Here is a 72,089-nt window from a genome sequence, read left to right as displayed (position 1 = left end):
CAATACCTTTCATAACTGACCAATGTTGCAATCTCAGATCCTCCTAAAATTCACCTGAAAATGTGGACACTTAATTCCAATTTTATTTAACCATTTATTCATTTATTTTTTGGCAGGACTAGAGTTTGAACTTAGGGCTTCACATTTAATTCTAATTCTAAGTGATTCATTTTGTCAGATCTATTTTTGCCTATTGAAGAAAACATTCACCATATATTTGCTGACTACATTCTTAATATTGTCTAATTATCTTCTTTAATTACTAAAATTAACTTTGCTCTTTAATTACTAAATGTAACTTTGCTTTGATGTAGAAAATTGCAATTTTTATTCATAATGAAGTTGTGACATGTCTTTCCAGTCTCTTTTTCACTTCACTCTTTTTCTGGTTGAGCTACTGCATTTCTACACAATTCTGAATCTGTAGTATGTCTTTGTTCTAAATTTCAAAATTTGTTCATATTTATTTTAAAATTATAAATATAATTTAATCATGTAATAATTAAAACAATATATATGTCAATTTGATTAAAATTACAGTTGAATAAGTATCACTATAACATATGTGATCTGAATAAAATATTAAATATTGCTTTACATAATGTTACACTGGAGCATAAGAAATAAACATTTGAATTGATTTAACTCATTGACACTGACTTAAGTGGACAGATGGTTGTGTGAAATTCTAGAAATAATGTATGTGTTTGACATACACATTACAATATAACAATAATATTTGGAACTGTTATGTGAAATGCAGTTCTGAGAATTAATAACGATTTTTTTAAGGGAAAATATTTTGCAGTACTCTTCTGGTTTAAATTAAAATGAAAGAAAAATAAACCAAGTATGTTTTCAGTCACATTACTGCCATTTACATGCTCAAGAGTCTCATATGTGATGGCCACCATATTGGGGCATGGTATTACTGTTATATAAATACATGACGACAATGATGTAAAAAAATAAATGAATGAATTGGTTTTAATCTACATTTTCTTTCTTCCTTCTCTCTAATTCTCCACAATGTGGGTCTTTAAAAGCAGTGATTTAAAAATGTAAAGGAAGGCATATTTCTCTGTTTTAAAATTCTCTATAGCTTACCAACAGTATTAGAAGTAAAACTCCAGTCTTACCATTGTTCCTCAGCCTGAAATGATGTAATTCTGCCTCCCTCTCCAACTACTGATGTTGAACATAAATGTAAGAACATATAATAACAGATGAATACTGCAAACAGAGAGATAGAAAAGAATAAAAAGAAAATGCTAGAAATGAAAAAAAACCCAGCATAATAGAAATAAAGAATGCCTTTCATAGGCTCATGAGTATACCTAATAAAGACAAAGTAAAGGTAAACTTGCCTGAGATGTCATTAGAGAGTTTTCAAACTGAACTGCATGAAGAAACAATGCAATAGAATAGAATCTTTCAGAACTGTGGGACAATTTCATGAGGTATAACACGCTTAAATTCAAATATCAAAGGAAAAGAAGGAAAGAACAGAGGAAAATCATTATCTTCAGTAATAATGAATCGTCACTTTTCAAAATTAATGACAGTGCCAAAGAGATAGCTCGGTGGTTAAAGAACTTATCTAGCATTCATTTGCATGGTCCTGGGTTTGATCCTTAGCATAACGTTTGCAGGTAAATGGATGAAACTAGAGAACAACATCTTAAGTGAAGTAAGTTTCAGAAAGCAAAAAGGCTGCATGTTTTCCTTCATACATGCAATATAGACCTATTACAAATACAAACAATATTATGAAAAATAGGTCATCGTAAAGGGGGGGTCATATACAAGAGACAGGTAAAAGAAGAAAGTTAAGGTGCAGATGGTTGATGTACTTCCTATATAAGAATGAATATAGAATGTTTAAACATGTTGAAATCACCATAAGAAAGAGACTAAGGCAGAAAGGAGAAAATTTTGGTTTATAATACATATGTACATGGAAATGTCACAAGGAAACTCCCTGTATAGCTATCTTAAACAAGCAAAATGTCATTTTCTTACAAGATTGGAGAACAGGACGACAGAACAGATCCTATCTGGGAGGTTGGTACTTGTGGAAGAAGGGATGAGGTGAGAAAATAGTGTAGGACAGTGAATATGGTACAAATACTATGTGCACATGTATATAAATGGAAATATGAGACCTGTTGATACCATTCCAGAAATGGAGGGAGTAAGGATAAAGGAGAGTGATGGAGAGGGTGAATTCAGCTAGGTAGGTATATTGTGAGAACTTTTGTAAATATCATAATGTACCCCCAGCATGACAATAATAAAAAATTTATGAACAAAACAAAAACATTAACAACACTCCTGAAATTACAGATTCAGGTTTTCTTTATTCTGTTTTGTGTGAAGACCAACCATAATGTGTATGCTTCTACTCTATTTCTCTAAATTTATTTTATATATTTTTAATATTTTATATTTGTGTTTATTTATATATTTTTTGAGACTGGGTCTCCTATGTTTTTCAGGCTTGTTTGGAACTTTTGTGAAATCCATCTTAAGTAGAAAGAAAAAAAGATTGTAAGTTTAATGATGGATAGATATATCTGGTAAATATTAATTAATCAACAAAAGCTGGAATAATTATATTAATTTCAAACTAATAGCTGTATTAATTTTAAGTCAAAGTTTGCAATAAGGAAAATGAGCAGGAATAAAGGTTATGCAATGATAAGGAGGTCAATTACCCCAAAATGTATAACCATTCTTAAAGTTTATGCATCCCTCCTCACTAATTTATAGAACAAATAGGCAGAAATTCAGCAAGGGTATGGTAGACCTCAAGGAGACTATCAATTGATTTGATTGAACTGATAATTATAGAATAAGCTACTTAACAATGACAAGATACATATTCTTATCAAGGTCACATAGAACACTCACCAAGACAAATAGCATTTTGTGTGATAAAAATATGTTTTAAAATATTAGAAAAACTACAAAATACATTCTTCCATAAAAATGGAATTAAGTTAGAAATCAATAACAAAATGGCTGGAAAATGTCCCAATATTTGGCAATTAAATCACACACTTTGAAATCAAGCATGAGCCAAATAAAATGTTTCAAGAGAAATTTCATCTGAACTAAATGAAAACAAAAATACTTATCAAAATTTGAAGATGCAGTGAAAGCAGTGTTAGAGTGAAATTTATAGCAATAGGTTCATATATTAGAGAGGAAGAAATATATAAAATCAGCGACCCAGCAAACCAATTTATGAAAATAAGGAATGAAGATCATTTTAAGCTTAAAGCAAGTAACAATGACAACAACAACAAAAGAAGTAGAATGACAATCTATGAAATAAAAACACGAAAAAACAGAAAAAATATCTATGAAACAAAAAGCTGATTCTTTGAAAAGGATGAGGACATTAGTAAATCTCTAGATAAGCTAAAGAAAAAAAGAAAGATACAAATTACCAATATCAGAAGTGATTCTGATTCCATGAATATCAAAAGGACAATAAAGTAATATTATAAATAGATCTATGGCCTCATATATGGTAATTCACATAAGACTAATTTCTTAAGAATTACACACTATTGAAGCTCACTCAGAGTAATAGATAATCTCAAAGTGTTAAAGAAAATGAATAAATGAGACCTTTTAAAAATTACATCCAAAAGGTAGACTCACTGGTAGAGACTATCAAATATTCAAGAAATAAAATGTACCCATTTCCCACATTTTCTTTAAAAAAATAGAAGTGAAAGCAATAAGTACTAATTGTTCAGAGAATAAGATTCTTCTAATCCCAAATCCAATAGAAAAGCATTATACAAAAGGCAAGCTACAGTTCAGCATCTCTCATGAACATAAATATAAAAGTTTTAAATTTATTGGTGAGAAACATGAAACTGCCCCTCTACAATTGAGAGAAGGAAAGGAATTTATCTCTTACCATTCAGTCTCATACTGGAAGTCTTAGATAGTGCAATAGGATAGGAAAATGAAAAATCAGATATACAGGTGGAGAGGAAAGAAATAAAACTCTCCTTATTTGTAGTTAACATGAGTGCTAATACAGAAAATCCCAATAATTCAACTCCTAAAATGGAGTGTAATAAGGTCATAGAATATAAATTAACAGATGAAAAGAAATTGCTTTCTTATATGCCAAAAATGACCAATTGGAATCTGAAATTAAAAATCAAAAAAATTTATAATAGAACTTCCCAAAAGTAAGTACTTAGATGAAAGTCTAACAAAATATGTGCAGATTCTACATGATGATAACTACATAATTTATGAAACTAATAAAAAAACTAAATCAATGAAGACTGGGAAAGCTAACATTGTCAAGATATCAATTCTCATTTTATCTATAGCTATTCCCAACTCCTTTCAGGATACTAGCAAGTTATTTTCAGATAGTGACAAATTGATTCTAAAGTTTATATGGCAAAAGACCTAAAATAGTGAGCATAGTATATACATGCTCTTTAACTTATGATGGGTTACTTCTTGTAAACCCATCCTGAGTTGAAAATACCATAAGTCAAAAATTGCATAAAATGCACCTAACTCACTAACATCCCAATCTAAGAGCACAGCACACTGTAGAGCACCTGTTGCTCCCCTCACGATCTGGGGACTGACTGGGAGCCAAGGCTCACTGCCTCTGCTCTGTGTCAGGAGTGTCCCATCACATCTCACTATCCCTGGGAGAAAAATCAAAATCCAAAGTACAGTTTCTTTTTAATGCATATGATTTCTGCACCACTACAAAGTTAACAAAATCATAAATTGAACCATTGTGAGTCAGAGAATATCTTTACTGAGGCAGGAGAATGAATTTGAAAAGATCATACCACCGATATCAAGACTTTCTATAAAACTACAATAATGAAGACAGCATGGCATTGGCTAAAGAATGAGTATATAGATAAATGGAGCAGAATCGAGAGCCCAGAAAAGACTCACACAAAAATAGCCAACTCTTTGACAAAGGAACAAAGGCAATTCACTAGGGAAAGCATGGACTTTTCAATAAATGGTGTTGGAACAATTGTATGTACAGCTACCAAAAACAAAAGTCTAGACACAGATCTCACCTTTTACAAAATTGACCCTAAGCAGGTCATAGATCTGAATACAAAGAGCAAAATCATAAAATTTATAGAATTAAACATAGGAGAAAATTGAAGTGATCATGAATTTGATGATAGTGTTTTAAGTATAGTACCAAAGCAGGATGAATGAAAGAAAAAAATACAGTGAACTTTAAACAAAATAAATGAGCTATGAAAAAGTCACTATTAAGAGAATGAAAAGATGGGCCACATAAAGAGGAAATTTCTAGAAAGCACAAATAATTTCAAAACAGAATATAGTAAATTGAGAGCAAAACTCAGTAGTTTATCCTTAAAAAACTAATAGAGGAGACATGATACTTGCTGAGAGTTATCCAGGAAAAAGAACAAAGAAAATGGACTACATTTCCAAATAGAAAGATGATAGAACCACTAGTGGAAAGGGACACTGAACATTTATAAAGTTATTAATTACCAAATGGGATTCAATCAAATATATGCATCTGCTGCATATGCTTTGAAGCAGAAAATGATACACAATTTTTCAATTAATTTTGGTGAAAGGAAATTACCTCCTAAGAAATTTCATTGCAAAAAATGACTTCATATTATATGCGTGTATGAAAATATCACAATAAAATACATTCTTTAAGTAATTAATACATGCTAAAATTACTGTATTTTTTGTAATGTTATCCAGATAGCTAAGACCCTTCATGTATATTTTTAAAGGAAAATTTTTGAGAAATAGGAAACTCTATAATCAAAGGATTGTTATGACAAATTATTATATTAATTTTAGGGATAAAAGTTGCAGATATATTTATAAATTGTTATATAAACTATACAGATATATTTATAATATTGCAATATATTTATATAGTGAAAAATGTAATTACTATAGTAAATGTTAAAAATACTAAAACACATTTGATTGTATTTAAGATATATATTATAAAAAATTTCAGTATAACAGAAATGGCACATTACTTGTGCCTTCTACCTCAAACTACTAGTTGACATTCAACTTAGTAGTAAAATAATGGGTTCATTCCTGATGGAATCAAGAATAAAAACAGGATACAAGCATAGTGTCTTGACAGCATCACATTGGCTAGAACAGTGCAGTCAGACAAGACCATATATAAGTAGTATAAATTATCATGTCTTTTTATTGAACCAGTGCTAAGTGTTTAGTACAGAACTTGTCATATAATATATGCATAGGAAGTATTAATTACTATTAATAATAGACTTTATTTTAAAGCTAAAGACAATAAACTACAAAACTATTAGAACCAAAAGATATTTCAAGAAGAGAATAGTTGTAAAAATGATATGCAGACATAAAGAACTTATAAGAAAATTATATCAGTATAGGATGAGGAAAGGGCTCAGTCATTACTGTAACAAAAAATAATTGTCTAACATAATAATTTCTAGCTCCTTTTTGGAAATGGTGGTGTAACAACTAACACTCATTATTTGATCAATGAAAATTTTACACAAAAATATATGTTTTTCAAATTCTTGGATGCATATATCCAGTACAGTATAGATGCTTATTCTCAATTGATTCTACTTAACATTTCATTGGGATTATATGAAAACCTTGTCAAAATTATTTTATAGTTCATTTATAAGAAAAAATAATAAAGCAAACAAAAATCTTTAGGAATGAAAAGGAGGAATAGGTAGAGTTTCCACAGTAATAGAAAACAGATCAGTGTAAATGTCTATGCAGTTGTGAGGAACTGATTATAACCACTTAATATGTACTTGGAATTTCAAGCAATGGATAAGACAATTAGTCCAATGAATTGTGTTTGGATAAGTTGGGGAGATATGTTAGAATTTTATCTAACATTATATCAAGTAAAGATATATTAACATACAATTATTATAAAATTAATTTATAAAAATATTAAAGCAGAATTTGTAATTCTAACTCCTAATTATGATTTTAGCAGATATATAAGCTTGAGTTGTTCAATGAATTTTATATTTTAACAGTAACCTTAGAAACCACAATATAAAATACTGATAGATTTTATTACCTAAAAGCTAGCATATTTCCTTTAATGTAAAATGACTTTGAAATTCAAAAGCAGGTGATAAACCGATAGATAATTCTAATACAGAAGGATGAATTTCACAGAATGAGATTGTGTAATGCATACACATACACAATCATATATTTATTTTATAAAATAGGACTCTAGTAGTAAAACAGTGAAAGGATTTTCACAATTAACTAAAACAGCTATCAATCACTATTAAATTATAATTACATTTTGTCCTTGGCAGTAATTAAAAAATACTACTTCAAAGAGTAAAGTTATCCCATATTCAGTTCTTCACTAAGATATAACTATTGATTGATAGCTAGTGCCAGAACAGGGTACAGGGTGATGGACAGTCTTATAGTGTTAGAATTACAAATTGAGCTGGGTGAGGTGGCATGTGCTTGCTAATTCCACCAGTAGGGAATCTGAAGCAGGAGGATTGTGAATTCAAACCCATGTCAGGGTGGGATACATAGACATATGACCCTGTCTCAATAAATGTGTGTGTGTGTATACATATATATAAATATATCTCTCTATAGAAATATAAATAAAATATATGTATATATAAATCAATGCAAATTTTATAGAAGACTATTTGATAAAATGGAACAAAAGCCTTAAAAATTCATGTCCCCTTTGACTTAAAAAAATTCTACTTCTAAGTTTACTTCACTAAGGGATAGAGTACTCTTCAAAAGGTTCATTTAAAATGACAATAGAGGAAATCCCCAAAGGAATAGTAAATGCTGGATAAAAGAAGTACATTAAAGAATATAATGGCATACTAGAAGCTTTACAGCAGGGTGTTACAAAAGGCAGATTTTTGGTAGGCAAAAACATATTTTATTCTTTATATAGTTATGTAAGAAAATAAAATTATATGATCTCATTATATGCACATTCATATAAAATATGAAAGTATATATAAACACATATATCTATGATTATTATATTTATGCTTGGATGTGGAATTGGCTTGGACATATCTTTTCTTTGTCAGTTGTTTTGCCTTACATGTTTTCAACTTTTTTCTCCAAAGTGTAATTATAAATATAATTAATGAAAAACGTTTTATAATAGCAAATCATTACTTCAGAAAGATGAAGAAATATTAACTGAATAAAGTCTATCTGCTAACAACTATGCAGTCATGTTTCATGTTTATACTATTTGGTGCAAGTACCCATAGTTGGTCATAGGTTCACAGCAACCTGCCAAGACCTGATTTAACTGGTTGAGATGGAAGAGAGGCACATTTCAATCCCTAGGGCTACCACCACTTAGTGGCCTGATGATGTTACTACAGGCAATGAGTGCCACAGAAACATGTCTAAGGAGTGAAATACCATCTCACACTAACCTAAGGCCAATGTGACAGCACCAAGTTTCATCTAAGGAGATGCTCTCTCTTGCCCTGCTGGTGACAGCATCCATACATTTCCTGCAAATATTTGGCCTGAAGATTTTTAACTTTCCTTCACTGGCTTATATCTGTGGTCTTTGGTATGGATCTGAGTCCCATCCTACCTTTATAATATATTGTGAAAGCAATACAAATCAAGCAGAACATCATTCTTGGCAAGCAAAAATATCAGTCACAACTCTGACATTTCTGTCTCTACAGTTTCCAGATGAAAATCCCCTGTGCTGTAGCTTTTCTTTATTCTCTGAGTCTGTGATTAATCCTACTGGCCACCAAGGACAGGAGGAATATAAGAGTAGATAATGGCAAGCAATTGGAGCAGAGAAGAGAAAGAACTGAAGGCATGCCATCTCATCATTTATATTTCAGTTTTCTGGTTGTGTAATGCTGACTAAAGGATTTTCTAGTGAATGATGGAGGTACAAATAAATTGACCCATCAACACAGACTCTAAAACTGGTCAGGATTCCCCTTAAGCCTTGCAGACCATCCTAGCAACTAAAATACAGGGGAAATGTGTCTTTGGAATGGAGGACATATAAAAATTGCTAAGAAGGTATTGAGGAAGTAAACTGAACTATGAGTTGTAGATCCTCTTAGCATCCCCCTCCAACATTCCCCACAGTATTTTCCAGCATACAGACATATACCCCAGTTCAAATGTATTTATTGTCACTAAGTGGTGCCAGTACAAGACTTATGCATAAACAAAGACATTTATAAAATCAAGAGGAAAAGGATAAGAAAAATTAAAAAGAAAGCATATGTATCAGGTGAATAAATACCCTGTGAGATAACAGAATTGAACTATATCTCCATAGTGCCAGGAAAAAAAACATTAAAACACATTTTCTCAGAAATTAGAGAAAAGAGAGGCTTAAAAATTAAACTAAGGTTGTACACACCAAAGTTGAACAAAATAATAAGGCCAGGAAAGAAAAAGAAGACAAAAATAAAGCCACCACAAAGATGGAAGTCACATTGGAAGTAATGTTAAGTGGTAAAACAAATCTGTCACCTGGCCAAGAACATACGGGTGAACTAAGAAGTCACACAAAATAAGATGAGAAAAAGTGAAAATAATAAGTGAGAAAGATAAAGGAGAAGAAAAACAAGTGTACAAAGTATACATGAATGGTATTATTCCTGAGAATGGAAATTAAATTAAATAAATGGAAAAAATAGCATAATTATCCAAATTATGACAGTGCTTAAATGGTAAGAATTTACACCCACAGATCAAAGAGGAGCATGGTTTCCTAGTAATAACTAGCATCGGAAAGCCAAGTGTCAATTTAGTGGTATCAAATTCACAGGTTCAATGCCAGATCAGTTGTTTACCTATTATATGTAAAACCCCTTGGTGATTAATATCTACAAACAGTGTGAGCTGGCAGGGAGGTGATGGTTGTTTGGCTAGAGATAGAAACTTGGATAATTGGTACAGGTGGCACTAAAATGGAGGGCAGAGAGTGGGTGAGTGGGTGGGGGAAGGAATATGGGGATTGCTGGGTTTTGTAGCCTTGTGTGTGGTTGGGTGTATTTCCCCTGATGTAGTGGAGGGCGCTTAAGTCAGGGATTGCAGGGGGCTGGGGGTGGATGCAGTTCATACAGTAGGCTAGTCAGCGGGTGGTGAGTGTGTAGGAGAGAGGGGTAGTGAGTGTGGTGTAAGGTTGGGGAAGGATAGGAGAGGTAGGGTAGGAGAAAACAGGGAAAAGAGTAGATGAGAAGTGGCAGAAAGAGTAGTTGGTAGGGAGAAAAATGGATTATAGCACAAGAAAAGGAGAGAAAGTGAAGAAAATAAGAATAGGAATAAGAAAATGGTTATGTTAAAGTTAACAAAACAGAAAAGAAAACAGCAGGTATAGCAACAACAAAAAGTTGTGGAGGCCCTCTGACCCTCCACATCCTTCTTACTAAGGCCTTTGTGACTATTACTGGGGTTTGAACCTAGGATTTTGTGCTTGCTAGGCAGGTACTCTACTCCTTGAGCCATGTCTCCAGGAGTATCACTCCCACTCCCTGGATAACACAAGAGCATCACTGCCTCTCCAGATCCTTGACGAAATCACATCTGCAAGGTGCCCTTTGGCTTTTATGGTGGTATTTGCAGGCTCTGGGAATTGAGGTGTGGACATCTTTGGGGTCCATGATTCAGTCTTCTATAGGCTCCTTAGCCATAAGATGGGGTATTGATACCTTGCTTCATTGACCTGTGGGGAAGATTAGGTAAGGTGATTCACACGAAACATGTTGCACAAAGCTCAGCATAGGAAAGCCCTTGACACTGATTCTTGGGAAACTTCAGTACTAATGGGCCTGGTTACTGGAGAGTTCAGAACCCTGAGCCCTGATCATTTGTCCCTGCCTGCCTTCTCCTCTCTTCCTTCTGGGGATCCTCTGTCCAGCTTCAATGATGAGGGTGAAATTGCTAAAAATGTGAAGCTGTATTCAGCTTTCTTTCCGGGCTCTGCAATGCCCCCTGACCTAGTTCTTGCAGCGATCCCTGTGTATGAGAGAAGCTGTCCCAAGGTGCACAGCAGCTGAACCACCAAGGAGCTTTACAGGGCTTTTTTGAGGTGCACATTCTCCATCCCTTCCCAGATGGATTAAAGTGGGAATTCTGAGTGTGGGGCCTAGGGGTGACCTGGGTTTGCTTGAGTCTATCTACCAGGGGTTTCTAAAACTCCCTGAAATGTGGGAGCCCTTGACTGGGGCATCTTCTGAAGCACTCCCAGCTGCAAGGCATAGCAGTGTACAAATTTCACAGGTGAGAATGCTGAACTAGGAGGAGAGTGGCTTGCTTAAGGCCATGTGGGTAGGGTTGGAACCTAGGCAAAATTGGTGGTTTTTCCACATCACCACATACCTCCTCCTAGATACCTCTCTTTTCAGCATTATCTGGACACAGGGCCAGGGCCAGGTGTTATAGGGGAAGCCCCACACTTGGTATTCTGGGCTTTGTGGGGAAGGGTGGGGTGGCCAGCTTGGGGTGGAGATGGCTGGAGGGTATTTTTCTTTTCTTTTTTTGTTTTTTCTGTTTTCCTTGGTCTTATGGGCCATCTATTGCAAGCGGGAGCCCTGAAGTGGCCTCACCAGGTGACTGACTTGTGAGCAGTATTTATTTTCTTCTGTCCATAGGGCAAGCTGCAATTGAAACCTGAGGTAACTCACTGCCAGTTCATGCAAAGTGGTTTTTGCCAGATGGCAGCTGTTGGGTCCAGGCCAGGGACAGAAATAGCACATCAACCTAGCTAACAGCTAAGTCACAACACAAAAAGTAAATCAAGAGAAAGAATGCAGCAATTGAAACCACCAACAAGTCAATCAAGAACATAGTTGCACAGCACCAAGTGGAGTGATAGGGAGAAGAAGAAGGGAAGTAAATCACACCTCAAAAAAAAAAAAATTCAATAGAAGACTTAGAGGGAAATGATGAAAATGGATACCTAGTTCCTGACCCCAACAAAACAATGATAAATGTCACTAATGAACCCAGTGATGCCACAAAAAAATCCCTGGAAGAGGAAATCATGGAAGAGGTCACTGAGAAACTCATGGAGAAGATACTAGACATGGTTAACCACAAAGTACAAGATGCACACAAGAAATTTCAAGACACCACAAAGAACTTGAGAAGACACAGAAACAACTGAATGAACTTAGAGAAGACTTCAACAAATACCAAAGTGAAACATGAGTGATATAATAAAGACAACACAAAATATAAAATAGGAGTTGAACAAATACATGGAAAAACTTAGACAAAAGACTCAAACAGAAATCCTAGAAATAAAAAGTCCCTTTAGACAAACCAAAAACACAGTGGAAGGCCACTCCAGCAGATTAGACCAAGTGGAAGACAGACTCTCAGAGTTGAAGATAAAATAGAAATTTAAGAAAAAAATTGGAAGAACATAGTCAAACAACTCAAGAGCTATGAAAGGAATATGTAAGAACTCAGCAACTCCATCAAAGATCAAACCTGAGAATCATGGGCACTGAAGAAGGAGAAGAGGTGCAAGTCAAAGTGATATGTAATATATTCAATAAAATAATAACAGAAAATTTCCCAAATATTGAGAAATATTAGCATATTCAGGTACAGGAAGCCACCAGGGCACCAAACAGACTTGACCAAAATAGAACCTCTCCACAGAATATTATCATTAAAACAACTAGCACAGAGAACAGAGAATGAATATTGAGGTCTGCAAGAGAGAAAAACAAATAACATGTAAAGGTAAATCCATCAAAACAACAGCAGATTTCTCAACAGAAACCATAATAGCCAGAAGAGCATGGAGTGAGGTATTCTGGACACTGAATGAAAATAATTTCAGCCCTAGGATACTCTATCCAGCAAAACTATCATTCAAAATTGACAGAACAATAAAAGTCTTCCACAATAAACAGAGACTAAAACAATATATGACCACCAAGTTACCACTACAGAAGACTCTATGAGGAATTCAGCACACAGAAGATGAAAGCAAACAAAACCACAAGAGAATGGGAAGTATTAAACCACAGGAGAAGAAAAGACAAATAATCAGGGTAGCATTGATTCAGCTGCACACAATCAAATCCTTAAACAACAAAAAGAACTAAGTGGCAGGATTTGCCACATACCTATCAATATTAACTTCGAATGTCAATGGACTCAACACCCCATTAAAAGACACCATTTGGCAAATAGGATTAAAAAGGAAGATCCAACAATCTGTCTTATTGACAGAAACAAACACTAGCTTAGGGAGAAAGGCTGGAAGAAGATTTATAAAACTAATGGTCCCCAAAACAGGCAAGAATAGGAACACTTATATCAGACATAGTAGACTGATAAGTAAGCTTACATTGGTCAAATGAGACAAAGATGATCACTTTGTACTAATAAAAGGGTCAATACATCAAAGGGAAATAACAATTATCAACTTATATGCACCCAATGTTAGTGCACCCAACTTCCTCAAATACGCTAATGGACTTAAAAAGACATATAGACCCCAACACAATGGTAGTGTGAGACTTTAATACCTCTCTATCATCAATAGATATGTCATCCAGACAAAAAATCAATTAAGAAATCCTATACCTAAATGACATCATAGATCAAATGGACCTAACTGATGTCTAGAAAGTATTTCATCTGGTAACAGCACAATATACATTCTTCTCAGAAGCCACAGATCTTTCTCCAAAATAGACCAGATTTTAGGGCACAAAGCAAATCTTGACAAATATAAGAAAATTGAAATAGCACCCTATATTCTATATGATCACAATGTAATGAAACTAGAACTCAACAAGCAGCAGCAGAAAACATGCAAATAATTGGAGGCTAAACAACACATTGCTCAACGATTAGTGGGTTGTAGAAGAAATAAGAGAAGAAATCAAAAAGTTCCTGGAATTTAATGAAAATTCACACACCACGTATCAGCACCTATGGGACACAGCAAATGCAGTCCTAAGAGGAAAGATTATAGTGATGAGTGCATATATTAAAAGGACAGAAAGATCTCAAATAAAGGACCTAATGCTAAATCTCAAACTCCTAAAAAAACAAGAACAAGCAAAGGAGAAATCATAAAAATAAGGTCCGAAATCAACAAAATAGAGACCAAAGAAACCATACAAAGAATCAACAAAACAAAAAGCTGGTTCTTTGGAAAAATAAACAAAATTGACAATCCCCTGGCAAATCTGACTAAAATGAGGAGGGAAAAGTCACAAATTAGTAAAATTAGAAATTAATAAATGGAGATAACAACAAACATCAAGGAAATCCAGGGAATCATTTGAATGAGAACCTACATTAAAATAAATTGGAAAATCTTGAAGAAATGGACAAATTTCTAGATACTTATGACCACCCAAAACTGAACCAAGAAGATATTAAACACCTAAACAGATCTATAGAATGTAATGAAATTGAAGCACCAATAAAGAATCTCCCAAAAAACAAAAGTCTGGGACCTGGCATGTTCTCCACTGAATTCTCCCAGACCTTTAAAGAACTAATACTAATATTGCTTAAGTATTTCCACAAAATAGAAAGAGAAAGAATACTGCCTAATTCATTCTATGTAGCCAGTATTTCACTTATTTCAAAACTGGACAAGGACACATCCAAAAAGGAGAACAATAGGTCAATCTCCTTAATGAACATTGATGCAAAAATCCTCAATAAAATAATGGCAAACTGAATCCAACAACATATCAGAAAGATCATTCACCATGACCAATTTGACTTCATCCCAGGGATGCAGGGATGGTTCAACTTTTGCAAATTATTAAATGTAATACAGCACCTTAATAGGGGCAAAGACAAAAACCACTTGATCATCTCAATGGATGGAGAAAAAGCCTCCAATAAGATTCAACACCATTTCATGATAAAAGTACTAAGGAAACTAGGAATAGAAGGAATGTACCTCAACATTATAAAAGCTATATATGACAAAACTATAGCCAACTTAATGGGGGCAAAACTTAAGTCATTTCCCCTAAAGTCAGGAATGAGACAAGGATTCCTACTCTCCCCACTCCTATTCAACATAGTCCTGGAATTCCTAGCCCAAGCAATAAGGCAAGAAGAAGAAATAAATGAATACAAATAGGTAAAGAAACAGTCAAAGTATATGTATTTGCAGATGACATGCTTTTATACATTAAAGACCCGAAAATCTCCACCCCAAAACTCCTAGACATCATAAACAACTTCAGCAATGTAGCAGGATACAAAATCAACTTACAAAAATCAGTAGCCTTTCTAAACACCAACAATGAACAAGTTGAGAAAGAATATAGGAAAACAATTCCATTTACAATAGCCTCATAAAAAAAATTAAATACCTAGGAATAAACTTAACAAAGGATGTAAATGACCTCTGTAGGAGAACTACAAATCATTGAAGAAAAAGATAGAGGAAGACTACAGAAGATGGAAAGATCTCCCATGCTCATGGATTGGCAGAATCAACATAGTAAAAATGGCTATACTATCAAAACCAATTTACATGTTCAATGTAAATCAAAATCTCAATGACATTCATCACAGAGATTGAAAAATCTACCCTAAATTTATTTGAAAACACAATAGTCTGCAAATAGCCAAGGCAATACTGAGCAAAAAGAACAACAGTGAAGGTATCACAATACCCAACTTCAAACTATATTACAGAGACATATCAATAAAAACAGCATGGTACTGGCACAAAAACAGATATGAAGGCCAGTGGCACAGAATAGAGGACCTGGATATGAATCCACACAGGTATGCCCACTTAATTCTTGACAAAGGTGCCAAAAACATACAATGGAGAAAAGACAGCCTCTTCAACAAATGTTGCTAGGAAAAGTTGTTATCTGCCTGCAGAAAATTGAAACTAGATCCATAACTGCCACCCTGTATTAGTATCAACTCAAAGTGGATTAAGGACCTTAATATCAGACCCAGAGCCTCGCAGTTAATACAGGAAAGAGCAGGGAATACACTGGAAGCAATTAGTACAGGTAAGGAGTTTGTCAGTAGAACTCAAGCAGCTCTGCAACTAAAAGAAAGGATTGACAAATGGGACTACATAAAATTAAAAACTTCTGCACAATGAAAGAAATAGTCTCTAAATTGAAGAGGTGACCTACAGAATGAAAGAAAATCTTTGCTAGCTATATCTCAGACAAGGGACTGATAACCAGAGTACATACAGGGAGTTCAAAAAATTAAACTTCCCCAAAATCAACAAACCAATGCAGAAGTGTGCACATGAACTAAACAGAATTTTTTTCAAAGGAAGGAGTCCAAATGGACAAAAAGAAGAAAAAATGCTCATAATCCCTGACTGTAAAGGAAATGCAAATCAAAACCAAATTAAGATTTCACCTCACTTCTGTTAGAATTGCTACCATCAAGAACTCCACCAACAACAAATGTTGGTGAGGATGCGGGGGGAAAAAGGAACCCTCACACACTGCTGGGGGGAATGTAACCTAGTACACGCATTATGGAAAACGATATAGAGGTTTCTTTAAAAACTAAAAATAGGTCTGCCATATGATCCAGCAATACCACTCTTAAGCATACATCCAAAGGAATGGGACTTAGGTTATTACAAAGGCACCTTTACACCTATGTTTATTGCAGCACTATTTACAATAGCCAAGCTATGGAAACAGCCAAGATGCCCCACTATCAACAAAGAGATTAAGAAAATGCAATATTTATACACAGTGGGGTTTTATTCAGCCACAAAGAAGAATTAAATTTTGTCGTTTGCAAGAAAATGGATGGAGCTGGAGAACATCATCTTAAGTGAAATTAGTCAGGTTCAGAAGGCCAAAAAATCACATATTCTCCCTCATATGTGGATTATAGACCTAAAACAAATGCAGTAATATTATTGGACACAGATCACACACTAAGGGGAGACTGTACACTGGAGGCATAGGGAAGGGGAAGGAAACCAAAACCTTGAACATAGTTGATATGCTCACTGTATAGGAGCAAATACAACAATCTTAAAATTGCAGAGACCACTATGGGAAACAGACTAGAAAATACTGAGGAGGTCTGGTAGAGATGAATCAGTTTGGGTTGTAATACACAAGTGCATTGAAACAACACAAGGAATCTCCCTGTATAGCTATCTTCATCTCTAACTACCAAAAATACTATGTTTTTCTTTTTATTTTAGATGTTTTTCTTCAACAAAATCAGAGAACAAGATGGTGGAATGGGTTCTGTTTGGAAGCAGAGAAGGGGGGTCTTGGAAGTAAATATTAAAATGATAAAATAAAATTAAAACAAAGAAAATACACAACACTACTAAATCTTACCAAAATGAATAAAACTGACCAAAGAGTTAAAAAAAAAAAAAAAAGGCCAAGGGTCATGCACAAATTTTCTCTGAAATGACGTTATGTTTCAAATGTAAACATTATCCCCCCCTTAAAGCCAAACCTGGAATTCAGGGACTAAGCCATACATGAGCCTTTCTTTCTTTCTATTTTTTTATTTATTCATTCATAGGTGCTGAGGATTGAATCCAATGCCTCACATATGCTAAGTAACTGCTCTACTAATGACTCACACATCCAGGTCCAAGAAAATAGTTTGAATTAAAAAAAAAAGTTTGGAACGAACTCAGTAAAACTAAAAAGCAAACAAAAATAGAGAATTCAGAAATATAAAAATCTTGGTGAAAGGATTAGTGGTCCTTTCAGTGCAGGAATACACTGAAATAATAAACTAAAACTAACTTATTCTGTGAACGTAGACACAAAACCAAATATAGAGTCTATAAATCATGATATTATTAAGCAATATCACTAGTAAAAACTGGTGGAGGAAAGAAGGGTGGCAGGGGCAGGGTAAGTGAGTTTAATACTTATTAAGACAGGATCCATTAACATTGAAACAGAAAAACATAAAATGATTCTAAATTTAGTATTTTACTTAAATTAAGTACTTAATTTCTAATTTAAAAGGTAAATTTAAGAAGTACACATTCTTGCAAAACATACACTTGAATTTCAACTATCTCTTCAATTTCATTTTAATTCCTTAATTTTTGAAATTTAGATCTATTTTCATACAAAAATCCATGTGTCTATTTATATTTTTCTAAACGTTTATTATAATAAAAAATACCATTTCCTTATTAAGGCCAGCTTCATTTTTTTTCCTCTTTCAACATTTTGATGTTTTTAATCTACATAGTTCCATAAAAAATTCACTTGTAAGATCACATATCATATTTTATTCTTTGTATTGTATATAAAAAGAATTTCCCTTGTTGGACTCCTTCTCCCTCTGGATAATTCTCTGCCTCTGACTTCTGAATATGACAGAATGTAGTTATGGCTTAGTTTTCCATTAAGTCACTGTGCAAAGTACATGCTATTATGAATATTACTCAAAGCTGAACTGGTTAGTCAGGCTCTCACACACTTCTTTCTCTCCACACCCAGGGTACTTAACACTACACCTGGCCTCCTGCTCTCTTTCTAGGACTTCCCTTTACAAAATTGCCAGTGTTCCCACTCCTATGTTTTAAAGATGTGTTTCTGCTTACTCATCTACTTCCTCTTTCTTGATTTTCTCTGTTTAGTTGAGTAATCCTCCATTAACTTTTGGATAATGGATGCCTGGGGAAAATCTTTGAGGCATTTCACATTTTACACTTGAGTGACACCATGAATAGGTATATGATTCTAGCAGACAAATGATTTCCTCTGATTTTTTTTTTTGTTTGTTTTGGTGATACTGAGGTTTGAACCCAGGGCCTCATGCTTGCTAGGTAGGCACTCTACCATTTGGGTCAATACACCAACCCTTATTTCCTCAGATTTTAAACAATTCCTTCACTAATTTTCAAAATGCAGTAGTGTTAATGAGAATTTTCATGCTGTTTCTATACCTGATGATTTATATGTCACCCCTACTTTCTATCTCCATCCTCCTAAGAGTTACCGATGATGAGCTGCTGATGAGATGCTGATGTGTTTCTGTGTTTCTATGAGAGAGGAGAGGTGGGAAGGAGGGAGGGAAGGAGAGAGTAGAAGGAGGGGGAAGGGAGGGGAGGGAGGTAGTCTATTTCCTTGAATTTTTCTTAGGCTTTTCTTTTCTTTTTCCTTTTTTTAATGCTAAAGACTGAGATTTAGGCTTTATAAATGCTGCGATGTTCCCTTGACCATCTGCTTTCAAAACTTCAAAATTTGTTGATGTCTTTCATCTCCTGTTGTTTTTCTTCTCATTCTCTTTACCTTAAAAGCAACTGAGGCCAATAGGAAAAGGGGAACAGGTACTAGAGAAAAGGTTAGATCAAAAAGAATTAACCTAGAAGGTAACACCCACGCACAGGAAATCAATGTGAGTCAACTCCCTGTATAGCTACCCTTATCTCAACCAGCAAAAACTCTTGTTCCTTCCTATTATTGCTTATATGCTCTCTAAAACAAAATTAGAAATAAGGGAAAAATAGTTTCTGCTGGGTATTGAGGGGGTGGGGGGGAGAGGGAGGGGGTGGAGTGGGTGGTAAGGGAGGGGGTGGGGGCAGGGGGGAGAAATGAACCAAGCTTTGTATGCACATATGAATAATAAAAGAAAAAAAAAAAACAAAAAAACTCTAAAAAAAAAATAAAAAAGTTTATGACCATTTTTTTCATAGACTTTTCTTTTAATGGACTTTTAAAGTCAGAACAGGTTAAAATGTTTAATCCTATATATTTAGTGATTTTTTTTTGTATTAGGAAAATTCAAAAAAATATTTAGTATGACAGGAATTATTCCTTTATTGAATGTATCCATACTGTACATATTACCTGCCCTATAATCCTTTAGTAGCTATTTTGGTTATCAGGTCAACTATTGAAGTATTTTAGTGGATGTCTTCTATCATCTTTATTTACTTTAAATTACTGTTGTAGTGGGGGGGGTGGGTAAATGACATTTACAAAGGTTCTTGCAATATATCATAATATACCCTTCAATTTTAATATAGTTTACTGGAAAAATTATAGAAATCACGCATATATGATTCTATTCTTGAAGTTCCTCTTTTTCTCATTCTTATCTATATATGCTAGCAGTGATGTCTGCAATGTTCACTAAATGTTGACAGTGGCTATTTCTGTATGATAAAAGAATTTTGTCTAGTGCTCAATTTCCTAATTTTATACTTTATACATTGTGTTGCTGCAAATTTGTATACAAATAATATTTTCCAGTAAGAGCACAGGTTCATTTTAAGTGAAATCTATTTGAGGAAAACAAAAATGGTGAATTTTGAACCATTCAAACAAGTATTATGGTTAACAACATAACAGGTGTTATGTTGTTATCATTACTGACTATGCAAACTGTCTTAAATTGAACAGATAACTTTTTAGGGCTGTGTGAAGTATTGTTTATTACAAAACATAAGACTTCATTCCAGAGTCTCTCAATAAATATCAGATAAAATTATTTTATAAACTTTAAAAATTTTAAAAATTCTGTCACCTATCATCTGTCTATCTATCTATCTATCTATCTATCTATCTATCTATCTATCTATCTAATCTATCTCTACCTATATACCTAACTACTTGAAGTGAGGGAAAAAGTATGCATTCTATACCTGTTATATCATGAAAAACAAGTAAGGGTGGAACATGGAGGAATTCCCTTCCCCCATGTGGGATAAAATTTTATACTTATGGCCTGTTGAAGTACTTTCTGGACAGTAGACAATTAGTTCTCTGATGGGTCCTAAGGAAGACAACTTCCAAGCTCTTTACATGCTAGCATTGCAGTAGCTCATGATCTACCAAAATGAGTATGAAATCTATTGTTTCTTTTATTTACTTTTTCAATGTCAATGTTGAATTTTTTTCTCTATTTTTAGAACTTGTGTCTCACTATGATCTTTAGTGGAGTGATAATCCAAACATCAATGGGAAAAACAACTCCCTCAAACCTGTACCCTGTTATATCTGGTAGATGTATTTGTCAAGTCTAGGTCTGCCATTTTTGTTTTTTGATGTAAGCAGATTGGGTTAGAAAAAACTTTAGAAAGAAATGCCTTACCAACAGGAAAGACTTAAAGATATATATGTATACTTGCACCCAAGGGACCTACTTTCAGCAAGGCCCCAACCTCTTAGTTTCCAAAATCTCCCAATATATTGCCACCAGCTGGGGACCAAGCCCCCAGACACATGAGCCTTTGAGGGGGATACTACATTTACAAACTACAACATTTCACTCCTGGCCTCCAAAAGGCTCAGGTCCATCTCACAAAGCAAAATGCACTTAGTCCATCTCTAACAGTTCTCGTATCTTCACAGTTCCAGCATTGTCCAAAAGTCCAAGTTCAAAGTCTCCTTTGAGACTAAGGGCAAGACCTAAAGCCAGCAAGGCAAACAGTAGATATTGCAGTTTCATGTCCAGCATATAGAACAAACAGTAATGTGAGCTCCGGTGGACCCCACCTGGCCTCTTCTGGGCTGGCCCCACTCATTGCATGAGGTTTTTTTCAGTAGATGTTCATCATTCCTGGCATCTACAACATCCTGCAGTCTCCATTACACCTTAAGCTTCAACCTCACAGCTTTATGCATTGCCCTCTCAGGGACTACCTGCAGGAACTCCTACTTTATTGCACATTACCTACACTTTTGGGCTTTCCTTTGAAATCTGGATGAAAACTTCCATGACCCCGTAACTCTTGGATTTTGCGTGCCTGCAAAACCAGCATCTTAAGGGCAACATCTGCTGCCAGCTTTAAGGTAGTTGACCCCCTTTAAACCATGGCTGCATTGCCTCTGTGGGCCTGGATGGCTGAGCACAATAAAAAAAAATCCTGGGGAAACAACTTCCTTGTCAGTCTTATGAGTAAGGAATCCTAGAGACACTCTCTTCTCATGGGAAAATCTTTCAATTGTGTTTATTATTTCATACCCTTGAGCCTGACATGGGTGTGGTCTGACAAATTTCTAGATTTCCTCATAGCATCTTTCATTTGTCCCCAGGCAAAATACTTGGCTTCTTTTTAGTGGCACTAATCTCTTCAAAAACCATAACTTCCTTATTCCCAACTTTATCCATGCTTTTCTGATCTCACTGTAACTTTTTCACATCTTTCTGCTCTGCTTTTAGTTCGTGATTCTCACTATAAAGCTAGCTAAAAGCAGCCAGCAATAACCGTGCCACAGCCTGAATGCTGGGCTGCCTTGACATTTTCTCCATGAAAATGATTAGTCCTTCACTTTTAAACTCAGCCTCCTTAGGAGTCTCAGGGCGTGGATAAAATGTAGCCTAGTTATTTGCTACAATATAGCACTGATAGTTTCTAGTACATTCCCAATAGAGTCCTCATTCCCCTCTGAACCCTCCTGAGCACAGTTCTTTCTGTGTATTCCTATTAGCATTCAGGTGTTCTGAGCTTCCACAAAAATTGCCTAGCAAGCTCTGCTTATAGCAATGAAAGGATTTCTTTAACTACTCCAAATTCCTCCTACAAACCAGTTCCAAAGGCTTAAGAACTATGGTCAGTTTTAGTCATAGCACCGACTTCAATTCTCTAGTACCAATTTTCTGCATTAGTAAGACTTTTGGTCTTTGTGACAAAATACTTCACAGAGGAACTTAAAAGAAAGAAAGATTATTGTAGCTGTGGTTCCAGAGGTTTCACTCCATAGTTCTTGACTCCATTGATTCTAGGCCCATGATAAGACAGAACATCATGGTGGTGGGAGTGTGTGGGTAGAGTTTTCTCACTTTATGGTAGACAGGAAGCAGAGAGAAAGTCAGAGAGGGGCCTGTGGTAAGATACAGTCCCAAATAACCTGACCCCAGAACCCCAATTCTTCCAGCTGGGTTCCACTCCCCACAGTTTCCAGAACTCCCAAAGTAGCACCATCAATTGAGTATGTGAGACTTTTGTGAGAATACATTATATCCAAATCCAATATCATCCAATAAATTCTCTTTTTTTGTAACTTAAGCAAAATCAGTGTTTTCCTTGTTTGGGTATAGTTCTCATGTACTCAAGGAGTGATGTATTAATTTTAAAAATCCCGAGAACCAATTCAGAGGCACAATGTATCTCCATACCTATCTAGGTTTCTTTTCACTAAATAATGGCATTTTTAAAATAATCTGTGATATTCACCTTATGTGTCTCTAGACTGAGTTTCCTATTTAAGACTTTATTTGTTTATTTACTTAATTTCTGCTAATGAGATAAATTGATCTCTTCAAGTTACGTGGCTCCACAAAATAAAATGGCCAGTACATCATCCTATTTACTTTTCCCTACATGAGTTTGAGATTGATGCCTTAAATGTTTGATAAAATTCCCCCATCACATTTTTCAGGCCTAAATTTGGTGCTTTGATTTACATATCTGGATATCTCAAGAAGCATTTCTGGAGGCTTGAAATCCAGTGTATTTCTATCTATGGTTTCATTTTTGCAGATTCGTTCTTGCCCCATGCAGGCTGATAATCTTTGTGGTGCATCATCCAACACAGATTTAGGGGAACTCCAAATATTCACATTTCCCATCTGATAATGTGGGGACATAACCTGTTGCTGAATGTCTTCTCAGCTAGGAACCCTTCTGTTCTTTGGCCATCTAGTTTGAAACTTCAAGATTGGAGATGTTTAAAGAATGTTTTCATATGCAACACACATACACACTCACTCACGCACACATATATACACACTTCAAGATTCAGTCCAAGCAGTGGTTCAAAAAGCAACTGAGAGCACAGAGAGTAGGAACAGTGTATGTTGTTTTTCCTCCGATTCAAGTGTATTTTAAGATAAAGAAAACATCAGGAAAAGAAATTCTTTCTCTCATCCCAATTTTTTTAAGCCCCCTTTACTCTAGCAAAAATACTACAAAGTTCTCCCACACATATCAAGAGGAAGGGAATATCAAGAAAGAATCATTTTTTTCTGACAGTCTTGCATTGCTCCTGCCCTCATCCTTCTCACTGACCTGAGTTTATGTACAAATCTGTTCTCTTTTCTTTCAAACTTATCCTTTCAAAGCACCATGGCACACAAAGAAAGAGGCTAAGGAGTCTTGATAAGGCAGCAGTTTGCAGTGTTGGCATGAGTCCCAGCAAGAGCAAGTGATGGATGGTGTTAGCTGATTACAGTTCTAGAATGGAGGGAAAAAAAGAGATTTTTAAAATGGAAGTGGCGGTTTCAAAGTTTGCGCTCTTTGAAGTGTCTGGTTGCTCTTCACAATTTTTATATTCAAATGATTTTGTAAAAAGGAAATCTAAATTAGTTCTTAAAGCAGCATGATGTAGTTAAATGTCAGCATTTTAATTCCTGTGTATATTTGCTGTGGGTATTGAAAAAAAATTAAAGTTAACTCAAATCTCACCCTTTCTTTTCTCTCTTTAAATAATTGGAAACAGTCTTGAATCAATTGCCATGCCTAAAATCCAGACCTGAATTGTACTGGGACATTTAATACTGTGACATAAACTGTCAGATGTAGATAAAGATTGATAATGGAAGGTTTAAAAGAATCTTTCAGGTATTGATTTAGGTAACTGTATTTTCCTTGTGTCTGAAGCATTTTCTTGCATGCAGTATGTAACCAGAGAGGCACAACATCTGTCTGCATGGCATGGTCCTCTTTATGCAGGCCAGTCCATCAACCTGTTGATAAACAGGTCATTGTGGAGTGCTTACTATTGGTAAAAAATACTATTCATTTTTGATGTGGCTATTATTTCATAGTTGTCACACTTGTTCACTATTTATTGGATTAATGGATAGATAATGTATTTTCCCCCAAAAAATTTCAGAATTTTTTATAATTTTAAATATAACTTAATCCAAGGATGGTTATTCACAATATAATCTATAAAATAATATCATCTAACAGGGGTAAAACAATAGAAATAAAATAAACCCTATTAACCTTTTTAGGTATTATTTTTTAAATGCAAATATTTCTCTTAAGGCAGATTATTTGGTGAAGTAGTTGTAGCAAAATTTCCTTCCTTTTCCAGTGCCTTCTAAAATAAAATGTTAAAATTAGGTTTATTAAAGATTTTTGAGGATTAGGTTTTAAACTTGTATAGGATTTTATCAGTGTCCATATATGCATACAATATTATTCAGTGCAAGTTAAGAGGGGATCTACTTTTGCTGAAAGATTATATTTTTATTATTTATAAATCATGCTTATCACTAAAAATTTGTATAGTTACTGCTGTTGTGTAACCACCCCAATCCAAATAATTTTAATTTCTCATGGTTTTGTGAGTTTCAAGCTAACCAGGGACTCTTTCCTGAGGTTTCTTAAGCAGTTGTCACTTGATTAGATTATGGGTTGGGATGGATAGTTGTCCCATGGGCCAGCCATCAATCCTTACTCTTGTTTGGGAACTCAAAAAATGCTCTCTTTCATTGGTTTGGGTTTCCCATCATTGAAAAGCTGAGTTCCCAGGAGTAAAGAAAAAGTACATGTTCTGTGACACAAGAGTAGGAGAGTTTAGTTCTGGGCCAGGAAATGGTCAGAGGGTCACTTCTGTATTCTATTGGTCAGAGCAGTCATATAGCTTACCAGTCTTCTGATAGGGCGGGGCGGGGGACAGTAAACTCTATCTCTTGATGGGAAAGGTGTCCAGTAATTTCAAATCATCATTAATCCAACATACAGCCCATCTGAGCACCCATGAGAATCTGGCATTTTCTAAATTGTTATTCTGCAGAATGAAATGATGAAAACATTCCTAATAAAAAGGTTAACTACACACTGGGCCCCAAGCATAGTGAGGCCACAGTTCTAATGATCATTGATCTTTCTCATAATCTAGCTAGTTTTTAATCTGCTCTACTGTGTCATTTGCAAGTCAATTTAAGCCAATTTTCTGGGTCATATTTCTTGACACATTTTTAACAGGCATTTTACTGATGTCAAAGTACAGAACATCTACTGTGTGCACTCTTCTCTACATGAGAAGAAATGCTTTTAAGGGAACAATAGTAATTTGTTTTAAATTTAGACAATTAAATATAACCATTCCAAGTTGTTCTATTGATTCTTTTTCATAGGAAATTTTTTTATCTAGTATGAACCATCTACAACTGTTGCTTTTATTTTTTGTTCTGTGGAAATTTCACTGCATCCACTCCTACTTAAAAAAAAAACACATCAGAGGTTTTTAATTAATTTGACATATTAAGAAAAAAAATTCCAGAACTGGAGATGTAGCTCAGTGTTAGAATGCTTGCCTAGCCTGCATAAGGGTCCGGGTTCCATCCCCAGCACAACAACAACAAAAAAAAGTTCTTCATTTATGAGTTGTATTGATAAGAATCATTTTAGCAGCATTTGCCAGAGAGCATCATTAGCCCAAAGAATTATCACAAAATTACAACTAAATGTGTATTTCTTGAGTTAAAGGAAAATTTGTTGTGTTCATAAAAAACATTACTCTTTGCTTTTCTATTTTCTTCTTAAATATTGTAAGCCTGCCCATAGTGGAAAGACATGAAATTGTGTGAAGTTGTGCAAAACACTTGGGCACAGGTCACCTCGGCTCACAATAAATGGTAAGGGCCATTGTTGCCTCACTCTAAGACACAGACTTTGCAAGGGTACTGCTCACCATGGGCATATCCAGTGAGGGTTTGCAAAAGCAATTATAGAATGAAGAGTGCTTAGAACTAAGTGTTGAAGGCAGAATAGAGAAGCCTTACGTCAGCAGTAACTACTGTGTGGTCTGATGACTCTTATATGGACTTTCTGTGTGGCTTCTTAAGATTGAATAATGACCAATGAATAAATATTTCAAGGAATGCAATTCTGACTCAATAAAAAATTTAAAAGAAAGGACCTAATGCTAATCCAGTTCCAGGACAGAATGGAATTTTTTGAGAGTTAGAGAATTACTTACTTTATGATGTTTTCTGAAAGAAAATTTGGCATGGAATTGTGGAACAATGCATACAAAATATATAAATTACATTAGAGCTTTGTAATGTCTTTCCCAATCAGGAAATTTCTCCCTAGAACTGCAGGAATAGACAGTGGATAGTTGATTTAACTTCCCACTTGGATATGAGATACTCCATTCAAATTTCACCTATCCCAGACAGAACTCTTGATTTCTAACTCCAAGTTCACAACCTGATCATATCTGTGTTCTCAGCAGGTATTCAAACTATAAATTCAGGGTGAGTCATCTTTGTTTCCTCATGTTCTCTCAGAACAGACATCATATTCTCTACAATTGTCACTTTGTGACAAGCTCTGCCATTACTGTCCTCTTCTAAGTCACCATTTATCTCTTATCTGAATTACCACAAAAATCTCCCTCTTGACTGCTCCTTGACTCTACAGTTTATTCTTTGTTCAGAAGCCTGGATGATTCTTGCTGTACCACATCAGAAAGTCTCCTATTGCACTTAGTTTTCAATCTTAAAGCCTTCTCTTACCTTGAAGGCACCACTGGTTTTTGACTTTCTCTGCTGACTCCTTGTTTTTTAAAATGGGATGCTGTATCTCACCAGGCTCCAATCATGGTAGGCTCTTGTTCTTGTTGCACATCCAAGCAAACCTCTACCTCAGCACCTCTGCATTGCTGTCCCCTCTATTCAAATGCATTTGCCTGTTTGTCCCACTGATATCTCATTAAGTCAGATCTTTTTATTTCTATAGTCTTTCATGATTTATTTTTCTTCTTAACTTTTCTCACTACCTGACCTAATATTTGTGTGCTGATTTAGTTTTCCTTTCACTAAGTTCCATAAATGCAAAGACTTTTAAATTGATTGCTCTATCTACTATAGCTAGAGCACTGTCAAGCCCAGAGTTTGTAGTTTACATACATATGTTGAATTACTTTCCAAATGGAGAATGAAGGCTAAGAAATACTGAATGACTCCCTAGAATGGCAGAGGTACAAAGTGGCCATTGGGACCCAGGATTTCAGGAAATAATGCTTATAACACATCTGTACTGCAAGGTATTAAGGTACAGGAACTCTTTTAAAACAAATTTGGAAAGTATTGTCACTGGAATGAAAAGTCTTCACAAATTTATCTCTTCCTAAACTTGGGTGGACCTCACGCTTTTCTTCTCTTTTTTATTTAAATGTTTGTTATAAAATACCGTTTCTCCTTGCTTCATGATTCATTTTTAGCATCTTTTGTTGCCTTGCCTATCTTTGAATTTGATTTAGTTTCTAATAATTTTGTGGGGTTTTTTTCTTGTCTTCATTCCTTCTGGGTTTAAGTGGTCAAAAACTCTGTTGTCACAGCCAATTTTCTTAGCCATTGATTTTGATTGTCAATATTTTCTCTGAGTTTCCCACTTCTTCAGTGTCATATCTGGTTCACTTTGAGCAGGCCTATGTCACTCCACTTCATTCTCTAAACTGACAGTATACACTGACAAGTCATGACCATCTGCAGTTTTCAAAAGCCATATAGATGAGAAGTATTTGAAACTGGCCTTCTGGCTGGCTGAGCTGTGTTAAAGGCACTATTCATGTGAATATCGAATAACTCTTTATTAGGGGTTGACAGGTTTTTCTCTGGTTGACACCAGAGAAAAAAGTAAATTCTCAGTAAATCATGAATAATTTTTATAATACCAAAGTAACAAATATTGCATGGAACTTAGTTCTATAGAGAATATGTTTTTACTGTTTACTTGAAATGATTAACTGGCCATGGAGGGTTCTCTGTGTTGTCTGTAACCTTGGCTCTTTTTTTCTCTCTGCCCACTTTTTTAGGTGCACGAGAAATTTTCTTTGGTAACATGAGCATTCGTCTTGGGGGATGGGGAGAGGTATAGAAAAAAAAAGGACTAAAAGATTGAAGAGACAGGTGCCTGCATTGTGTCTTGGGAGGTCTTTAAGCGTCTATAGGTCAGGTTGGCTAGGATAGGCAGAGCTGTTAGCTGGAAGTCTGTGTGGGTTGAGGTGGTGGTGGCCGCCACCTCTGCCTGACAGTTATTCCTTAAGATCTATTGTCTGGGAAGAGCAAGACTGGGACTGGGTGATGTTTTTCTAAATCAGAACATCAGGTTGAGCTAATAACAGCATCCCTGATGCCAGTCAGTATTAAAATGACCACTGCTGACATGGGCAGCCAGGGCAGAGGGGAAACATGAAGCTCCTACAGGTAGCAGTTAACAAACTGTGGAAGGTCTGGGGTTCCAAAGGGAAACCTAGGTTCCTGAGTGCTGTGGCTTGTGTGTATGTTAATTTGAGTGTAATTGGAGACCAGATCCAAATTGTATACAAAAGTTGTAAAACTAGTATACTTCTGAGTTGCTCATAATAACAAACACCTGCCCTTGCCAGTGTACTTCTTGCACTTTTCTGAAGTTTCATGTTCACTAATTAGACTTAGCTAACCCGTCTTTTATTTAAGCTTTCTCTTATACTTCTTTCAGTAGTCATCCTCCTCTATTCTACTTCCAGGATTTATATATAGTTACTGGATGAATGTCATTTATCATTGATGTGAACATGCACAATATGGACTCACTCATGTCAAGAAGTGATAAATAACGTCATGACGAGCCAGCACAGGAATTTAGAACTTGAGGACTCACTGATCCAAACTGCGAACACCTAAACACACCCAAGGGTATAACCAATGCATTACACCGCAGGACAGACTACACCCAAGGGGCACATGCTGTTGACACTATAAATGCTTACCAGCTGGACTTGACCACCAGAGTGCACTTCTCTGCAACCTCTGCAGTCAAGCAACGTACAGTAGCTTCAAGGGACCTTTCCTGTGTGTCTCTCCTTGCCAGCCTTCTCCATGCTGTCTGTTGCTCTCAATCTCCCATGTCGAAGTACCATTCCACTGACCAGTAATTTCTAGCTCTGGCCTCCCACCACAGGTCAGATGCCTGGCTCCTGAGTCTATCTTCCCTCACAGCCTTACTGTGGACCCAAGTGCTCCCAGGAGGCCACCGCCAGTGAGCCCACTGCCAGTGAGCCCACTTCCTCATTTTCTTGAGAAAGCTGTCCTCTTTGCTTTCACGAGAACCTGTTTTTGGTTGGTGACACCGGGGACCCCTTCTCCCTTTGATGAGTCCTTACGCATGTAACAATTCCCTCAATAACTGTTGTGAACTGAACTTGTGGCTCTGGGTCCTCCTTCACTGGTCGCCAGCCAAGTGTGGTTGAATGGAACAATAAGATTGAGTGCATGCTTTTGTGGGCCTGTTCACTACAAGCATTTTAATTATAATTTCATGTAATCATTTGTACATTTGTACTGATTACTTGCTATGAGCACTAACTTAGACATAGAAGATGCAAAACACAAATTTGTGGAACACTGTAGTGAAAGTAGACTCAAAATAAAATAAATTAGCAAAATGTATTGCTTATTCAGTGGAGTAAGTAGTGCATTATTGATCTCTGTTTCCACCCCTCTTTGTATTCATTGTCTTTGCAATGTAGCTTGCACATCCTCTGACTAAAGTCAGGGAGTTTTTCTGGTTTTTGTCACTGTGTTTGACTAAGTGACAACTTGACTTTGCTGAGTAGAATGAAGCAAACTTGACTATTTCAAACCTATTCTTTCACGACCATGTTTCCCCTTATCTGCTTGCCCTGGTGCTTTGAACATGCCTGTGCTAACCCAGGAGTTCTAGGAAGAAGGTGAGTGCCTTAGGTGTCAGAACAGAACGTTGTCCAGCCCAGCAGAGCCACCAGCAAAGCCCAGCAAAGATCTCAGGTCTTCCAGCTGACCCATATACTTGTGGATTGAATGAACATTTTTTGCTTTATGCTGCCCAGATTTGTTCTGAGATATTCTGCAGATTGTGAAGTGTCTGGGAGGACATTTAAATGACATTAGTTTTTATTCTGAGTGAAACATTTTAAAGAGGAATTTATTTATCATATATAACAAATTTAGCAGGCCCATTCAGTTGTGTAGAAACCAGATGACTGCAATAATCCAAGTATATGGATCTGACCACCATGGTGTAACCTCTTCCTCGCTGTAACTCAACTTCAGTCAGACTTCCAAACACTAAACTCTTGAACTCTTTTCCTTAGAGCATTTATATTAGGCAATGTGTAATTTTAATTTATTTTTCTCTCCCTTTGTGATGTAAATCTTTTAATGCCCACTTTTACAAACAAGATTGTCTTTCACCAGGAGCCATCTCCTGAATTGTAATCATCAAGGAAGATGGTGTCCCCATCCCCAGTCTCTGTGGGAGGGTAAGAGCCTCCCTTCTAGGGATGCTAATTAGCACCAGTTAGCAAACAAGGCCATTATAGCTACAGAGACAAACATTTGAAAACTCCAGAGTAACTTCATCTAGTAGACACATCCCTTGGTCAACTGCTCCTATGGTGTCCATAGTATGTGTCCATTCACTAACCCTTCATTCAAAAACTCTACTGTGCATCTGGTCTTGGAAGGAGGTACACTTTCATGAGTTTTACATCAGGAGCTTCATCAGGTCCTCACAGTGAAGATAAGAGAAAGTTCCTTTTATGTTTCCAGCCAGGAGAGGAAAAATGGCCATTTTAAAAATACACCCAGATTTTCTGTTCTTTTGAACACCTCTATGTTCAAGAGATTGTTTTACCACTGCCTAACCTTCAGGGCTTTATCACAGCTAGGGAAGGGAAGTGAAATATCCAGCTGGAGGTAGGGAAATATCCAGCTCCAGGCCAATCTAGCTTTCAAGGCGGTGGAGGGAAGGTCCCAGCTTCACAGGCTCTAGCCTTCCTGTCTTCCCTCAGGGACAGGGATATGGGGTGACAGAACAAAATCCAAAAGCACTTGTAAAGATCATAACCCAGGCATAGAGGCTCAGCAAAAGAAAGAGCCAAAACACAGGACTATAGGATGTTTCCCCATCCCCAAAATGGTTCCATAATGTCAACTGAACTCCTGTATATGAAAGGGGAGCACAACAGAACACTGTGGCTCAGACAATATTTTTTCTTGAAATTTTCTTTTTTTATTTATTTTATGTAGTTAATTTATTTGTTCATTTATTCACATGTGCATACATTGGGTCATTTCTCCACCCTGCTCCCCTCTCCCCCCATCAGTTCCAGGCAGGTCTTGTTCTGCCCTTATCACTGATTTTGTTGAAGAAAAGACATAAGCATAATAAGGAAGACAAAGCGTTTTTGCTAGTTGAGTTAAGGATAGCTATACAGAGAGATTCCTACTATTGTTTTCATGTACCCATGTGTTACAACGCATGTTGATTCATCTCTAACTGATCTTTACATTGGTTCCTGATCCCCTGCTCATGATAACCTTTGTCATTTTAAGGTTTCTGTATTAGTGCCTCTGGAGTGGGGACATCAAACACTTTCATATTTTGGGTTTTCTACCTATTCCTATACTCCCGTATGTGCTCTCCCCTTGTCTTGTGATCCAAGTCCAACCACATTGCTGTATTTGCCCTAGATTTAAAGTTTGTGTATGAGGGAGAACATACGATTTTTGGTCTTCTGAGCCTGACTGACTATCTCAAAATGATGTTCTCCTGTTCTATCCATTTACCTGCAAATGATAAGATTTCATTCTTCTTCATGGCTGAGTAAAATTCCATTAAGTACCACGTTTTCTTGATCCATTCGTCAGTAGTGGGGCATCTTGGCTGTTTCCATAACTTGGCTATTGTGAATAGCACTGCAATAAACATGGGTGTGCAGGTGCCTCTGGAGTAACCTGTGTTGCATTCCTTCAGGTATATCCCCAGGAGTGGGATTGCTGGATCATATGGCAGATCTATGTTTAGATTTTTAAGAAGTCTCCAAATTTTTTTTCGGAGTGGCTGCACCAGCTTGCATTCCCACCAGCAGTGGATTAGGGTTCCTTTTTCCCCACATCCTCACCAACACATGTTGTTATTGGTGTTTTTGATGATGCTTATTCTAACAGGGGTGAAGTGGAATCTTAGTGTGGTTTTGATTTGCATTTCCTTTATGGCCAGAGATGGTGAGCATTTTTTCATGTGTTTTTTTGCCATTTGAATTTCTTCTTTTGAAAAAGTTTTGTTTAGTTCAGTTGCCCATTTCTTAATTGCTTCATTGATTTTAGGAGGGTTTACTTTCTTAAATTCCCTGTATATTCTGGTTATCAGTCCCTTCTATGATGTATAGCTGGCAAATATTTTCTCCCACTCTATGGATAGTTTTTTCAGTTTAGAGACAATTTCTTTTGTTGTGCAGAAGCTTTTAAATTTTATGATCATTGAGCAAAGTGTTGTTCAGCTTCCAATTGTATGCATGTTTTTTACTGTTGTTTTTGTTGTTGAGTTCTAGTTTTAATGCATTATATAATCAGATAGAATGCATGGGTTTATTTCTATTTTCTTATATTTGCTGAGGCTTGCTTTGTGCCCTAAGATATGATCAATTTTGGAGAAGGTTCCATGGGCTGCTGAGAAAAATGTATATTGTGCAGAAGTTGGATGAAATATTCTGTAGACATCAGCTAGGTCCATTTGATCTATGGTGTGATTTAGTTCTAGAGTTTCTTTATTGACTTTTTTTTTGGATGACCTATCTATTGGTGATAGGAGGTATTAAAGTCTCCTACTACCACTCCATTGGAGTCTATATATGTTTTTAAGTCCTTCAGAGTATCTTTGATGAAACTGGGTGCATTGATGTTGGGTGCATGTAGGTTGATAATTGTTATTTCTTTTTGTTGTATTACCCCTTTTATTAGTATGGAGTGCCTTTCTTTATCTTGTTTGATCAATGTAGGTTTGAAGTCTACTTTGTCAGAGATAAATATTGCTACTCCTGCCTATTTTTGGATCACTGGCTTGGTAAATCTTCTTCCAGCCTTTCACTCTCACCCAGTGCTTATTTCTGTTGATGATGTGGGTCTCCTGTAGACAGCAGATTGTTGGATCTTCCTTTTTAATCCAGTTTGCCAATCAGTATCTAAGTTCATTAACATTCCATGTTAGTATTGATAAGTACATGGTGATCCCTGTCATGTAGTTGTCTATGTTGTTTAAAGGTTTGATTGTGTGTAGCTGAATCAGTGTTATGCTGTACTTTCTTGCCTTTTCTTCTCCTGTGGTTTGGTATTGCCTGCCCTTTCATGGTTTGTTTGCTTTCATTTTCTGTGTGCAGAATTCCTTGGAGAATCTTTTGTAGTAGTGGCTTGTTGGTCATATATTGCTTTAGTTTCTGTTTATCATGGAAGACTTTTATTGTTCCATCTATTTTGAATGATAGTTTTGCTAGGTAGAATAATCCTAGGATTGAAGTTATTTTCATTCAGAGCTTGGAAGACCTCATTCCATGCTCTTCTTACTTTTAATGTTTCTGTTAAGAAGTCTGCTGTGATTTTGATGGGTTTGCCTTTGCATGTTATTTGCTTTTTCTCTCTTACAGCCTTCAATATTTTTTCTCTAGTCTCTGTACTTGTTGTTTTAATGATAATGTGTCACAGGGTAGTTCTATTTTGGTCAGGTCTGTTTGGTGTTCTGGAGGCTTCCTGTACCTAAATGGGCATACTTTTCTCTAGATTTGGGAAATTTTCTATTATTATTTTGTTGATTATATTATGCATTCCTTTTGTTTGCACCTCTTCTCCTTCTTCAATGCCCATGATTCTCAGGTTTGGTCTTTTGATGGAGTCAGTGAGTTCTTTCATTTTCTTTTCACAGGTTGGGTTATTTAACTAATAGTTCTTCAGTTTTTCCTTTAATGACCATTTCATCATCAAGTTGGTGATCCACACATGCACAATCTCTGCTCCACCAAGCTACACCCCCCAGGTCTGCACAGGCCTCCACAATCTCCCCTGGGCTGTGGCCCTCATGCCTGCATAGGTCTGCATGATCTCCACAGGGACTGTGCCCCTAAAGCCTGCCAAGCTGGCAATCCACAGACATGCAGGATCTCCACTCCACCGGCCTGCACCTTTCATGCACGCCAGGCCCACACTCCAAAGGCCCACTAGTTCACCTCAGCTAAAGGCCTCTACCTGTAGGCCCATGGGACCCACCCACCTGCCACCTGCCACAGAAGGGCTCCAAACCTGCCTAAGAGACACACACAGACATGTCTGGATGCTCAAGAAGTAACGTAAGAACAACTAAGACTGCAATTCTACTGTTCCAGAACTGGTGATTTTTTTTCCCTTCTTTAAGGGATTTGCTGCCTGGTTTGCTGGTTTGATCACCCACCATCTCTCCAATTTTTTGTGGGGTTTTTTGTACTTTTTTTTTTCTCTTTTCCTCTCTTCTCTCTTCCTTTTCTCTTTCCAACTCTTTCTCTTTTTTATCCTTCTCTCTTGGTTTTGTTAGTATGAATATTGTTACCAAGCTAATACTAAATTACACATAGTCCAGGGATAGAAACGGTACCTAGTGGAAATATGGGAACAAGAAAAAGGGAGGGAAACCATTCTCCCCCCAAAAATAAAGTAGTACAGGATTTAGAGTGAAATGAAGAAAATGGACACCCAGATTCAGACTTCAACAAAACAAAGATAAACTATATCAAGGAACCCAACAAAGCTCACAAGAACATCCTGAAAGAAGAACTCCTATAAGTAATTAATGAGAATTTCATAGACATGTTACTAGACATGATCAACCAAAATGTACAGGAGGCACTCAAGAAATTCCAAGACAACAAAAACAAAGAATATGAAAAAATGCAGAAACAAATTAATGATATCATCATCAAGTTCTGAGATTTTTTCTTCTGTTTGTTCTATTCTGCTTGAATGGCCTACCATTTTGTTTTGTATTTCTGTTTCATTCTTTTCTCTGAGGTTTTCCATATCATGTTTAATATTGTCAATTTTTGCCCTGAATTCATTTATCTCTCTGTTTATGGTGGTCTCAGTTTCAGTTTGATGTTTATTTAAGGCTTCTCCAAAACTGTAAGCTAACCATACCTCCTTTCATTATGAAGTAACTACATTCAGGTAATTTGTTATAGCAAATTACCTGTTTGTTCATACAGAACATCATATCTAGCTTGCCACAAAAAATTTTAAGATATATTAAAAATAAAGCAAAGTTTGAAGAGATACAACATGCATCAGAACAATATTCATATAGAAGAAATGTTGGGGATATCAAATCAGAAATTTCAAACTACTGTGTTTAATATGCCATGGGCTATAATGCAAAAAGTGGACAACCATGTAAGAATGGATGGATAATATAAAGAATAGCTAGAAATAAAAAACCTTCACAACAGAAATGAAGAATATCTATGATGGATCCTTAAGGTCTGGACACACCAAGGAAACAATCAGTGAACTGGAAGAAACCTCTATGATATCATTAATTTATTTCTGCATTTTTTCATATTCTTTGTTTTTGTTGTCTTGGAATTTCTTGAGTGCCTCCTGTACATTTTGGTTGATCATGTCTAGTAACATGTCTATGAAATTCTCATTAATTACTTATAGGAGTTCTTCTTTCAGGATGTTCTTGTGAGCTTTGTTGGGTTCCTTGATATAGTTTATCTTTGTTTTGTTGAAGTCTGAATCTGGGTGTCCATTTTCTTCATTTCACTCTAAATCCTGTACTACTTTATTTTTAGGGGGAGAATGGTTTCCCTCCCTTTTTCTTGTTCCCATATTTCCACTAGGTACCGTTTCTATCCCTGGACTATGTGTAATTTAGTATTAGCTCGGTAACAATATTCATACTAACAAAACCAAGAGAGAAGGATAAAAAAGAGAAAGAGTTGGAAAGAGAAAAGGAAGAGAGAAGAGAGGAAAAGAGAAAAAAAACAGTACAAAAAAACCCCACAAAAAATTGGAGAGATGGTGGGTGATCAAACCAGCAAACCAGGCAGCAAATCCCTTAAAGAAGGGAAAAAAAATCACCAGTTCTGGAACAGTAGAATTGCAGTCTTAGTTGTTCTTACGTTACTTCTTGAGCATCCAGACATGTCTGTGTGTGTCTCTTAGGCAGGTTTGGAGCCCTTCTGTGGCAGGTGGCAGGTGGGTGGGTCCCATGGGCCTACAGGTAGAGGCCTTTAGCTGAGGTGAACTAGTGGGCCTTTGGAGTGTGGGCCTGGCGTGCATGAAAGGTGCAGGCCGGTGGAGTGGAGATCCTGCATGTCTGTGGATTGCCAGCTTGGCAGGCTTTAGGGGCACAGTCCCTGTGGAGATCATGCAGACCTATGCAGGCATGAGGGCCACAGCCCAGGGGAGATTGTGGAGGCCTGTGCAGACCTGGGGGGTGTAGCTTGGTGGAGCAGAGATTGTGCATGTGTGGATCACCAACTTGGCAGGCCTTGGGGGCGTGGCCTGGCAGAGCAGAGATTGTGCAGGCCTGTGCAGGCTGGAGGTCATGGCCTGGCAGAGATCAGGAATGTCTGTGGATCCCCGGCTTGGCAGGCCTTAAGTGCTGGTCTGGCAGAGATTGTGCGGGTCTCAGGGGTGGGAGTTTGGGGTAGCACAGCCCTGGCAGGGCAAAGGAGCAGGGCCAGAGGTTCAGAGATCCCATAGTGTGTGGAGCAGTGGCTCCTTGGGCCTGCAGGGCAGGGCTTGGTGTGTAGCACCAGCTTTTCTTTTAGTATATGGTGGCATAGAGAAGCCTTCCATGAGCTAGGGGTTCAGAGTGCTGATGTTTCAGCTCCCCCTGGTGCTTTACCTCAGTCAACTGTGTCTCTAGTCTCTCAGCAAAGTCCCTGGATCATGGAGCTCAGGAGGTCTGTGGCTGTGCCCTGGTCACCATCTTTGACATTTTTTTTAAAATAGAGTTTCACTGTAACCCAGACTAGATTTAACCTCAGGACCCTCTAATCTCAGCTTCCTGATTGCTGGGGTTATAAGCATGTATCACCATGCCTGGCTCCTCTCAAAATTCTCTAGAGAAACCCAAAGACGTATCTGGTTTTGCGGCAGTACCATGCTGTTTTTAATGCTATGGGTCTGTAGTGTAATTTGCAGACAGATATTGTGATCCCTTCAACATTTGTCTATTTGCTCAGGATTGCTTTGGCTATTCCAGGTCATTTGTGCTTCCATATGAACTTCAGGATTGATTTTTCTACCTCTGTGATGAATGCTATTAGAATTTTTATGGGGATTGCATTGAATCTATAGAGTACTTTTGGTAGCGAAGCATTTTCCCAATAATAATTCTGTCAATTCATGAGAATGGGAGTCCTTTCCATCTTCTGGTGTCTTATTGAATTTCTTTCTTCAATGTTTTATAGTTTTCATTGTAGAGGTCTTTTCCTTCCTTCACTATTCTTAGGTATTTTATTATTTTAGGCTCTGTTGTGAATGAATTATTTTTATGATGTCTTTCTCTGCCTGTTCATTGGTGGTATATAGAAAAGCAACTGAGTTTTATATATTGATTTTCTATCCTGCTATGTTGCTGAAAGTTGTTATGAGTGTTAAGGTTGTTTTAGTAGAGTTTTTTAGGATATTTTAGACATACAATTACCTATGTGCAAATAGTGACAAATTTGACCTCATTCTTCCCAAGCTGAATCACTTTTATTTCTTTCTCTTGTTTTATTCCTCAAGCTAGGAATTCAAGTACTATATTGAATAAAACTGGAGAGAGTTGACACCTTTGTCTTTTTCCTGACTTTAGAGGAAATAGTTTCAGTCTTCCCTCATTCAATATGATGCTTGGTATAGGTTTGTCATATAGCCTTTATAATGTTGGGATATGTTCCTTCTAGTCCCAGTTTCTTCAGAGCTTTTATCATGAAAGGATGTTGAATTTTGTCAAAGGTTTTTTCTGCATGTAGTGAGATGATCATAATGCTTTTGTCTTCATTTTTATGCATTGTATTGGATTCGTAGTTTTGCATATGCTGAGCCATCCTTGCATCTCTAGATTGAAACCAACATGATCACTGTATGATCTTTTTAGTGTGTTGTTGGATTCTGTTTGCAAATATTTTATTGAGAAATTTTGCATCTATGTTCACCACAGAAAATGACCCATAACTTTCTTTTTTGTTATGTCTTTATCTTGTTTTGATATTAAAGTAATACTGGTTTCATAAAATGTAAGACTGAAAATTTTGAAACTACTACAGGAAAACACTGGAAGATATAGTCATAGGAAATGACTTCTTGAATAGAACACCAATATCTCAATAAACAACAGCAAAGATTGACAAATGAGATTGCATCACAACTTACAATCTTTTGTACAGCAAAGGAAACTGACCCAGGAATAAATAGAATGGGATAAAATCTTTTCCAGCTATACATCTAACAAAGGATTAATAACTAGAATGTACATGGGGCTCAAAAAGCTAAGCTCCAAAAGAATCAACAACCCAGTTAATAAATAGGAAGGTAAATTGAACAGGTAATTTTAAGAAGAACTACAAATGGCCAATATATGAAGAAATGTTCAACATCCCTGGCAAGAAAATGTAAATCAAATTGATACTGAGATTTCATTTCACCCAAGTTAGAATGGCAATCATCAAGAATTCAACAACAAAAAGAGCTGGTGAGGATGTGGGGAAAAGGAATCCTAGTGCACTGTTAGTGGGACCATAAATTAGTGTAGCCAGTATGGAAAGCAGGATGGAGGTTCCTCAAAAAACTAAAAATAGAACTACTTTATGACTCAGTGATACCATTCTTGTTCATGTATCTGAAGGAACGTTATTCATAATAGTGCAGCTTTGGAATCAGCATAAATGTCCTTCAACTGACAAATAGAAAAAGAAAATGTAATATATACACAATGGAGTAATACTATTCAGCCATAAAAAAAGATTGAAATTGTGGTGTTTGCAGAAAAGTGGGTGGAACTGGAGAACATTATGTTAAGTGAAGTAGCAAGTTTCAAAAGACAAAGATCACATGTTCTCCTTCATATGCAGAATGCATGTATATATATATATATATATAAACATTTATTTATATATATATATATATATATATATATATAAACATTGATTGTAGTTGAGGGACTGTTGGGAGGGATGTAGAGGAGTAGGGAGAAAGAGAAAGAGAATGATAGGGCAAAGAACAATGCCAAAACATACTGTGTCTATGTATGAAGGTGGCATAAGACAGCTCACTGAAAGCAGTTGAAAATAAGGGTAAGGGGGAAAAGAGAACACTACAGAGTAATAACCTGATCAATGTACAATGCATGAATGTGTGAAACACGCTGGGGTAACTCCTTTCTACAATTAGCATAGAATAATAAACATGCATATTAAGAAAACACAACAAAATGTCTATAAATACAGATATTGGAGGAAAGTTTCGCCTCTGACAATTAGGCAAGGCAAACAGTGAGCCCAGTCTAACTATCCCTTAGCCAGATAAATATAATCCTCAATACAGGATGATTTTCCTGCCATTGTTTGGATACAGGTTATGTTATATGTTTGGTCTTCAGTGTGATAGAACTGAGGTGGCTTAAGGGCTGAGGTCTAATTGAAGGTCATTAGGTTACTTTCTCAGGAGAGATTAAGGTAGTTCTCATGGGATCCAGGCTTCTTCCCCCAAGCACATGCTGTTATAAAAGACAAAGCTTGAACCCTGAATCTTTCTCTGCCTTCCTATCTCACCCTGGGTTCCCTCTCACACATGTTCTTGCCATGATGCCATCTGTCATGAAGTCTTCACCAGAAGCAAAACAAATAGGGCCATCTGATCTTGAATTTTCAATCTCCAAAACTGTAAGCTAACCATACCTCCTTTCATTATGAAGTAACTACATTCAGGTAATTTGTTATAGCAAATTACCTGTTTGTTCATACAGAACATCATATCTAGCTTGCCACAAAAAATTTTAAGATATATTAAAAATAAAGCAAAGTTTGAAGAGATACAACATGCATCAGAACAATATTCATATAGAAGAAATGTTGGGGATATCAAATCAGAAATTTCAAACTACTGTGTTTAATATGCCATGGGCTATAATGCAAAAAGTGGACAACCATGTGAGAATGGATGGATAATATAAGGAATAGCTAGAAATAAAAAACCTTCACAACAGAAATGAAGAATACCTATGATGGATCCTTAAGGTCTGGACACACCAAGGAAACAATCAGTGAACTGGAAGAAACCTCAATTTCTCATATGGAAGTCCAAAAAAGTGAAAAAATGAAAAAGAGCAGAATATTCAAGAGGTGTGAATCAATCAAAAAATAAATAAATAAAACTAACATGCATGCCATGAGAACAACAGAAGAATGAAAAAAGCAAACAAAAGAACAATAGTAATTGAGAATTTCCAAAAACTAATGACAGATAGTGAGCCACAGATAAAGAAAGCTCATAGAACACCAAGCAGGATACATATAAAAAAAATTCAGCTAAGCAAATCATAACCAAAATGCATAATCAAACCTCACAAAACAGCATGCTTGCCTAACATATTCAAAGCACTGGGTTTAATTCCTAGTACTGATAAATAAATAAATAAATAAATAAATGAAAAAGATTAAAGAACAAAGTTGTCACTGCTCACACATACCCACCAACATCCATTTCAATTCTTTTTAAAAAATTCATTTTATTGTGGTGCTGGGTAGAGATACATTGTGGCATTTTCAAAGTTTCTTACAATATATCACATATAGCATACTTGCATTCTCCCCCTCCACCATTCTGCTTTAATCCTCCCACCTCCAATTAGAGGAAGAGTTTCAGCAGGTATCTTTTTTCTGTTTACATTCATGTGTATGCAGTATTTGCACCACATTCACCCTCTTACTCCCTTTCCCCACCTCCTCCCCTTCCCACTGCTATCAACCCCTCAGGCAGGACCTGTTTCTCCCTCCTGTTCTCCAATTTTGCAAAAGAAGGAGAAGGAAATAACATTTTTGCTTGTTTAAAATAGCTACGTAGAGAATTTCCTTGTGGCACTTCCATGTATATATGTATTATCACCCAATTTGGTTCATTTCCTCTGTTTTTCTTCTTTCTGCTTTAGTCTTTTTCTTATGGTTGTTTCAACCATTTGAAAATTCTGTATTCATTCTTGTATAGAGGACAACAACTATATTCACCTTAACTTCCTTCTTTCATTCTCCCCCTCTCATATGTGACCTCCTCTTGGGATGTCCTGTTTTTCATAATATTGATGCATTTGTATTAGGTCTATATTTTTCTATATAAGAGAAAATATGCAGCTTTTGGCCTTCTGAGCCTGGCTAACTTCACTTAGGATGATGCTCTCTAGTTCCATCCATTTACCTGCAAATGATAAAATTTTAGTCTATCTTGTGGATGAACAGAGTTCCATTGTATATAAGTACCACATTTTCTTAATCCATTCATCAGTAGTGAGGTATCTTGACTGTTTCTGTACCTTAGTTATTGTGACTAATGCTGCAATAAACATGGGTGTGCAGGTGCCATTATAACCTGACATACATTCCTTTGGGTATATCCCTAGGAATGAAATTGCTGGATCATATGGAAGTTCTATTTTTAGTTTTTTGAGGAGCATCCATACTGTTTTTCATGGTGGTTGTACAAATTTACATTTCCACTAGCGGTGTATGAGAGTTCCTTGAACCCACATCCTCGCCAAGATTTGTTGTTTGTGTTCTTGATGGTAGCCATGCTAACAGGAGTGAGGTGGAATCTTAGTGTGGTTTTGATTTGCATTTCCTTTATGGCCAAGAATGGTAAGCAAAGCTGGAAACATTTTCTTCCATTCTGTGGGTGACCTCTTCAATATAGAGACTATTTCTTTTGTTGTGCAGAAGCTTTCTAATTTCATGTACTCCCATTTGTCAATCCTCTTTTAGTTCCTGTGCCATTTGAGTTCTACTGAGGAAATCATGGCCTATGCCAGTAATAGTGGTTATACAAATTTGCATTCCCACCAGCAGTGTATGAGGGTCCTTAAATCACTTTGTGTTGATATTTGTACGGGGTGAAAGACATGGATCTAATTTCAGTTTTTCACATGCAGATACTCAATTTTCCCAGCAGAATTTGTTCAAAAGGCTGTTTTTCTCCATCTTAAGTTTTGGCATCTTTGTCAAAAATCAGGTGGACGTAGCTGCATGGATTCATATCTGGGTCCTCTATTCTGTTCCACTGGTATTCATATCTGTTTTTGTGCCAGTACCATGCTGTTTTTTATTGCTATGGCTCTGTAGTATAGTTTGAAGTCAGATATTGTGATACCTCCAGCATTGCTGCTTTTGCTGAGTATTGCTTTGGCTATTTGTGTTTTTTTGTGTTTCCAAATGAACTTTAGGGTTGATTTTTCAATCTCTGTGATGAATGCCATTGGGATTTTGATGGAAATTGCATGTAGATTGCCTTTGATAATATAGCCATTTTCACTATGTTGATTCTACCAATCAATGAGCATGGGAGCCATTTCCATCTTCTGTAGTCTTCTTTGGTGTATCTTTTTTCAATAGTTTATAGTTTTCTTTATAGAGATCTTTCACATCCCCTAGGTATTTTTTTTTTGATGCTATTGTAAATGGAATGATTTTCCTACATAGGAAAATAGAAAGGCTACTGATTTTTGTAGATTGATTTTGTATCCTGCTACTAGGCTGAAACTTTTTATGGTGTCTTGGACTATTTTTGTGGAGATTTTTTAAAATCTTTTAGGTATAAGATCATGCCATCTACAAATAGAGATAGTTTGACTACTTCCTTCCTAATTTGTATTCCTTTTATTTCTTCTTCCTGTATTACTGCTCTGGCTAGGAATTCTAAGACTATGTTGAATAAGAGTGGACAGAGTGGAAACTCTTGGCTCTTTCCTAACTTTAGAGAGTATGTTATCAGTTTTTCTCCATTGAGTATGATGTTGGCTATTGGCTGTCATATATATAGCCTTTCTTATGTTGAGGAGCATTCCTTCTATTTCTAGCTTCATCACAGCTTTTATTATGAAAGGATGTTGAATTTTTCGAAGGATTTTTCTGCATCTAATGAGATGATCATGTGGTTTTTGTCTTTGCTTCTGTTAACATGTTTTATTACATTTAATGATTTGCATATGTTGAACCATCCCTCCATCCCTGGGGTGAAACTGATCTGATCATGGTATATGATATTTTTGATATGCTGCTGAATTTGGTTTGCCAATATTTTACTGAGGAGTTTTGCATCTGAGGTTGGACTGTAATTCTCTTGTTTTGTTGTGTCCTTGTCTGGTTTAAGGATGAGTGTTAATACTGGCTTTATAGAATGAGTTTGGCAGTGTTCCTTCCCTTTCTAGTTCTTGGAAAAGTTTGAGAAGTATTGGTATTAGTTCTTCTTTTAAAGGTCTGATAGAATTCAGTAGAAAATCCATCAGGCCCTGGACTTTTCCTTTTTGTGAGACTCTTTATTACTGTTTTGCTTTCATTGCATGTTATAGATCTGTTTAGGTGAGTAATATCCTCTTCATTAAGTTTTAAATGGTTATAAATATCCAGAAATTTGTCCATTTCTTCTAGATTTTCCAATCTAATTAAATATAGGTTTTCAAAGTAGTCCCTGGTGGTTTCCTTGGTGTTTGCTGTTATCTCCTCTTTTTCATTTCTAATTTTATTTGGATCTTTTCCCTCCACATTTTAGTCAGAATTGCTTTAGGTTTGTTAATCCTTTCAAAGAACCAGCTTTTTTTTTTGTTGATTCTTTGTATGGTTTCTTTGATCTCTATTTTATTGATTTCAGCCCTTATTTTTATTATTTCTCTTCTTCTGCTAGTTTTGGGTTTAACTTGTTCTTGTTTTTCTAAGACTTTGAGATGCAGAATTAGGTCATTTATTTGAGATCTTCTGTGTTTTTAATATATGCACTCATGGCTATACACATTCCCTTTAGGACTTCCTTTGCTGTTTCTCATAGGTTCTGATAGGTTGTGATTTCATTCTTACTAAGTTTCAGGAACCTTTTGATTTCTTTCCTTACTTCTTCAATGACCCACTCATCATAGAGCAATGTGTTGTTCAGCCTCAAGTTATTTGAATATTTTCTGCTGTTTCTTTTGTTGTTCAGTTCTAGTTTTATTGTGTTGTCATCAGACAGTATGCAGGGGGTTATTTCAATTTTCTTATTTGTTAATACTTGCTTTGGACCTAAGATATGGTCTATTTTGGAGAAGGTTCCCTGGGCTGCTGAGGAGAATGTATGTTGTGCAAGATGGAATACTCTGTAGACATCTGTCAGGTCCATTAGTTCTATGGTGTCATTCAGTTCTAGAGTTTCCTTGCTGATCTTTTGTCTGAATGACCTATTTATTTGTGATAGAGGAATATTGAAGTCTTCTACCACCAGTGTTTTGGGCTTTCTCTGTGTTTTTAAGTTCAGTAGTGTATGTTTAAAGAAGTTGGGTTTGCCAGTGTTGGGCACATATAAGGTGATTTTTATTTCCTCTTCTTTTCCTCCTTTTATTAGCTTGAAGTGACCTTCTTTGTCTTTCTTGACTAATTCAGGTTTGAAGTCTACTTAATCTGCTATGAGTATTGTTACTCTTGCTTGTGTTTTGTGGGGGGCATTAACTTGGTAAAACTTTTTCCATTCTTTCACTCTAAGGCAATGTTTGTTTCGGTCCATATGGTGGGTTTCTTGTAAACAACAGACTGTTGGATCTTCCTTTTTAATCCAGTTTGATGTGGGAGTTGAGTCCATTAGCATTCAGTGTTAATATTTTGCAAGATATGTGGTTATTCCTGCCATTTAGTTGTGTTTGTTGCATAAGGGTTTGTGTGTGTACAACTAATTCTATGCTACTTTCTGATAACTTATCTGGTCTTCTCTTGATGTTTAATAATTCCCATTCTTTCATGGCTGTTTGTTTTCATCTTCTGCATGTAGGATTCCTTTCAGAATCTTCTGTAGTGGTAGTTTAGTGGTCATGTATTGTTTTAGTGGAAGCTTTTAATTCCACCTTCAATTTTGAATGATAGCATTGCTGGGTAGAGTATCCAAGGACTTAAGTTGTTTTCTTTCAGTGCTCAAAATACCTCACGCCATTCTATTCTTGCTTTTAAGAAAAATCTGTCATTATTTTGTTGAGTTTACCTTTGTATATTATTTGATTTTTCTCTCATATAGCCATCAATATTCTTTCCTTGTTCTCTGTGCTAATTGTTTTAACTATAATATGTTATGGAGAGGTTTTATTTTGGTCATGTCTGCTTGGTGTTCTGGAGGCTTCCTGTACCTGAATGGGCATCTCTTTCATGAGATTTGGGAAATTTTGTGTCATTAATTTGTTGAATATGTTATGTAGGCATTTGGCTTGGATTTCTTCAATGCCCATGATTCACAGGTTTGGTTTTTTAAAGGTCTCAGAGTTCTTGCATGTTCCTTTAAGAGCTCTTGAGTCTTTTGCCTAAAGATTCTTCTGCTTTAGATCCCTGAAATTCTGTCTTCTACTTGTTCTAGTCTGCTGGAGAGGGTTTCTGCTGTGTTTTTTAGTTGATTCAAAGGACTTTTTATTTCCAAGATTTCTGTTTGATTTTTTCCCCTGAGACTTTCCATATCTTTGTTTCTTTGTTGTACTCTTCTTTCATATCTTGTGTTGTCTTCTTTATTTCATATACCTCTTTCTTTATAGACCCCTTAGTTCCATTTTAGAATTGTTGACATCCTCTCTGACTTCATTTAGTTCTGTGTCTTCTCAAGTTTTTTTTCCATGTTCTCTTGATATTTGTTGAATTGTTTTTGCATGTTTCTTTAAGTTAATCTTCAAGCTCTTTGAACTTTCTTATCATATTTCTTTTGAGGACAGCAACTGGGGATTCATTCCCTTCACTTTCCATTAAATATTTTATTAGCTATCATTAGCCTTTTGAAGAGTCATATTCCTCTGCCTTCTTCTCTCCATGTTTCCATTTTGCTCTTTGCTTATGTGCTGTTGATTAGTTAGTTGAAGTTTTTAATTACTGTCTTCTTTACCTTGATTTAATTTGTATGGTGTGATTAGCTTAGTTTTTAGCTAGGTTGTTGTATTGTTTCTGTTCCCTAATGTGGAGGTATAACTAGGCAGTAACAAAATCAAAAATTCAATGGCAAAGCAGTTATTTACATAATATATAAGATACTCTTTGGTGATATTTTCTATCAACAATGGGTATTTAGGAGATAACTGTTGTTTGGATAGAGCTAGATATTTGGACAATTGAAAAGATGGCACTAGAAGCGGGGCAGGGAGGGAGGATTGGATGAGGGGCAAAAGATGTGTGAGGTGTGGGGGCTGTAGGGTAATGGGGTTCTAGGGTGTGTAAAGCTGTAGTTCAGCTGTTGGTGGGGAAGGTGCTATTGACAGGGATTGCAGGAGAATAGGAAGGATGGGAATAATGTGTAGAGTTGATATAGTAGACTGTTCAGTGAGTGGTGAGTGTGCAGGAGGTAGGGGTGGGGAAAAATGTAGGTGGTGGAGAGGAGGGAAAGGAGAAAAAAGGAGGAGAGAATGGAAGAAAAAAGAAGAAAATGTTGGGGAAGAGAAAGGAACACAGGGCAAGAGAAGGCTAAGCAAATTGATATTTGGACAGAATGGAAGAGGATACATAGGTAACCATAGATTGTAGAAAAAAAAGGAAAAAAACATGAAGGAAGTAAAATTAATAATAATAATAAAAATATGAATAAAAAAGGAAAAAATCAGTTCACTGAAAGTTCTGGTCTTTTTCCTCTGATTTCAAATCCAGTTGCTGACACTTTTGACAGGGACTTTCTCAATGTTTCTGGTCCTTCTTAAAGTGGGTATGCAGGGCTGTGTGGCAATGGATGTTGCCCCTGCCTATTGAACAGCTTTGGGAGGAGTCTGCTCAAGTTGTTTGAGCTCACTCTTTCCTTTTTGGAATGGGCCTTCTGGTGTAGGCAGTTTCTCTAAAGTGGTCCCTGTCAGGAGCTGGTTTGTGATCAGTGGCTGCTCCAGTGTGCCCTCAGGGTAAGCTGAAATTGAGCTTTTTGATTGCTTTCTTTTTGGCTCACTGCCAGTTTCTCCAAGATGGTCTGATATGTTTCTGATTTCACCAGATAGTAGTTGTGTTGCTCTGCTGCTACTCAGGCTTGGGCAGGCCAAAGTTCAGCCCCAACCCAACAAGCTAAGACACTTCAGTATTCCACTCTGCCCCCATCCCCATAAGTTAAGCTCAGTATTCCTCCTCACCCCTTCTAGGCAGAAGTGAGTTGTAGGCTCTGGTTATGGCCACAAATTTTATCCAACGGGTTACAATCTGCCCACCAGCTGCACTGGCTTGTGTGGTTAAGAGAGGACTTTTCTTGCAAATAGAAGTATTATAATATTAACACAATGAAATATATATATAACAATGACATATGATATTGACACAATGAAATATTCACCCTTTTCCCACTATATTATCAGATACTTTGCCTGGTACTGGAATACCAAGAGGAATAAGAATGACCCAACATACAAAGACATTTTATCCTATGAGAAATATGTATTGTCTTATAATAAGGTTCCTAAATCACCCTTCAAACTTGATAATTTTGAAAATAATTTGTAATTTTGTTGAAAAAATAAAAAACAAAGATGAAATCTTGAAAGAATTCAGAGGAAAAACAAATATGTTCCCTCAACAATTTGAAGGATAAGAGCAACTTTAGAATTTTCTTAAAAACCTTGTAAGCAAAAAAAAAAAAAAAAAAAAAAAAAAACCAACCTTGTAAGCAAAGCAACAAAGGAAGAACAGAAAGAGAATGGAATGAAATTCTTAAATAGCTAAAAAAAAAAAAAATGGCCAGGTGTAGTGGCTCAAGCCTATAAATCCTACTTGCTCAAGAGGGGATATTAGGCAAAAAAAATCATAGTTCAAGTCCAGCTGCAGCAAAAAGTTCACTAGATCCCATCTCAACCAATGACTGGGCCTGGTGATGCACATCTGTCATCTCAGCTTTAAGAGGAAGCAAAAGTAGGACCACTGTGTCTAGGCTGGCCTGATCATAAAGAGAGACCTTACCTCAAAAACAACTCATGCAAAAAAAGGGCTGGGGGTGTGGCTCAAGTGGTAGAGTGCCTGCCTTGCTAGCACAAGACCCCAATTTCTAACACCAGTACCACAAAAAGAGAAAGCAAGAGAGAAAAAAAAGCCCTAAAATCCTATACCCAGTGAATTTATCCTTCAAAAGTAAAGACAAATGATTTTTTTTGAAACAAAATTAGGGTACTTGTTACCAGTTTTGTTTTACAAGAAAGGTTAAAATAAGTCCTTCAGAAAGAAGGAAAATGATAGAAGTCAGAAATTTCTATCTATACAGAGAAGACAATCAAAAGGAATAAATAAAGATAAAATAAAAAAATTTATTGTTCTTATTTTTAATATATACATACCAGATAAATTTATTCAAAATAATAACAACAATAATGTATTCAGTAATTATGACTAATGGAAAGAGGAATGACAAGAATGAAACAAGGAATGGAGAAAAGGAATTGAGAATATTTTGTATTAAAGAACTTATATTGCCTCTATAGTGGTGTACTGTTGTTTGAATGTGGATTTGGATTAGCGGTATATATTGAAAATGGATGTACAATCCATTATAAACAAAAGAATTGATATGATAAGAGTAGAGAAAAACGGAAATCATACATGGGCAAGATTACAAAACAGTACAAATGCAATAGATAACAACCCTACTTTATAAAAAGTCACTTTAACATTAAAGGTTTAAGTATATCAATTATAAACAGAGATAGACAAAAGTAGGTTAAAAAATAAGACCTCATGTGTTGTCTACAAGAAACATACTTTAAATATAAGGACACATATATAAAGACATACTATGCTAATACTAATCACAGGAAAACCAGAGTAGCTATACGGATATTAGATAAAGCAGATGTATTTGTAAGGGTTCTCCAGAAAAAGCAGAAGTAATTATTCATACATACAATTTAGATAGAAAAATGATTGACGATAGATAGGTAGAAAGATAGATAGATAGCTTTATCCCCGATAACTCCATCCATTTGGATGCTTAGAAGCTAGCTAGTGGTAGAGTTTTGATCTGAATGTTAGTAGAGCTGATATTTCAGTATGAATCCCACTGCAGGGAAAAAACAAAACAGCAAAACCAAAACAATAGCTATGTTCCAGCTCAAAGGCATCCAGAAAAAAGGTATTCCTCTCTACTTACTCTTTTTGTTCACTTCAGTTTTCAACTGTTTAGATTGGAAGTCTATTCCAATTAAGTATTACCTGCTTTGCCTAGCTTACTGATTCAATTGTTAATCCCAGAAACACTCTGACAGACAAACCCAGAATAATGTTTGACTGTATAACTGGCCAACTTGTGACACTGTCAAGCTGACACATAAAGTTAACCATCAAAACAGTCTTCAGAGCAAGGGAAATTGTCAGGAATAAAGAGAGGAGTTCTATAGTTTGCTTTTGGGCTGCTTTTACTTTAGAAGCTTCTTTTTATTTAGAGCTACTGCTGATTGCAAGGAGCTTTATAGTCTGTGGGCTGGCCTGATTTCTGCTTGTTCCAAATGCCCCCTATTTTGTTCCCACATGGGCAGCAAGCATCAAAGCCTAGGGCTGTCCCTGAAATGCATCAGAGAGTCAGGGGAGCACCAAGTTTTGCACTGGCAAGGGAGAACTGGGGAACTCTGCCTGCTAGTGTCAGTGCTTTCAAGCACTACCCAGTAGTCTATCACCTTTGGAGTAGGGAAATGACATGATTTTAAGGATATGGATTCAGAGATTTCAGCCTCCCTACAACAAATGCAGGCAGCCAGGAGGAAGCTACTGAAGTGAAGGCTGGTCTCGGTGCTTTTCAGCTCTAGCTAGCAGTTAACAACCATGGGGGAGTGAGAAGGATGGGAAAATCATGCAATCTGCAGGATCTGGGATCAGAGTTCTCGGTCACACTTGGCAGCAAACACACTTATCCAGGAGGAAACTCTGAGCATTCTGTTGGTCACAGGGTCAGTTCTCTGTTTCTACAATGATCCTCAGATGATGGGACTTACTCCTTGCCAGAGAATGTGGATTTATGGACCACCCACATCTTTACTTCTTGAGCTCTCTAATGCTTAAGCTTCTTAGCAGTTCCATGTCAGATCCTCTTACACTCCATGACTACTTCTTGTGGTGTCTCCCACCCAGACACTGTGGCAGGATGTCTCCAGACACCTGGAGAAATGATTGTCCCTTCTTTAAAAATCACTTTAGTAGCTGAGTCACCTCATTATAGCTCTCTGAGATATGGGAAAGACAAAATGTCTTTCTTTTCCAAAGCTAGCTTACCATGCAGGAGCAGTAACTATCATACAAAAGGCCCTCAGTGGATTTAAAGCTTGAAGGAAGCGTAGGCTTATCCTGAAGGTAGAATTGCCAGTGTGTCACCAGGCTGCCTAGTTTACCTGTGGTTGTGGCTTCAGCTTCCCCTCTTCCTTCAGAAAAAGTTGAACCTGTAAATCATTTTCTACTTTTCTCTGTCACCTTTCTACTTCCCCGGGGTTTTCAGATGTCTTGTCACTTATTTTGTGATTGCTATTGCTCTTCCTCTCTCTTCACAATATGGTCTTTCCTGACTTTTCACATTCACAGTTTCTAATCTTCAATCTTGCCAAAACCTTAAGTAAAATTCTTATGTGTATTGTTGGATTGAAAGAAAAAATTCCAGTGCTCTGTTTCAATGGAGTAGAATTCAGACTGACTTTAGCCCCTGTTCCCCATTGCAATAACTTTAAATGTATCTCCCGTGCCTGTTTAGATTTGCCCAGAGCAATTTTTGCTCTGACAAGAGTGACTTGGAAGATAGTTGGTGACTCAAAAATGATGGACATCTAACAATAGACAGATCTAAGTTTTACTTCAAGACTTTTTCACCTGAGTAAATGGAAACACATAGCTGCCAATAATTGAGATGGGGAACACAGCAAGAGAAGGAGAGTTAGTGTACATGGAAGACAAAGAAATTGGTTTTAGAGAAATTGTGTGAAGAAAAAATTGAACCAATTAGATATTCAAGAAGAATTCCTACACACTAACTAACATATGTAAAACTAGAGTTGAGGGGGAAAGATCTATTGTAGAATGCAAATGTCATCAGTAAAGAGATGAGTGGTTAGATATAACCAAGGAAGTGTATATAGAAATTGTATTTTCCCTTCTTTTGTCACCAAACTTAAAAGTATTCCAAAAGAAATACATAGAGAAAAAGAAGTCCAAATGTGAAGTTGTAAAGCACTCAGACTTTTCAAGGAAGAAGAGGGGCAATGAAAAAAAAAACTGAGGTAGTTAGGAAGCCAGTCATATGTGAGGGGCTGGATAAGAGGTCTTTTAAGGAGGGCAAAATGGTTGACCTTGTCAAATTCTCCTGATAGATAGTATATTCATTTGTTGTCAAAACCCAAACACTTTTAAGCATGAATATTGGCACTAGTAACACCTAAATTAGGACAATAGGTATAATCACTTACTGTGCAGTCTCACCAGAGCATATGGCTACTTACTGTATTATGCTATGAAGACTGAGAATAAGTCATGGGCTTTATTTACATGGAGGTCAGATATGGATATAAAAAATCAGTTTCATAAGAGTGGTAATGTAAGAAGACTGATTTGAATAGAAATAAGAGAAAATATAGGAAAGATATTAGAGACAGTGAGTATAAGAAACTTGAAACATTTTGTCACAAGAGGTTTCCAAGAAGTAGTAGCTAGAATTATAAGTAGGGTCAAGAAATACTTTTTAAGATTTAGAAGAAAACCCAGGATTTTCCTATGCTGATTGGAATAAAGCCAATCAGCGTAGGGAAATATCATAATGCAAAAGTGCATATAACTGCTATCTCTGTGCTCTTGAGAGGTTGGGAGGACATGTGTTCCTTTGCCCAGCAATAGAAGGGGAAGAAGATTTATTAACATGGAGGTATGGATAAGGTCTTGCAAAAAGTTCTCTTCTACTTGGCTGCATTTTCATTGGTAAAGGAACAAGGTCATCATCTGAAAGCAAGGTTGGGAATGAAGATGCGTCAGGGTATGGAAGCTGATGCAGGGGGATGCAGATTAGAAGAATAGATTATGGCTTTAGGGCAGCATTACAGATCCACTTGAGATTAGTGGTATGACTTTGAAGTGAAACCAGTCGGCACAGGTGTGCTTTTTTCCTACTTTATATAGCTATGGGTAAGGCTTCAGAGTCTACTTGGAAATTTGCATTTCATCAGTGATTTAAAAAAGAAATGACAAGCCCAGTAAAGTTGTAAAATTTTCCAGGAAATGCATGTTGTGTAAGAAGCATTTGAAAACTAGAGAAAGTAATGGGTTGGAGCAAAAGGTGTTATGATCAGAAATGAATGGCTCGTGTGTCCTGGTGGAATTAAGGAATGTTTGTTGTTAGGTACTGAATTAAACTAACTGGAAAGGCAGTAGGCTCAGCTTTAGATGAAGCTTAAAATTGGGAAGGTTTTTAGTTACTGACAATGGAAAGCCTTTGGTCAGACTGTGGTTGAGTTAGGGTGGCATATAAGTTCATGTGAGGAGTGAAGTCAAGGAACAGAGGATCGGTGAAGATTATGGGAACATGGACACCTCCAAGGACCATGACTGGCACAATACAGTGTAGAGTATCTGTAATTCAGGAGCGCGCATCTTCAAGAAGGAGAGTAAATGTCCTGAGTTTTGGTAATCTGTTGTAACAGTCAAAGATAGTGGATGGTATGTGAAAATGTAAACTGAAAGCAGACTTTTGAGGGTAGAGGGAAAGGAAGTGGTTCATGAAAGTTTTGAGGGCCAGGAGCATGGATCCTAGCCATTTTATATTATTATTGGATGATTTTCAAAGACATTACAGTTGCTTCTGATATTGCACAGAGGGAATGTGAAGAACGTTCTAGAAATATTTGAAAAATCAGATTCTCCTTTGTATCTTATATTAACATAAAGAAAACAGCAACACAAACAGCAGCAACAGTGCCCTTATCTGGAATCACTTCCCTTCTTCCATTTTTGTCTCAACAAATTTAGAATGTTGTCCCTCTTAGAGCCTAATATTCCTGCAGGCTAGGCTCCTTAATTCTCATGATTTCTCCGTATTCTGGTTCTCTTTGCAATCCGTGTGTGTAGTTTCAGGCTTTCGGCAATGTCCTGGGTCACAGCTAAATGGTTAGCCCTTTAAATTCAGAGCCCATTTAGTGGTGAAGCTCACTGTAAATAATATCCTTTTTACCAGTAGAGTTGAAATTCCCACTACTTGTTGTAAGTGCATAAGTAGTTATTGTTTAATTAACTAATGGAGCCTTTCTGAGGACAGTCAAATAGCATCATGGCAACTGTTTACACAGGTAGTCAGCAGAGCAGCTCTGGGGACAAGCAGGTAGAGCTGTGGCACACTCAGGTCTTGGTCACAGTCTGCTTTCTGCTCAGTGGGGGAGATACACCATACACTTGAACAAACTCTCTGTATTGGTGTCCTACCTGCAAATTTGTATTTCACCCTCACTTCATCAAGTCATCATTTTGTATCAGTTTTCTATTTCATTCAATTTGAAATCTTATATATATTCCTCTGTGATTAGGAATTATTAGTTAGTGCTATACATTTTCAGAGGAGGCCCTTTTAAAGACTTTTGTTATCAGGTGCCAGATAAAACTAGGACTCTTAGACCAGAGTCCCTTGTTTTAGGACAGGAATCCATTTTTTATTCAATAATACTTCTATTTCATCTATTTAATGGATTCTGGTGTGACTTTTGGAACTGCCTCTCTTCATTTTGTACATTTATGGTTTCCTTATTCTCATAAAAAATGGTCTCCTTATAACAGTTTGCATTTTCTCATTGACTACTTTCTCCAAGGGGCTGCTCTCAGACATCCTGGCCTTATAAACACACACATCTTGCTGCATTGGGCACAAAACTGGGTTTATGTCCCCTTGAGCTTAGAAACTTCTTGAGCTATGTAGATTGTTTCTGATGTTAACTATTTAATCTGTTTGGAGCCAGGGCACCAACAGCTATACCTTTACAGCTTTTCCATTTTCCGGGGATTCTACACTTTCATGTTTCCTCACATACACTGGTGAAAGTTTTCTCTATATCTGCTTCTTCAATGTAGCCCTGGGAGGGGCTGTGTATCTACCTTCTTGGAATAGCTTCGGCTTAAATATAAGTATCATTTCGAAGACTATAGCACCAGGTGAAACTCAGACCTATTTGTCAAGAGAGTGAATCTTTTCCTTGTCATACTTTTTTAAATGCTCAGGAAAATCCATGCATGCTATCCTCATAACCAGATTCACTGATTTAAACTAGACCTTGGACATAAAGTAGACAAAATAAATCAAAACTCCCAATGAAACCAAAGAACTTCTTGCTTAATCATTATATTTGGCTTACAACTTCTTCAACATTTGAATATTTTGATCAGAGTTCTTGTTTGATTGTATGGTTTTAGACAGGGTCTCACTATATAACTCAGGGTGGCCTGGAACTAGAGATCCTCCTACCTCAATCTCTTGAGTGTAAAATTACAAGCTCAGAGATATTTTTACTGAGGATCACGAGATGATTTAAGAAATTGAGAAGAGTGTCTAGAACTAGCATTTAATGTTGGCTTAAATGCTCTGATGGGACAATTTAAGTCAAATTAAATGTGTGTGCATGTACACACACATAAACACATACACAAATATCTAATCTTGTTGGTTTTTAATCTAACCTACATGTTATATTTGAGGGACAGAACAATTTTTGTACTGAATTTCATTTCTCACATTTAAATTTTTTTCCCCGTCATGATCTCCTCTTCTAAAAAACTGTAAAATTTTACTTCACGTTGTAAATGAATTCCTGTAACAGAAGCCCTTCAAAATGCTGGTTGAAAATTCGATGAGTAGAGATACTTTATCCTTTAAACATCTGTAGTCAAAAGCTCTTTGGGGATCTGCCCTGTTAATGTTAACAGTTGCATAGGAAATAGTTTTGTGGCAATGCATGCAGGGGAAGAGTCTTGCCTGAAGGCAAGGCCAGCCTTGTGTTTCATCCTCATTAGAGTTCTCCCTCCCTTTTTCCACATCCAATCAACCCCTAACTCTCTCTAATGCCACTCCTACATTCCTCTGAAATAAATTCCTTTTCTGCTTCCTCACTATTGCTCTGGTTATTACACTAGGCTTCTTCCCTGTCTCCTTTTCTCCAGTGACCTGTCAACTACCCACCTGTCACAGTTCTGCCAGATGGATCTTCTAGACATCTAAGACACAAATAAAAATTTCAAAATATTAAGGCTTGAAATCTAACACTAAATTTAAGTTTCAGCATTATCTATTTCTAAATAATGTTTTAGTTATATTATTATTCATTAAACAAGTTTTTCTTGAAAGCAATGTACTCAGTATTATTTCAAGTAATGAATATGTAGAGTTTTCAGGGAAGATCTCTATATTCAATTCACAACTTGTAGACTGTTGTGAATTGTATACTATACCACACTGTGAAATTGGACAATATTGGTTCCTGTCTCTGCCTTAATTCATGTTACTCAATCAGCTGAGAGAACTCATCTCATCCTTTATCAAAACTCATATAATTTAAAAAAGACAAAGGAAAAGCTATAGAGCCTATAAATTGTAATTGGTGACTATCATTCAAGAAGGCAAAGGAACAGCATTTTAAAACATATAAGAAATTATGAGAGAATAGATTTTGCTTGAGACCTTTTTTCTTTTTTGAAGACTCTATTGAAACAGTACATTTAGCCTAACAGAATACAAAAAATTAAAATATATAATTTTATGATATAAAACAAGGTGATATAGCTTGTTCCCTCTGAAACTAGGAAGGACTAGCTGGACCCTTTAAGATGTGATTAAGACTGTGCCCTAATGAATGAATTAATGGATTTATGGGTTAGTAAGTTATCTCAAGAGTGAATTGGCTGTAAATGCAATTCAGACCTCTTGTATTCTCTCCATTTCTTACCATCTGGTGTCCTATGCATCCCTGGGACTTTGACAGAAAGAAAACCATCACCAGACACAGTTTTTCCACCCTGGAGAAGAACTGTAAGCCAAATAAGCCTCTCTTCTAAAACATACCCAGTCAGAGGTATTGTTATTAACAGCAGAGAGAACACACTAAGACAAAAGCAGATGAAAATTAAATTCATATTATAAAAAACAGAGAAAATATGTTGAGTACAAAGCATGGATAAAAATGTAACAACTAAGAATTGACATTATAATATTTGAAGAAATGTTTTCAGTAATCTAATAACAGTCTGTAGTCTGGATTAATGATCCAATTACATCATGTGTACCATGACACATTTAAAGTAAAAGAACTAGGCTTCTAGTTTGAAAGTAATGCCATAAAGTTGGCATTTGCCCCCTTTCTATTGAGAAATCCTCTCAAAATATCAAAGGGAGTTAGAAATAAGAATGTAAATGGGTATTCAGTGAAACATGGAGAAAGCTGGAAATATGAAACATGAGATAAGAGACTGTGTGCCCCAAGCCACTGAGCTGAACAGTTAGGAAGGGGGATTGGAGGTAGAGGGAAGCAGATCTGTGCCCTCAGAGTGGACAGAGCCAGCAAAACATACTTGTAAATGTGAGCAGCATGTCCTGGAGGCCAAACAGAAATCTCTCCTTCTCCAGAGTGGAAATGGGGTGTTTAGGGTCAAAGACAAAGCTTTTCTGGACCTACTTCCATCCTTTAAAGCAGAAGAAGGGGCTGGAGATTTTCCACAAATAAACTAAATTTGAAGGAAGCAATCTGTCTATCTGTCAGGAAAATGAAAGAGGCTTTGCCTAGAAAACAACAGCCCATCTTCCTTGGCTGGGAAAATGAAGAAAGAAATAGCTCACATGCATAAAGATGTGCAAAGAGCAAAATGTCTGCTGGATTTGAATACTGCCTCACTGTAATTTCTTATATTCCTCTCACACAAAAATTGTTTTAAGAAAATATCACATTCTAAAAATAACAGAAATAAAAAGTTTGTCCTGTAGGAAGGAATCCCCTTCATCCTTCCTTCAGTTGCTACCCTAAAACCAATCTAAATCAATAACACCATCAACAGAATAAGGGAGAAAGATGGGGTCTTGGACTTATTTCAGTAACTGTCTTAGCTGCCTTTTCAGTAACTACTTGGCAACTAGTTGCTCAAAAACGTCCTCATTTGAGATCTTAGCTTTGGAAAGGTATTTAGAGAAGTCCTTCATGCTAGGAAATGATCCTATTTGACAATGTTTAGGGCATGTAAAAATTCTGTACAGTTCTCATATCTTTTCTAAAATACTGGAAATTACGGTGTGCATAACTGAAAGCCAGATTGCTCCATGGAATTATAGATGGTGTGTTTTATTCTTCAGCAGCACAAATACAGTGAGGTCCGGTGACATTCCCTGACCTAATGCTATCATGGAATATATAGAGAGACTCCTGGGTATCTCTAAGACATTCACATCATGATTGAGGGAAAACAAGTCCTAATAAGATATCTTTTTTAATAATGTTTGAGCACAGTCCTTTGGCTACTTAAGAGGACAGGACTTCTATTGGTTTTATAATCAGCAAAAATCCAAGTAGTCTATCAGGGAGCATGTGCCATTTCAAGAGTTATTGAAAAGTAGGTCTTCTTTTATACTTAGGAACTCAACTCTTGAAATCTTCTCCCAGAAAGGAATCCAAAAGGAAATATGCTCTTTGAAGACAAATTTTATTTCATGGTTTAATATAGAAGTGAGAAGTTGGAGAAGATCTAAATGTGTATATGTGGAAATAGAGGGCTGGCCAGAAATCTACCAGAGTTAGGGGCTACTGGGGCAGATGAAATTTAAGGGACAGGATACTACAAAAAAGAGAGACAGAGTGAGCGAGTAAGGAAAATCTATGTAAAAATATGTTGTTCATTGTCAGGATGAAACTGGTAGGCTCAGCAGAGCAAGTCACTGGAGAATGGAAAGCTGAAAAGTTCAGACATCATGCAAGGCAGGAGATTTACCAAGATGTCAGACTGTTGTGGATGTCTGTTTAAATGGTTTACTTTTTGTGAAATGGTTTACAATGCCATAGATCACAAGAATTTGTTGTGTAAGTTAAAATTGCAATTCCCAATTAAATTTAGAATTTATCTTTAGAACTTTAGATATATGATTAAGTTAGCTAAAATCATTTTTGAAGGTCTAAAAAGAAGATGAAAATAATTTTCATTAATATAGGATCAATTTATGGTTATATTTTAATTAGTTACAAATTATAAAATATATAAATGTATTTGATAAGGGCAAAATAGTTTCTACTGGGTATTGAGAGGGGCAGGGAGAGGGAGGGGGCGGAGTGGGTGGTAAGGGAGGGGGTGGGGGCAGGGGAGAGAAATGAACCAAGCCTTGTATGCACATATGAATAATAAAAGAAAAAGGAGAAAAAAATAAAATAAATGTATTTGAGTATCTTATTTATATGCTGATTATTGCTGCCTCACAATTATTCAAATTATAAAAAGCTGGTAGGCATTTTATGTAATAGTCAAACTATTATTGGGTTTCTGTCCTCTAGTTTTCCATTGTGTTGGGAGAAGAGTTTGACTAAGGATAATTAGCACCACTGACAATATTAGTTGAATAACTGCAGAAATACAAATATGTATAAAAGACCATGGGTGTGATTGTATTTTTTTATAAACTTATTACAGTTTATAAAGATTATTTAATACAACACATATTATTTCATTGAATATGGTGATAGATTTAAAAACTATAATTAAAACTTTAAATTTTTCACTTAATATTTATATATCTCTATAAGCCTAGAAACATACATAGGCATATTATTGAGTTTTTAAGTGCAAATTGCTATTTGAATAATGTACAAAAGTAATAAAATTAAAATATAGCCATTTTTCTTTCTATAAGTACTCTGTATGTAGGTATGCAAACTTTTTTCCTACCCCCCCAAATTTTTTTCTCTGTGTCTTTTTATAGTCTTAACTCATTAACAATATTTCTTACTTTGAAAATATGTTCTCTTAATTGCACAAACTAATGGATTTCTTAATGACATTTTCACACTTGCATACTGTGTGCTTCAATCATACTTACCCTCCCATCACTCTCTCTTTTCTTCTTCTCTCCTGGTGGTTCACTCCCCTCAAATAGTTCTCCTTTTGCTTCCATGTCTTTTTTGCTAAATTTGAATTCTGCATATGAGAGAAAAGATACAGTATTTTGTCTTTCTATGTTTAGCTTAATTTTACTTAACATGATGGTCTATAGTTCCATCCCTTTTCCTGCAAATTAAATAATGTCATTTTTTATGGCTGAATAATATTCCATTGTGTATATATACCACATTCTCTGTGTTTATTCATCCATTGATGGGTACTGAAGCTGATACTATGACTTGATGATTGTGAATAGTGCTGCAATAAACATGAGTGTGCAAGTATATTTATTGTATGTTGACTTACATTCCTTCTGATATGTGTCCAGGAGTAGTATAGTAAGATTGTTTGGTCATTCCATTTAGTGTTTTGAGGAACATCCACACTGATTTCCAATTGGCTGAACAACTTTAGCTTACCAACAATTGAATCTGTAAGGCTTTTTTCTTGTATTCTTCACATTTGTTTTTGGTTTCCTCAATAGTAGCCATTCTGCCTGGGTTACCATCAAGAATTTCCTATGGATGTAGCTTTTATTTGCATTTCCTTTATGGCAAAGGATGTTGGACATTGTTTTCACTTATTTATTGGCCATTTCTACTTCTTTGAAAAAGTTAAGTTCTTAATAATAGTTGTTTATTGTTTATATTTTTGCAATGCTACTTAAAAACATTTCTTGTCTTCAGGTATTTACAATTTTATCTTACCTGTTTTGACAATTTTCTTTGTGTTTTTTTAAGAATTCAGATCCTGAATTCAAAATAACATGTCTTTTATGTTTAAATTATCTTTTGTTTTCCTAAAATGACTACTAAATAGCACAAAAATTTATTCCTTCATTCTATAAAATAAAGGACAATGTGAATGATTAGATTTGTCTAGAATTCTCCAAATTTTAAGTAATTCAAGTAATTTTATTTAGGAAATTTTGAGAGGTGTGGAAACCAGTTATCCAAGAGAGTTAATCCTTCTAGGTTAATTATACACGAGTAAAATCAGTTGCCATAACATCTGTTAATGCTTATATACTTAAGTAAAAAGAAGTGTATTCATATTTAAAAATAAAGACTGGTAAAATAAGTTTTCTACAAAAGTAATTGTTTTTAGGATTCTAGAGCAACGAATCCTTTTTATGGAAAGATTTATGGAAAATCAGGACACTCACTAGGGATGTTAATTTACGTCATCAGAGACCTTTATGTTATGCATCTGTAATGTCCTCTAAAAGCTTGGTCTCCAGGAAGTAGTGCTCAGAAGTTGGAACTTTGGGAGTGATTGGATCATGAGGCAATCTAACCTCATCATGGGGCTGCTCAGAGGAGGGGCCTTGTTGGAGGTCACTTGGAGTATGATTTTGAAGGGTATGTTTTGCCCTGGCCCCTTCCTATCTCTCTCTCTCTTTCTCTCTCTCTCTCTCTCTCTCTCTCTCTCTCTCTCTCTCTCTGCTTCCTGGCCATCATGATGTGAGCAGCCTCCTACATCACACAATCCACCACGATGTTCTCCCTCATCTCAGGCCCAAAACAATGGAGCCAGTCAACCATGGACTGAAGCCTCTGAAACTGTGAGCTGAGATAAACCTTCCTTCCTTTAAGTTGTTTCCTCAGCTGTTTTGTCACAGCCATGAAAAGCTTACTAAAAGAGAGGCCTGTTACTCACTTCAGTTTTTCCTTATTTAACTCCAGTATTTAAGAGACAGCAGTAAGAACAAGCATGTTAAATTTCCAGTTTAGATCTACGGTTTCCACTAAACTTCATGCTACTCTATGTTCTGAAGAGCCTTCCTCTGGTAACACACACCCAAAGCTTCCAGTAAAACTTCATTGAAAACCCTCACACGTGGCTATGCATTGCTGCAGCACTCTTTCCAGTGTCCCAAAGAAGGACAACCTCCTCAATTTTACCTCTGCTGAGAAACTACCATGCTTAAGTCTCCCGATTTAAGTATGTATGTTTACAGTTCATACCTGAAAAGAAAAATCAAGATTGTCAAGTAGACTATGTTATTTTAGACCTAAATTCATGCTGGAAATAATAATCTTTTCTCCAAATTAAATAGTTGCAGAAAATAGAGTTTAAATGTCTTTGCCTTGACTCACCAGCTAGCAAAAGATTAAAGAGTAAATACTAATACTAATGGTATAATTTTGGATTTCTTCACAACTTTGTATTATTTAGGAGACCTTACAGTTTTCTAGACTTTTGCGGGAACCTCCCTAAAAGCAGACATTGAATTGGCGAGTATTTGATCCATCATTGGGCACAGCTTAGATGGCTGGTTCTGGCTTGGAGTCTCAAGGGAACAGGAATGTGTTGTAGTCAAGCTGTCAACCAAAAATACAATCATTCAAAGACTTCCAAACACTTGTGGGTTTTGGCAGGCATTGGTTGTTGTCTGGCTTTTGGTGACCTCGGTTCCTCTTATTGTGGGCTTCAACCTCCTCTGCAGTCTGTGTCCTGAAGACATGGCAGCTGACTTCCCAAGCATGAGTCCAAGAAATAGAGAAAGAAAATCTCAAGACGGAAGCTGAGTCTTTAATAACCTAGTATTGTGACAGCCACATGTGCAAATGCAGAATATAGTATAATGCATTAAACATGTTGTATAATATTTCTACTGCACCACTGAAGCATGTTCAATTGTAGACAATAACAAAATGTAATAAAAAATTGAAAGGGAAAGTACTGAGTATTAATTACCTTTATGTTCACTGTAATCTAACCAGTTATGTTTATATAATTTAATCTGCAATAATGGCTGTATTTAACAAGCGGCTTACCATATTCCTGACAAGTTAACAGTCAGTTCTCTCATTACATCTAGCACACCACTGGTTCTGCTCTTAATGAGTACTCTCTATCCTTGGTCAGTTCTGATGTGTTTCTAATGGCATCTCTGCTTCTCTTTTAAATGTCTGGGTTTTTGGGGTATACTGGGAGTCAATGTCAATATGAAGAGAGTCCTAAACAAGGGTCAGGCTTTTGTCTCAGGAAATGCACTCATGTGCCATGAGTGTCAAAATGGCTAGAGGACAAATCTCTATCTTGCAGGCTCCAGCTCTGTGATGTTAGGCAGTTCACTTCTGAACCTGAATCCTCAACCCCCATCAAGCAAGTAACCTATCCTCCACCCACTGGTATTCTATGTGTGAACTGAGATAATGCAGGTGAGTTGCCTTTCTCAGTAGTGACGGGCTCATTCACATTCATCACCTTGTATTGTCAGAATAAAATCCTAATGGCCCTATTTAGCAAGCATTAAAACTCCACTTTATGTTAAGAGTCAGAGAGGTTAAGTGACTTGCCCAAGGTCACAGGTCTAATCAAGCTACTTCACAAATGTGAAGTAGGGATGACAGCATTGTTCCAGAAACTATAACCTTCCCTGAGAACTGAAATCAACGGATATGCTTTAATTATATCAGGATAAAGTTATTGTTGGACTTAAATACCGACAGAGCTTTTTTACCATCCTCTCTTCATCAATGAGGTCCCTGGGGCAGATATAAACTCAGATTTAATTAAATGAAAAGCCCTACACCAGCAAATCCCAGACACACCTCTCCTCATTTGGCACTGTGATGAATAATGTCATTTCTTCTGCTTTCGCTGCACAGGCAACACAAGGTCATAGGCCAAACACTTAGGTCTCCAAATGCTAAAACCTCCTCAATTACGTGACAGATAACATCCCATAGATGCAGGATCAGGGGCAGGATCTGTTATCTCTCACCTCATTGAATTTCAAATGGAAAAGAGGAAGCTGTAGTAGGAGAAGGGCTGTCATCCGGCAGAAAACAAGGACCTTTCATGGGATGTCCCATGTGGAAGCCAACTGAGCAAAAGGATAGGTGCCTTGGGTGTTTATTAAATGGTTTCCAGTTATGAGAGATTATCCAAACATCAGTGACAAATCTGGAACTCATCACGCTGTGAGTGAGGGGCAAGGGGAACGTGGTTCTTAAATGCAATTATTATGAATAAATCAATAAGGACAACATTTCCCCTGCCTACAGCCTGCAAATGATTCTAGAATTCACAGAAATGGATGACAAAACATACAGCCTAAACAAACAGGACTGGCATATTGGCATAGCCAGAGGGAAAGTCAGCCTCCAATAAGGCACCAGAAGTAATCCTTCCCTGACCTTTCCATATCCAAATGCTCCTGGGACATATTAAATAGTGACATTTGGCATCCTCAGGACAGTGCATGTGCTGATGAACTTGGGGTCTGGAATAATTTTCCTTCCAGAGTCACATAAATACTTAGAAATTCTGTTTCAGGGTATACTGTAAATGGACATTTGCTTCTTTTCATATGCACGTGCACATAGAGGCTGTTTACACAGCACTTCGTTAAGCATTAACTTCTTTGATTATCTCAATAATCACAAGAGAAATGGGTGATATCACTAATAATACTTTATAGACAAAGAACCTGAGGCTGAGACAGTGTAAGGATATTATTAAAGGACCCATATTTTAAATAGGTATTTGGGGTTTGAGCATTCAGTCAGAATGTGCATTATGTTATATTTAAGTCTTTAATCCATTTTGAGTTGATTTTGTGTGTGGTTAGAGATAGCGGTCTATTTTTATTCTTCTGCATGTGAATGTCTAGTTTTTTCAGCATCCTTTACTCCATTGATTTCTCTGTGCACCTATGTCAATAATTAGTTGACTACTGAGTTGGTGGCACATGCTTTCAGCTACTCTGGAGGTTAAGGCAGGAGTTCAAGGGCAGCCTGGGTAACAGAACAAGACTGTCACTGTTTAAAAAAAAATCCAGTTGGCTGTAATTGTGTGGATTTGTTTCTGGGCTGTGTAGTATATTCCATTGCTCTGTGTGTGTTTTTTTAATTAGTATAGCTCTGTAGCATATTTTGAAGTCAGCTAATGTGATGCCTCCAAAAGTTTGTTCTTTTTTCTGTTCAAGATTGGTTTGGCTATTCAAAGTCTTGTGTTACCATATGAACTTTAGGATTGTCTTATTTATTGCTATGAAATTTTCCAAGAAATTTTGATGGATAGTGCACTGAATCTGTAGATTTGCTTGAATACTATGAACATTTTGATGTTAGTTCTTCCAATCCATGAACATGGAATGTCTCTCCATTCATTTGTATCCCCTTCAATTTCTTTCATCAATGCTTTATACTTTTTATTGTAGAGATCCTTCACCTTGTTGGTTGAATTTATTCCTAGATTTAATTCTTATAATAATTGCAAATGAGATTGGTTTCTTGATTTTTATTTCATACAATTTTCCATGGTTACACAGCAGTTCTACTGATATTTGCTTATAGATTCTGTATACTACAACTTTCATAAATTCATTTATTCTGTTAATTTTTTGGTTGAATTTAAGGCTTTCTATATCTACAATCATGTCTACCTGCCAACAAAGACAGTGACTTCTTTCCAATTTGAAGGCTTTTTTTCCCTTTCTCTTCTCTGATTGTTCTGGCTAATACTTCCAGCACTATGTTTAATAAAAGTAGTAAAATTGGCATCTTTGTCTTGTTCTGAGTCTCAAATGACAAGTTTTCAACTATTCTCTATTCAGCATAAATGTCACCTGTGGTTTTATCATGCATGGACTTTATTGAGTTGAGGTACCTTCTTTCTATATCCAGTTCTTTGAGAATTTTCATCATGAAAGTATGTTGAATTTGATCAAGTTTTTCTACATTTATTGAAATGATCATGTGGTTTTGTTCCTTGATTCTGTTAATGTGAAGTACAGCATTTATTGATTTGTGTGTATGGAAACATCCTTGCTTCCCTAAGACAAATCCCACTTGATCGTGGGGAATGATCCTTTTAATGAACTGTTGAGTTTGGTTAGATCACTGGCTTAACCTAAAAGTCCACTGATGGAAGCATGGGTAAAGAACACCTGGGACATGGTGAAATACTACTCAGTCATAAAAAAGATGAAATCTTGCCATTTGCAAAAAATGAGAAACCTGGAGGATATTATGTTAAGTGAAGTGAGCTAGCACAGAAAGACAAATCATGTATGATCTCACTCATATGTGGAATATAAAACAGTTGAACTGAGAATTTGAGAGTAGAAAAGTGGTTACCAGCAGCTGAGGAGAACAGGGGGAGAAGGAATGGATGAGGTTGGTCAACCAGCACACAGTTACAGTTAGACAGGAGGAATAAATTCTCATGCCTTATTGCACAGTCTGGTAAGTATTGATAAAAATAATATATTGTATATTTCAAATAAGTAGAAGGCGGGATGTTGAATATATTTACATTAAAGAAATGATAAGAATTTAAGATGGTAGATACACTAGTCACCCTGATTTGATCATTCAGCAATATGCACATGAATTAAAGCATCACCTTGTACCCCACAATATGCACAATTATTGTGTGTTAATCAAAATGTAATGTAGACAAGTAGAAATGAATGTGCCTGATAGTAATGAGACTAAACCTGGGTTTCTATTCTTGCAAAAAGACACATGTGTTTCTCTTTTCAGGTCACAGCCTGATCTGCTGACACAGTTAGTTTGGGATGGCTGACTACAAATGAACTGTAGACAGGTAAGTTCCTGTCTAGTCCTAAAATGAGGTCTACTGACTCAATATAAAAATACATGACACATAAGCAAAACCAACAAAACATAGTCAAATAGGCAAAATGCTTTCTAAAATGAGTACTGTCTGAAGAATTTCCCAATTTTTGTTTGATCTCCGTTACTTGCGCTATACATATGAAGAACTGAGTTTGTGTGTAGAATGCTCATTGTGTTCTATGTTCATTTAAAACTCATGTTCTGTGGCCAAAAAACACATGAAAAAATGCTCACCATCTCTAGCAATAAAGGAAATGCAAATTAAAACCACACTAAGATTCCACCTCACCCCTGTTAGAATAGCCATCATTAGCAACACCACCAACAACAGGTGTTGGCGAGGATGTGGGAAAAAGGAACCCTCTTGCACTGCTGGTGGGAATGTAAACTAGTACAACCACTCTGGAAAAAAATTTGGAGGCTACTTAAAAAGCTAAACATTGATCTACCATATGATCCAGCAATACCACTCTTGGGGATATACCCAAAAGACTGTGACACACGTTACTCCATGCATACCCATGTTTATTGAGGCACTATTCACAATAGCCAAGTTATGGAAATAGCCAAGATGCCCCACTACTGACGAATGGATCAAGAAAATGTGGTATCTATACACAATGGAATTTTATGCAGCCATGAAGAAGAACGAAATGTTATCATTCACTGGTAAATGGATGGAATTGGAGAACCTCATTCTGAGTGAGGTTAGCCTGGCCCAAAAGACCAATAATCATTTGTTCTCCCTCAGATGCAGACATTAGATCACGGGCAAAAACAATAAGGTGATTGAACTTTGATCACAAGATAAAAGTGAAAGCACACAAGGGAGGTATGAGGACAGGTAAGACAACTAAAAAATTAGCTAGCATTTGTTGCCCTCAACGCAGAGAAACTAAAGCAGATACCTTAAAAGCAACTGAGGCCAATAGGAAAAGGGGACCAGGAACTAGAGAAAAGGTTAGATGAAAAAGAATTAACCTAGAAGGTAACACACACACACAGGAAATTAATGTGAGTCAACTCCCTGTGTAGCTATCCTTATCTCAACTAGCAAAAACCCTTGTTCCTTCCTATTATTGCTTATACTCTCTCTTCAACAAAATTAGAGATAAGGGCAAAATAGTTTCTGCCGGGTATCGAGGGTGTGCGTGGGAGAGAGGGGGGTGGAGTGGGTGGTAAGGGAGGGGGTGGGGGCAGGGAGGAGAAATGCCCCAAGCCTTGTATGCACATATGAATAATAAAACAGTTAAAATTTTAAAAAAACTCATGTTCTGAGAGCCAAAAATTTGGTAAATATTATATTGCAGGAGTCCTGTTTTACTGGTGAGTGAGTGAACTATGTTCATTCTTTAACTCAGAACAACAAACAAAAAAAGCCCTTAAAGAATCAGATCCAAAACAATGTTCTCTAAATTCACAGAGAGAAAAGATTGCATTTAACTAAAGAAGATAAGGTTAACTGAGTAGAGTAAGTAGTGTTTCATCTGAGTCTTCAAAACAAGTCGACTGCTTTAGGTGTGGATACTTTAATGGCAGGCTGTAAGCATTACTGACTGTTTTTGTTTTTTCTCAGATCCTCCATCTTGTCTGAAGCCTAGGGATTTGAGGAAACCTGAACCACGTCTTTGCACAACTCCAGGCTGCAGTTAGAGGTCTGAAGAAAGAACAAGAATCATATAATGCAGTCCATGCCTTGGAGGATGGATGACATCAAAAAGAGAGTATACAGAAATGGAGAGTGGAGGGAGACATTCATGGAAGGAGGCAGTACACACAGCAAGAGTGAGGGCATGTGACTTTAAACACACATTCATACATACCCCTTTGTGTACCCACCAAGTGATTTTTGTCCTATCCACTTGAAGAGTTACAAGAACTGTTTGTAGCTTAACATTAACCATTCTGGCTACAAGGTCTTAGAAGAAATGTACTCTCTTTTAGGGGCACATATGTAGTTTCTTTGAATCCATTGTCAGGTCTGCATCAAAATCTTTGATTTTACAGTTTAGAAGGCTCTCTTTCCCTCAGTACATGTAACAGACATCCACCCTACTGCACACACTCAGTGTGAGCAGGGCTAAGGGGTCCTCAGCTGCTGATTAAAGGAGAACCTGAGTTGGGCACATCAACGCAAGTAACTTCACTGAGCTGGTGCCAAAAGAATGTGAAGCATGTAATTACCAATCTTGAGGCCTTTTCCTATACTCTGTTACTCACAGGCAATCAGGATTTAGGACTTTGTCATTTCTCTCAGTTGCCTTTGATGACAAAAAAATATTATCTTTCCAAAGATTCATGGATAGCATTGTATTAGCCAATTGGAAGAGAGCCACAGTTCATAAAATTGAACAGGGGAAAAGCTACTTCAAGTTTCCCTTTTAATTATCAACAGAGCAGCAAGTAGTATCTTCTAGAAAACACTACTCAGACCACTCATGTGTATGAAACCCACGCATTGACATCTGTGACAATTAAGGTTACCAAGAAATGCCAAGGCATGCGTGGAAACAACTTATTTCCCATTTATTAGAATATGATCCCAGAGAGCAGTTTTCTCAAGCGAAGGGAGAGGTTGGAAATAATAATAATAATTATGATAACCATTACCTACTATACTGGAAATGAGCCATGTTTAAGTCAAGATATTGGATCAAGAATTAGAAGTTGGTGGAAAATGTAAGTAAATCTGTTGTATTGTTTGTCTCCAAGGATAAGTGCAATGAATATTAAGGAAGGATGGTGGGCTACAAAAAAAATGCTGGCTGTTCCCTATCTCTGTGCTCATGTTACCTTTTGTCACTTTGCAACATGGACGAAGTTCTCCTTATTAGCTCAGATACATTGATATTTCCCCATGCACTTCAGGGGTTAACATTTCTGCATTGGTTTAACAGAAGACATTTACGTTTCTCCCTGCACTCATGTGGAGGATTGCTCTCCTTCTTTTCCCTTCCCTGTGGGGCAAGGCAGGGTTCAGAGTCTGCACTGCATGTTGTTTGCTTTCATCCGTTGCAAAGCCTGGAAGTTACGTCAGTGATAGTGAATATTAAAGATACCTTCACAGCAACCAAGAAGAGGTGATTTGACAAAAATAGGGAGATTTTAAGTGATTTTGATCTTTACATTCTTATTATATTATGATTATTTTTAATATACAACTACCAGTAATCTTAAAAATCTAAGTAATAGTACCATTCGTATCATAATAAAGTTTTTTTTATTGTTTTATTATTCATATGTGCATACAAGGCTTGGGTCATTTCTCCCCCCTGCCCCCACCCCTTCCCTTATGACCCACTCCACCGCCTCCCTCTCCCCCCCACCCCCTCAATACCCAGCAGAAACTATTTTGCCCTTATCTCTAATTTTGTTGAAGAGAGAGTATAAGCAATAATAGGAAGGAACAAGTTGAGTTAGCAATGCTGCACTAATTTTTATTTAGAGTGAAATATAAACTTTATCTGCCTGTTTGCTTAATATCTTAGCACCTTTCCCATTTATTAAATGCTGATATGTCACAAATATCCTAACATTCAGTATTTTCCTCCTATTTCCTGGACTAGCTTCCAAATAGCTATGATGCATACATCATATCAGGAGATAATAGTGCACAGTAATAATGGACAGCCACCCAGTCAGTCTATCTCACTTTCGTGTAGATTATGTTTTCTCTTTGTAGTAGCCTGAAAGTCCTAGAAGGAGGATGTTGGCATCCATTTTATAAACACAAAATCCCAGGCTCAGATATGTGTACACAAGCAAGGTGGGCAACAGAATCTGCATTTGAGCCTGAATCTATAATGTGCCACCACCCCCGTTCTGTATGCTGCACTGTGCTGCTTCTTGTGTGTATGTATTTTTCCCATGCACATGTTATGCCTCTCCATCCACCAATTCAATTAAGCACTAAATGTTGAAACAGCACACCTCTGAGAATGCAAATGTGGAAACATCATGGTCTGTGCCCTTATGGCCGGAACTAACTGCACCCAAGGCAGATGGAAATGTCTTAAGAGGAGTCAAAGTGTCTCATGAACTTCCGGAGGAGATCTATTACACCTGATTTCAGAATCCAGAAGTGCTTTCAAGAGAAGACAACACAGTTGCATTCTTATAACCTGATAATATAATTGTTATATTGCCTTATAACCTGAATACTGTTAAAAATGAAGTGATTTTGACTATAAAACTGAATCCATAGATTCTATATATGTGGAATAAAGGATAACATACTTTCTTAGTTTGGGGAATTTTAAAACCCTAGCAAAGCAGTTTTTATTTTTAAATAAGGACAAAGATGAAGGTTTTATTTTCTCATGTGAAGTGTTTTCGTGTTATTGTTAGAACTTTGTCCCAAGTTCCACTTAGTGTAGTGTTAAGGAGCAAGGTATGGAGACCCTTCTTGTCACAAGGTAATGGTATCTTTTTGCACAGAGGCTACTCACCTTCAACCAGGGCCCCATGTCTCCCCTCTCACAGTGTCCTCAGCTTTTCTATACCAGTAATATTACAATTATTCAAGGTTTTTATTCTTGTTTTATACGCATTTTCTTCATTGGATTATTTATTTTATGGAGAAAGAGCTATGCTTCTTCCATTCTTCACCTCATCTCCTTTTCAGGTACTGGGATAGCACATAGTAGGCCTTTATGGTATAATGGTCAAATGAGTAAAGAATGGGATTAGAGAGTTGGGGTGGTGACTCATGCCTATAATCCCAGTACTTGAGAGACTGAGGCAGGAAATCTCAAATTAGAGGTCAGCCTGGGCTACAGAGACTTTGACTAAAAATAAACAAATAACAAAAGTGGAAAGAATGGGATTGCATTTTGACTTTATCTTCTATAAGATGAGGTGACCTTGGATATTTTGTTAATTTAATGAACCTCTGTTTTCTTATTTGCAAAAAGTAGTAAAAAACAATTCGTGATGCAGAATTATATAAGCATCTTGCCAATGTTCAAGTGCTAAGCCAGTATTTGTTGTTCTGCAGTGCTGGAGATGAAACCCCAGGGCCTCACACATGGTAGGCAAGCACTCTACCAGTGAGTTATATCCTCAGCCCCAATATCTGTTCTTGAGTATTGTCATTGTAGTTATAATTTGTAATGAGCATAAAGCCTGGAGTATATGTTAAAACCAAAGTTAATGCAGAGTGTGGTCTGTGTTGCCCAGTTCTGAAGTGGCATTGCAGAACCTCATGGGAAGACCTGCGCTAGAGAGCACCACATTGCTCAGTTGTCAATAGAAACCTTTAATAACCCTGCATTTACGTGCCCTCATGGCTTTCCCAGAAATTATCTTCTGGGACCATGACTAGCCCTAGTCATGATAATTGCTTTTGCTCAATCTCAGTACAGTCTGTACCCCTGCATTTGAATTAGGGGAGGGT

This window comes from Castor canadensis, chromosome 5, assembly GCF_047511655.1.
Source record: "Castor canadensis chromosome 5, mCasCan1.hap1v2, whole genome shotgun sequence".
In the NCBI taxonomy this organism is placed as follows: domain Eukaryota; kingdom Metazoa; phylum Chordata; class Mammalia; order Rodentia; family Castoridae; genus Castor; species Castor canadensis.
The sequence above is the reverse complement of the archived record's forward strand: the minus strand, read 5'-3'. Positions refer to the sequence as shown.